This window comes from Podarcis filfolensis, assembly GCF_964270895.1.
Source record: "Podarcis filfolensis genome assembly, chromosome: 11".
NCBI lineage: Eukaryota > Metazoa > Chordata > Lepidosauria > Squamata > Lacertidae > Podarcis > Podarcis filfolensis.
Window position 1 is genome coordinate 19,948,319 of NC_139613.1, and position 72,089 is coordinate 20,020,407.

Here is a 72,089-nt window from a genome sequence, read left to right on the forward strand (position 1 = left end):
AGCTTTCAGCTCATACCCCTAGCATTGGCTGCCCAGTTGTATCTAAGCCAGCCAGTGTATATGATCGAAGTAATCATATTTCAGGGATGTTCAATGAACACAAGGTTCACCTTATATCTGTATCTGTAACATCTGGAACACTCTGATTAGTTTTGGATCTGCTCTGCAGCATTCTAGTTTTCTCTCCCCCCCCCCCCCAAATCTGATCTGTTTAATACAAAACTCTTCTCCACCCACTTAAGCTATAATGGGGAAAGTAAAAACAGCTGAAACTTATTTTCATGTGCATGTAAGTGGATGAAATTTGCAGGTAAAGGAGTCCGTCCAGATTGGGTTGGGCCTGATGAATTTCCAGATCCAGTGGTTTGTATGCAGGGAACTTTTATTTTTTTGAAGAAAAAAACTAAAAGCAAATTTCATTCATGGCTACCTTTTCTGAGGGGATGGCCCTCTGTCAAACTTCAGAAAGACAGGTGCAGTGGTTCTCCTGCAAAAGCAGACTTGGACATTTTGGGTTGGAAAAGTAGAAATAATGTTCCATTTCCTCATTTTTTTTTGTGGGCAGCTTGAGAAACGGGGACATGGGGGAGGTGCCCAAGGTTCAGAAATATAAGTCCAGCTGAATCAACTAGGATTGATGTTGCTACGTGACTTTATCTTCATTATATAAAAAAGGAAGTCACAGGATTTTCTTGTTTCCCCACTACTGTCCAACTTCCTAGAAGTACTCCCATGAAAAAAACCATCTATTTTAAATTGTTTGTTGGGGAAAGAACACTTGGGAAAGAAGCAGGCGCTGCTCTCAAAGGCAAAACTGAGAAGAGACTGATGACCTGCATGAAGAACCCTATGGACTTCACTATCTGTGTGTCCTCATAAAATAATTCATTATGATTAAAAGCTAAACCTCTTTGTCAAAACAAAAGAACCAAAAGTTGTGACTATGTAAGTATGATTGTGTGATAGTTGTGTGCAACAAACCCTTTGGGGCACTACTCTTCAGGTTTGGACCACTGACATGTTGGATGGCTAAAACCAACCTCTTCACTAAGGGGAGGACACTGTGCAGTTGCCACCGTTTCTGGGATCACAGAAGCTCCTTGAGCTATCAAGTACAGCTGCCATGTCCAAGCCTCTCCCCACGCTGACTTCAGATACATGGAGATGTTGCTTTGTACTATCAGCTCTTCCACTCAATCCCAGCCAGTTTATCTACCTGTCAACAAGAGGTCCAACACCAAAGATCATCATCATCAGTTTTTCTTGTATGCCACTTTTCAATGGTGCTCAAAGTGGCTTACAAATGAACAATAAGAAAAATAACAATAAAAAATCCATATTAAGAACAATTAAAAGTAACCATTATGCCAATAAATACAGAAAGTACAGAAAATTAATCCATACATAAATCCAGGCCCCAAATGTGGCACTGTAGACCTCTCTATGAAGCCTTCAGGACTCTCCCTAAGCCACCTCCCACCCCTTTTGAGATCATATCTCCTCACTAGCTCTCTTCAAATGCTTTTACCTGGATGGAATGTGTCCTTGAACTTTGAAAATTCAAAGTAGGGTTGGATGGGACCCCAAATATCATCTAGTCCAACCCCTTGCATGTATGGGATAATTATTCCGAAAGATTATTGTATTTCCGAGGAGATAGTGATCTGACATGGTCAACTCTTCCTGTCTATCTCTTTCTGGCTCTGGTTATCTATGTTTTATTGCTTTCTCTATCTCTTGTATAAAGGTCTTTGATGTATGGCCTGCCTTTTGGTCTTTGATGTAGAGTAGCTCATAGAACCTGCGCTGGCCCTAACAGGGCACAGCATCTATAAAATACCTAGTTTTTGAATATAGCAGTTGGGAGTTCGCGCACAGGCTGTTGGCCACAGAGCTGTGCAAAAGAAGGCTACCTGGGGAGTCACTTCGCCACGTCTTTGGGGTTTCCCTGTGGCAGATTGAAGTGCTTGCTTGGTAATGTATATACTGCTTGCTGTTTGGAAGGAAATCTGTTATCTTCTCACCCACTTGGCATTTTGTATTGCTTCTGAGTTTAATTTTAAAAGAACCATCTTGCATTTGGCAAGACACTGCAATGCAGGAATATGCAGCTGTCCATATGGGCATTGGGAACATGGGTGGTGCTGTGGGTTAAACCACAGAGCCTAGGACTTGCTGATCAGAAGGTCAGCGGTTTGAATCCCCATGATGGGTTGAGCTCCCGTTGCTCAGTCTCTGCTCTTGCCAACCTAGCAGTTTGAAAGCACGTCAAAGTGCAAGTAGATAAATAGGTACCGCTCCAGCGGGAAGGTAAACGGCGTTTCCGTGTGCTGCTCTGGTTCGCCAGAAGCGGCTTAGTCATGCTGGCCACATGACCCAGAAGCTGTATGCCAGCTCCCTCGGCCAATAAAGCAAGATGAGTGCCACAACCCCAGAGTCGGTCACAACAGGACCTATTGGTCAGGGGTCCCTTTACCTTTTATATGGGAATTGAACCTGCAACCTTGGCGTTATCAGCACCATGCTCTAAACAAACTGAGTTATCCATTCCTCTTACTTGCTGCATGGAGGATGGAAGGATGTATAGCGTGTTTATATGTGTGGAAACCTATGACCTCTGGATGTAAACTACTGTACAAAAGTAATAATCACATCTGTTGTGCCTGTTACTTTTTGCTTCTGACCCTTTCCTGCACTGTCAGGTGATCCCTGCAAGGTTGCCCAGCAAGGGATGTGTGTCTTGCACTGGAAAATGTCCTTACCCCTGCCCAATACACTCCAGATGACTATCAAGTGTGGACTGCAGGCTATCTGAACTGGCTTTGTACATCCAAATAGGTTTATTTAATATTTAAGTTAACATTTAAATCTGGGGCGATCAATGCAAAATGGCCACTTTAATTCTCTGCTCTCTGCTATTCCACGTAACTTCATGCCTTTGCAATTTCAAATTCCGACTTCTGTAATTAATGCCTCTCTGGAAAGCAGAAATGTTCTCATGGTTTTTATTACTGGCTCATTAAAAATAATTATGAGCTTAGAAAAAGACGGAGCAGGTTTCTGTTCCCTGGGTCCCTTGGGTTTCCACCTTTAAAAGCATTCTTGGAAGCCATTTCCAATATCGGCCAAAGGAGGGAAGGGTTTTCTCTCCAGGGTTTTGTTTTGTTGCCAGAGCAGACAGTTTATGAAAATAGCTAGTCAGCTTCAACATATTTCATAACCGTCAGCGACTTCCTTTGAGGGAGTAAAACATTTTTTAAAAGCAGCACTTCCCATTTGGACCTTCAGAGATGACGACTTGAAATACACTGACACAGTTTACTTGGTTTGTACACTGATATTGTAAAATACGCAGCAATAGTGTCAGTGAGCAAAAACACCCCCTTTTTCTGAATATTTTATCTATTCTTAAATAAAAAGAATAATTCTAAAAATAGTAGTAATACAGTGGTACCTTGGGTTAAGAACTTAAGTTGTTCTAGAGGTCTGTTCTTAACCCGAAACTGTTCTAAACCTGAAGCACCACTTTAGCTAATGGGGCCTTCCACTGCCACCACGCCGCCAGAGCACGATTTCTGTTGTCATCCTGAAGCAAAGTTTTTAACCCAAGGTACTATTTCTGGGTTAGCGGAAACTGTAACCTGAAGCGTCTGTAACCCGAGGTACCGCTGTAATAATAATTGCAATATTATGGTTAAATATGATTATTATTAAATTGTGGTGGGTTGTTGCTTGTTATTCTGCTCTGCAGAGTGTTTCATTTATTTTGTAATTGTAAGTAAATGATTTTGGTTGTATTTTGTTTAGTTGTAGTTAATCATGTATGTGAATTTCCTTGGGGACAATGGGGGTTGATATGAAAGGCAGCATCAAAATTTATTGATGATAAATTGTTAAGTGGTAACGAAACGGTTGTTGTTGTTCAATGAGCATAGTAACATGATGAAAAAGACAGTCTCTTCCCCCAAAGGACTTTGCATCAGAACCCAAAACCCAAATGCACTCAAGCTGGACATGGGCAGCCCCTGCACATGGTATCTGCATCTTGCATTTTTGCAGGATGCAGACTGGGCAGGCAGAGCATATACATGTACAGCCTGAAAACATGCACACATTCCAGTGCACAGACACACAAACACAGAGAAGCTTTGGGAAGACGCCTCACAGAAGCTTAATTTTTACCTACATTACGGTGCTCTGTTGGCTAGGGGAAAACATTACAATGCCCCGTTTGTTATTCTCCTTTCTTATGCTGTGATCAAGTGCTGAACCCATGCAGGAACCAGGCTTCATCTATGGGTGATTTCGCAGCCTCACCAGTCCATTATTTGAGGACCAAATAAACAAACTGCAGAAATAGGTGCAAATCTGTAGGCTGGAGTCCCGAAACAAGCCTGGAGCTGTCCATGAGGCATTACTGAAATAGCAGGGAGCTGTCCAGGTAATTTCTGAGGGCTAATGCACATAATGGATAGCTCAGCAAGAGTTGTATTGCCGAGTGAAATCAGGATGAAGAAAATTTCTGAAGCTTCATTCCACCCACTAGCATCTGTGAGCTCTTCCTCATGGTCCACGGACTCGGCCCAGTATATTTGAAGGAGCGTCTCCACCCCCATTGTTCAGCCCGGACACTGAGGTCCAGCTCCGAGGGCCTTCTGGTGGTTCCCTCCCTGCGAGAAGTGAGGTTACAGGGAACCAGGCAGAGGGCCTTCTCGATAATGGTGCCCGCCCTGTGGAATGTCCTCCCATCAGATGTCAAGGAAATAAACAACTACCTGAATTTTAGAATACATCTGAAGCCAGCCCTGTTTAGGGAAGCTTTTAATGTTTGGTGTTTTATTGTGTTTTTAATATTCTGTTGGGAGCTATCCAGAGTGGCTGGGGAAACCTAGCCAGATGGGTGGGGTATAAATAAATAAATACACACACCAAACAATAATAACACCAAAGTCTCTGGCGTTCTGAGGCAGACAGCTATTTACTCTTTCATATAATCCAATGAATCCAGAAGGTATCACCAAATGAATACTTAAGAGAGCAAGCTGAAGGGCCCCATAGCCCCAAAGAGCACCTGTGTTGCAGGAGGAGGGTCCTAATTTTGATTTCTGAGATCTCCAGCTAAAATGATCCAATAGCAGGTAATGGAACCAGCACTGGACTGTGACCCCGGAGAGCTGGTGGCAGGGAGAGTAGGCAATTCTGGGCTGGATGAATAAATCATCTGACCTGGTAAAAGCATTCCAAAGGATGTTCTATCTTCCTTGCTGGATGTCTGAAACAAACAGGGGCAAGCGAACACTGCACAGTATTCTTTACCAGCATTAAACTTCCTTTGAAGCACCTTTCTGGCCATTGTCCAAGTTGGTATCCTTGACTAAGAGGGCTTTATTTCTGCCTTGGTACAGCTGATCCTGTGTTCTGGTGTTCTTCTTCCCTCCACTTCTAAATATTTCTAAATGTTAAAGGCCTCCTTGAAACTTCACTCAGTGTCTCTGCAGGTCAGGCCCATTCTTAGCTCTGCGCAGTCACTTTTCCTTCCTCTCATCCTTGAAAGACTCACACATCCAAGATTTCATCTTAGGCACCCTGCTGTTTTTTCAGACTCTGTGCCACAAATGAAAAGCTGCTGGATATATATCCCTTTTTCACTCAACTGCACCCCAACCCCAGTCAAAACTGCTCGGTTCTCTATTCTTAATGATACCGTAGCTACCTTCTCATCCATTCCTTGTGAGAAAGTGCTGATAATTCTTATAAGGAATCTCAGGTAAGGAAAGTTCCCTCTCCTCTTCTCCCCAACCAGCCCTCCCATGGTTCCATTATTCAGGAAGCCAAACCCACCCTTCAAAAAGGATTTATGGAGGTGGTTGTAATACTCCAATAAATAATGGCTTGGATCCCAGATAAAGGAAAGTTTCCTGTTTCCTCTTTCCCCTTACAACCAGAGGAAACAGGAAACTTTCCTTTATCTGGGATCCAAGCCATTATTTATTGGAGTATTCTGCTTTGTACTTCATTCCCCTTCTCTATAGAACAAGGGGAGCTAATGTGCTGCTACTCAGGTGTTGTGTACTACAGATCCCACCTAGACCATTAGTCTTGCTTGTTGAGGTTGATGGGAGTTGTAGCCCACAACATCTGAATAGCACCAAATTGTATACCCCAGAAAGATAGCCATAGGTAGATGGATGGATTCTAGATAGATCTTATCAGAGGAACATTTCAGAAACACAAATGACTGTCCTTTATCTATGATTTTCAGAATCAACTTTTACTGTTGTATGGCTGTCCTTTACTTATGTTTTGCCTGGATCTATCCCCCCTTTTGTACAACTGCCAAGGAGATAGTGCCAGCTTGATGTACATGGCCAAAGGTAATGTGTGCCCTCTGTTCTCCTATCACAGCTCTTGACCTGAGCCATTTAGCAGCTGTCTCATGTTGTTTCTCATTTCCTATTTAGAGATAACCTCCGTGTTCAATGTGTATTCGACTGGTTTGCTTCCCAACAACTATACATCCTATCTGTAGCAATTAACCCTGGAAGTACTTCAAACAGCATGGATCAGAGTAAGCTTCCGTTATATATATATATATATATATATATATATATATATATATATACACACAATTTAACTCTGGCTTTTTCCTAAGGTGTTCAGAACAGTGCCAAAAGTTCTCTTTCACCCTGATTCTCTTCAGAACAAGTCTGTAAGTGGGTCAGGCTGAGATAAAGAACCACTAAGGCCTAAGGTCATCCAGTGGGCTTCATGAATGAGTGGGAATTGGAGCTCTGGTCTCTCTGATCCTAGTCAAGATACTTTAATCACTTCACAATGCTGGCTCTCTTAAGTTTATGTAAGAAGTGGGTGATTTTCTATTCCCGTAAACATCTCCTCCCTCCTCCCCACCCTCTCATAATACAGTGAGCCACATTTGAGATCCCACAAAACTGGAAGCCAAGGCTGCCGGGAATAGTGTTACAGTCTTTGCCATCATTTCAGCTCACAAGCAAAATTTGCTGGTGTTCTGGACTGTTAAAGGCAGCAGATCTACGGTCCTGCAGGTTTGGCACTGCAGCTTCCTATTGGCTAGGTGACCATGTCAGTGAACCAAGCTTGGAAACACGTCAGCTGAACACACAGCTGAATCAAACTCAGATTAATTTTGTCAGATGGATGTTTTCGTCCACTAACAGATCACCTTCTCAGACTAGTATCTGGAATGAATTACAGTGACAGCTGCTGTGGTTATGTAGCAGTCTTTCAGGCTATTAACAAGCCCTTGACAGATGTTATAATCTCCGCTGCTAGTTAAGCAATTATTTGGGTTGAAATAGTTATTTGATAAATATCAGCTTTGCTGTCCCACACAAAAACAAGGCAATTGAGTGCCCGAGAATGTGCAGTGTGCTGGATAGGGCTTCGGACTGGGAAGAGGGAGGTGACTTTGAACAAGTCTAGTCAATCTCTCACAGGGTTCTGCATAAAATGGGATGGCCCCATTGTGTCCCAAGCTTCTAGGAAGAAGCATAGGATGCAAATTTGCTGTTAGGAATCTGTGGCACTCAAGATGACACTGGACTCTAAGGCTGCATATGCATGGTACCTTTAAAGCACATTCACAATACATCTCCTCCCCCCCTCAAAGAATTCTGGGCACTGTGGTCCACCCCTTACAGAATTGCAGTTCCCAGCACCCTCAACAAACTACAGTGCCCAGAATTCTTTGAGGGTGGAAATGCACTTTGAATGTGCTTTAAAGGTACCGTGTTTATGAGCCTCATTCCCATCAGCCCCAGATTGCATGCCCACTGAAGGCCACAAGCTCCCCACCCCTTTAGTAAATAAATACAGTTTCACAGAAGAGATTTGATCATCCCCTGCAGTATGTGTAGAGCCTTTAATTGCTCTGTACATATTAACAAAAGCTCACTGCTTGAAGCTTATATATATTTTAGTAAACAGCTAAAACAGCCTGGGCACCTTACAGAGATTAAACGAACCAAACAATTCTTCCCTCCGTGCTTATTACAATTGAAGGAAAGGCACAGCAAGGACAATTGGCCCAGTGAGAGAAGAGGGTGCAGGGAGCAAGGGGAATAGGGACCAGACTTTGGAAAAGAGAGGAATCTTTCAATGCTTCTTGAAGAAGAAGAAGAAGAAGAAGAAGAAGAAGAAGAAGAAGAAGAAGAAGAAGAAGAAGAGTTTGGATTTGATATCCCGCTTTATCACTACCCGAAGGAGTCTCAAAGCAGCTAACATTCTCTTTTCCCTTCCTTCCCCACAACAAATACTCTGTGAGGTGAGTGGGGCTGAGAGACTTCAAAGAAGTGTAACTAGCCCAAGGTGGTGATGGACATATGAGGTGGGTGTTGGTGTGTTTCAGTATTTCCATAACAAGTGATAGCACAGACCATAGATAAGAAGTGAAACTCCTGGGCATTTAAAGATCTTGGTATCAGACAAAGACTGCATATGCACCATACATGTAAAGTACCTTCAAAGCACCTGACTTCCTCACCCCAAAATCCTGGGAATTGCAGTTTGTTATGGGTCCTGGGGATAAACTACAGTTCCCAGGCATCTTTGGGGGAAGCAATGCGCTTGAAATGTGTGTTGTGTATGCAGCCCCAAACAACAAGGAAGGAACGGAAAGAAAGAATAAAAACATGAGATAACTGAATGGGACTTGATAAGAAAGAGGTAGCTAGTGCAAAGAACTGCAAACAGTGTAGTGATTAACTGCAGAAAATGTGTTGATTTTGATGCAGTTCATGATTCTGATTTGTGAATGGGCTGGTTTTAAACAGACAGCATGTTCAGCACCAATGATCCCATTGAAAACCATCTCATCCTGCAGTTTAATTTGCAAAACAGTCATCTAAGATGCATTATTATAGTCATTATTATTAGCAAGTGAGGTCAGTGGAGTTGTTCCCACTCCCATTTTCCCGTCAAGCTATTAAAAAGGTGAACATTTGCTCTAAGCCTTGCAGTTATTTCAAGGGTCACATAATTCCACAACACAAGCACAATGCCTGCATAGGAAATAACATGAAATCTGCATGCAGAACCTAACATTTGTTGGTTACACACATAGAATGGGTTTGTGTGGAGATCTTGCTGCATGTACACATTTTTGAATGCCACAACCAAGCTGCATAAGTTGGCAGGATATCAATGCTGTCAGAATGTAGATTTGCTATTAGAGATAATCATAGAGATACTTTTAAATGCTTTGTTTTATAAAGCGATGTAAGTAGGTTTCAGGGCTAGGATGCGGGGTGGGGTGGGGATTCAAATGCGCAATGAAACATCAGTGTAGGAAGAAAACGTTTGGTGTTTTCTTTTTCATTGCCGTGGGTTTTTTAAAAAAATAATTTTATTACCATTACTAACAACCCAAAAGTTCAGTAGCAGGGTATTCTCAGTCTACATAGTCAGTACTGACATTTGCAGAGAGGATTGAATAGGCAATTTAATTATTTTAGATAATTCTTGATAGACTTGAGACCAGAATAGTGAAACCCAAGGGCATTCCCACCCAATATGGTGCTGTTAGGAGACCCCCTCCACTTCTCCCAAGGCTACAATTCCCAAAGTTCCCCGTGCAGAAGGATTGATTGCTAAACCACTCTGGGAATTGTAGCTCTGTGAGGGGAACATATGCCTCATAACAACTATCAGCACCCTTAACAGGCTACAGCTCCCAGGATTCTTTGGGGGAAACCAAGAAGTGGTATCATCGTGGTTTTAATGTAGAGTGGTACCTCTGGTTAAGAACTTAATTCGTTCTGGAGGTCTGTTCTTAACCTGAAACTGTTCTTAACCTGAGGTACCACTTTAGCTGATGGGGCCTCCCACTGCTGCCACGCCACCACCGCACGATTTCTGTTCTCATCCTGAAGCAAAGTTCTTAAGCCGGGGGTACTATTTCTGGGTTAACGGAGTCTGTAACCTGAAGCGTCTGTAATCCGAGGTACCACTGTATGGTGTGAAGTTTGTTACTGGCTCTGCTGTCGACAGCTGTGATTAGCCAGCAGAGAAGATGGACAGCAAAGATTCCAGGGGGTCTCTGGGTGATTGGAAATTTGGAAATATGGCTCTGAAGGACACAGAACATTTGGGCTACAGCTTTGGATATTGGGGAGCAGAAAAAGAAATATTAGTAGGGTTGTGCCCAACCTTGCCCTAGTGATCAGCCTCCTGTGTTCCTATCCCTACCTAGAGATGATAGGGATTAAACCTGGAACCTTCTGCATGCAAGGCCGATGCTCTGTCACTGAGCTATTCCCCCTCCTTTTCCTTGGAACAGCCTTACGGCAGTCTTGTGGAATGCAGGGACTTCTCAAGACCTATTCCTTCTGACTCTCATTTTCTCATTTGTACAAGGTGCCTCTGCCTCAGAATCATTGCCCAAGGATTGGGTCACAACATGGAATTTCCCCACATGGTTCCATACAGCCTAGGATGAACTTACATGCACCTACCCACTGGCATTGTGTCCTTGCAAAACCATGGCCGGGCAATCTCTTGCAACGCTTTCCTAAGCACTTTATTTGCCACCTCGGCAAATCTTATGAGCAGGCCATTAGTCACGGCATTGTTTTGTTTTTACCCGAGTAAGCAGCTAATTATCAGATGCAAATGACGGCTGTTGTGTCTCAGTGCCGATTATATTTTGGGGATATTATTTAATGAAGAGCAATCAATCTGAAGTATATCAAAGAGAAAAATCTGTTATTTGTTTGGGAAACTGCTTTATATATGTTTGCTTTTGTGCATAAATACCATTCTGGGAAATGTTGATGATGATGTTATGAGTTTGCTGTGGTTGAGTCAATTGCTAAATAACTCTGGCAGTGCCAGCTCCAGATTTTGGGGGACTCTTGCTCAAGATACCTTCAGCTGGGTTCCCCCTCTGAGTGTCTCCACTTCCTTCTCACTGTTGCTACTGCCCATTTGCTTGCCTTGTTTCTCTGGGCTATCTCATGTCTCAACTTGGCTACAGTCTTTAGGGGAAGCTGACTGCAGCAAGAGCACCTACTGCTAGGGCTTAGTCATGTCAGGCAAGGCAGGTTTTCAAGAACAAGGCAGGGTGTTTCAGGACCCTGGACAGAGCACTGTAGAAGCTGCAGGGAGAAGGAGGCTGCTGTTTGCCCTGGAGCATCTTGCAGCCTTTCTCAACCTGTGGGTCCCCAGATGTTGTTGAACTACAACTCCCATCACCCCTAGCTAGCAAGGCCAGAGCTCAGGGATGATGGGAGTTGTAGTCCAACAGCATCTGGGAACCCACAGGTTGAGAACCGCTGAAAGGAGTGTTCTAAGTTTTTGTCCATTATTGTCCATTATTGCAGCCATTGCTTTCTATGGCATAGGGTTATGTGAGGGCTGCACTGGGACTCTGTTTTCCAGATCCAAAAATTCTGGCAAAGCTACATCTTCCCACCTGGAAGGGGAGATGGGGCTCCATTACTGGTGCACCTCCCCCCAATGTCTTATTCTGAGCTTGACTAGAGATCAAGGCTGGAGAACTGGACATGCAGTTTGGTCCAATCTGCATGGCCACAAAGAGGGAGAGGGTAGGGCAGTGGTTTGCTGCTACTCCTTTTTCCCATCACTAAGAAATTTCCCATCAGGAACTGTCTAGTGCAGCCAAGGGAGCTTATGGTGATCAGCATTTACAGTGAGTCCCTTTGAAGTATGTTTGTAGGTGCAGGTTGGATCTAAACCACATCTGCAAATGGCTATTTATTTACCTTTAGGCTCCAAAGCATTCTTTAAGCAACAGTGAATCTTATGGATGCTGAGAGTGGCAGAAGTCACTCTTACTTGGGCATTTGATTGATGCATTGTTCTTCTTTCATACCCCCCCCCATGATTTTTACTGGTTGGTTTGCTTCCTCTGCCTTCTGTTTCGCTTCTTTTGTGGAAAGCTGGTCTTTTAAACTCAGCACTGCATTTATGGAAAACAGTTCTGAGAAGAGATGAAACTGGGGCATCCAGAAAGACACTTTTCTCTCTACAGAGTGGGACCACAGCAGGTTGTATCACTGAGATGAAATGTGGAATTCGGTGACACACACAGATGGAGGGAGGGTTGCTTCCCTGCTGCTCTGTGTTTTATAGCAGAATCCTAGGCATATGTACCAGAAATAAGTCTCACTGCATTCAGTAGGGCTTCTCCACTCCTAGTTGTTGTTTTTAAATTAAAAGTATACATATTTTTTTAAATGTGGACTGGCCCTAATGAGATTCAAGTTGGCTTAGATGTGTGAGCAAAGGTTCATTTTAGGAGACTGCGGAGAGTGAAATTCCTCCCCCTCCCCACCTTTGCAGAGAGTACAAAGAATTTGTTCAGATATCTTACCTGCTTTCAAGAAGGGCTGTCAGCATAACTGGATTTGTCATGATAGTTCTATTAACAGGACCAGTGGTCAGAGATGATGGGAATTGTAGTCCCAAAACAGCTGGAGAGCCGAGTTTGGGGATGCCTGCTTTAGAGAAGGGAGTGGCCTTCAGATCTTGCTAAACTTCTCCTCCCATTATCCCTGACTATTGGCCAGGCTTGCTAGGGCTGATGACAGCTGCAGCTCAGTATCATCTGGAGGACCACAGGTGAGCCTTGAAAGAAGAGTTATCCCTTCCTTCCTTACACCCATTCATCCTTTCACTGTTATCACCTTTGCATTTGGTCCATCCCCCAGTTTATCTATGGTGAGCAGAAGAGCTATGAATGACAATCATGATATAATTTCTTTTACAATGGCAGATCTAATCTATTCCTGTGACAGAGGGTGCATCAAGGTTCCATCAACTCTTTTGGCATACAAGACACGAATGACAGCAAAGCTATGAGTGATTGTGAAAGATGAGCACAAATCACTCTGCTGCAGCTTCAGCGGGGGAAGAATGGGCATTGAAGGAAATAGTTCTCTTAGAAATCAGGGAATCACAGGGTTGTATCCAACAGAGTCATCTCGTTCATGCATGGAATTCTGTTAGTGCAGTGGAACATCGCGTCCCTCTCCTTTTTCCTTTTTCCTTTTTCCAGGCACCCACCAGATCTGTTCTGGGGGTTCCAGATGGGACAATTTTGTTGCATATAACCCATACAGCTAAGCCATCTAGTCCAGCCCCCTACTTGACTGGAAATTACTGGTAGATAGCAGGATGATTTGCAGAAGATTGGCAAAGTTTGCTGACTCCCAATGGTTTAATAGAAGCAACAACAAAACATACTCCCACTCCCAAATAATCCATAAATGCTAGAAGTTCCATTTTCTCATTTTACATGAGAGGGAGGAAATCTCAGAAACTTAAATCCCAGGGTCCTGGTTTGGACACCATGGGAAACTGTTCACCGTGGAAAATTGTACTCTAAGAAACCAGGAAGTTGCTTCTCCTTTCGCACCAAGAATGCAAGAGGGGGAGGAAAAGAGGGTTGATTCAGCTTTAGGGTGCAATGGAGATATGGACCTGAATATGATCTCTCTCTCCTCTCCTCTCCCATCTGTACAGATCCTAAGAAATAGCATGCCTAACTTGGCTCTATTCTTACTTGAAAGCTCTTTGCTCTCTTAGTATGATGCATTCTGAATCAGGCTGTTCGATGGCAGCTTTAGCACAGATGGGGGAAAAGAAAAACCTCCTTGACATTTAGGCTATAATGAAACATCAAATAGAAAATATAGCTCATTAACCTCAAGGGATGTGTGATCAGGGCATTTGGATCCATTAGACTGGGAAGTGCCATACTTGCCTAATTGGAGAGCATGATATTCAGGAAATGTGTTCCCTTTATAAATAAAACAACTGGAGATGCTGCGTTATCTATATGCCATTTGTGATTTTGAGCAAGGCAGGTACATCAAAAAGTAAATAGCCTAATGAGATTCAAGTTGGCTTAGATGTGTGAGCAAAGGTTCATTTTAGGAGACTGCGGAGAGTGAAATTCCTCCCCCTCCCCACCTTCGCAGAGAGTACAAAGAATTTGTTCAGATATCTTACCTGCTTTCAAGAAGGGCTGTCAGCATAACTGGATTTGTCAGGATAGTTCTATTTTTAAAGGAATGTCCCAAACCAGCCTCTCTGCACCAAGGCAGTTTTAATTTGGCATTCCTTTTCAGCCTTTAGTTTTTCTGTAACACTCTCAAAAGCAGTAGTCGTGATGGGGCTAGCAGCTCAGCAAAGGAAAAGGAGATAAAGGCTTGTGTAGTTTGCAAAGTAGATTAACATATGGTGAATTTGCTGGGATTCCGTGTCTGGCTTTCATTGTTTTATGGGGGTCTGTAGAACTGGTGGACTGCAATTATGCCCAAAACTTCCCCATCATTGCTTGGAGGTCTCTCTCCTAGGTTCTACCCCCACTGTCAAAAGCATCATAAATGTCACATGCTGGGAATTACAAATGGGTAGAGTGCCTTTGTGCCCAAGTCCTGCTTTTGGTCTTTCATGGGCATCTGGTTGGCTACTATGAGATCAGGGTGGTAGATTAAATGGGTCATTGGCCTGATCCAGCAAAACTCTGGATCCTTTTCATGGTGATCATTTTTATTTGTCTTTGGTGGAGGGGAAAGGGATAGCAGACAGAAAAGGGCTGGCACTGCACTCCTTCATTGTTGTTGCCACCCCAATCTCCAAGCAGTGTGAAATTTTAGGAGTCCAGGCACTTACCCGGGGTCTGTGTTTCCTTTGGAAATGAGGCACAGCAAAGACTGTGGTGTCTTTATGATATATGGTTTATTTACACATCTATACAACCTGAGTCTAGATGGAGGAAAATCCCAGCATTACATACCAGACAGAGGGTCCCTTACTTCTCCCACAGGTGCAGCAGGCTTGGCTCTAAAGACAGAAATCCTCCATTCCCCTCCTCTCATTCTTTGTTACAGCCTGCTACCATCAGCCCACATCATATTCTGCCCCTTCTTCCTCTTTGCTGCTGCTAACCTAGTGAAACCATTTCCCTCCCTCCTATGTCATCCAAACCAGAAATCCTAAACTCTTCTTGTCTCTGCCTGTGGCGTTTGTACGGAGCCCCCGGTCGTCTCATGGACTATTGACCCGTACACCACTAATCCGCTGCCACCAACCAGGTCGTCCCCAGTAAAATCACTTCAGCCTCAGTCAGGTTCTCAATTAATAAAGAAGAGTGTGTTTTATTTCAGACACAAACAAACTTTTCCGGCATTCCAAACATTGTTACCCTTTACTTTCTTAGTCTTATTTTCCTCTATCTCTTCTACCTCCCCTCACTCAAGAACCCACTGCCCTAACTGTCTCTCTATTTCCAACTGCCTGCCAACTGCTTCTCCAACTGCCTTTCCCAACCAGCCAACCCACTAAAACCAACCAACTACCCACCAACAACTCCCAACAACAACTCAAACCTCGGGCTAAGCCCTTTTATACACAGGTAGGCTCCGCCTCCGGCTTTCCTATCGGTCTGTATTTTTAACCCTATCTCTACCCCCTGTTCAAACATTTTCTAAATGAATGGGCAAATGCCACACTGCCCACTAACACACAGCTTCAGGAGGGGCCCCACACCAGCACTAGCCTTTGTTCTTCCAATGATCCCCACTCAGCTAGTTCTGCCAAGCTGGCCTGGCTCACTAGCATAAGCTGAATCCAGGGGTTTCTGTGTTCAGCACGGTTTAGTCCAACCTTGATTAATTCTAACTTTTACTAAAGTCAAGAGTTATGAGTGACTTACACCCACATGCTCTGGCACCCTTAACCTATAACAGTATTAAATTGAATGCTCAGAGAACCGTGTCATGAGTTTCCATTCCAAGAATTTGGCATTAATATTGAAGAAGTGCAGTGCATCTTGTGAGTGAGCAGAAGGGATCCTTGATCATCCCATATGGTCACACACGCTAACAACATTTTGAAAATAAATATCGGTCCAGAGAATATGCTTACTTTGAAAGGCAAAATAGGGTTTGGTGTTTTACTAGGGACAGGTGTCCCCTCCGAAAAAGAAAAAGGGGGAAAGAGGCTTTCCCTAGTAAATAGAGGCTTTGTTTTTGTTTTAAAATATGGACCACTTACAAGTATATACAATGTAACCTGAAATAGTTAAACATATCACAAAAAGATAATTGGAAAAATGAAGCAGCAGAAGTCTGTGAGAACATAGAGGTATCAAATTCAACCTTAAAGCAAAAAGGTATGTTTCTAAGAGACACCTAAAGCAAATAATTCATGGTGCCTTGGGAGGTTCAGAGGGAAGGAATGCAGAAGAAATGAATTCAAAGTGCATCTAAACACACACACCCAAAATCTCCTGGGAACTGTAGCCTGTTAGAGGTGCTTGAATTGTAGCTTTTAAAGTAGAAAACTACAGTTCCCAAGTTTCTTGTAGGGGAGTGCTTTAAATGTATGATGTGTCCATAGCCTGAGTTGGAATTACAAATTTCACATCTGTGCAACTGTAGATGCTTGGATGTCCAGATGTTTTGCAGAAGCATCGGCAAGGCTATCGATTCCTTTAAAACAGGAACTGCTCTCCTGTAGTTCTTGTTCGGAAGATGCTTTGTCAAGACGGCTTTGATCCCAATGACATTTATTGGAATTATAATTGACTTCATGATTTGTTTCTCCTACAGCTTGTTGGCCAAGTGAGTTTGATTGGTTGGCTTGGAGAGGGGGGGGGAAGTGTTGCCCTGGAGTTTCCAATATGAAGGATGATTGATTGAGAAGCTATTTGAGCAGACACTGTTCAGATGACAAGAACACTTGATTTACTCGCAGTCGCTAGCTGTAACTGGGAGCTGAGTACATGCTCAAAGGCTTAAAGTGACAACTGCAATAGAATAACCCTCATGTCTTAGCCCAAAATATCCCTTGGCTATGAACTTCACAGCTGTCTTATTGTCCTACTCTGTACAATAATTTAAGAAGAATAAGAGATTGCTCTCTGATTACTAATGGTGCCTGAGGCCCAGATCTCAACAGAGGTACACAACACCTTTTGAAAGCAATGTAAGGATGGAGAAAATTTTGTTTTTCAGTGCCAACCAAGCTAATTCACAGTTCCTGGACCTATGAGCTGATGAGAAAATAGCTAACAATGGGCTAAACACCTATGTAGTTTGTGATGCCTACAGAAATCTATATTTTAGGGGCAAATGCATACAGAATTTGTACAGAATGTGTATATTAGGGAAGAGTGTGCATAAAATTGCATAGAACTTAAATGCAATTTAGGCAGAATGGGGTTAATAAATAAACTGTGGTGAATGGAATGGTAAGGTATTTATTTTTGCATGTGTATGAAACTGACACAGAAGAGAAATAAACTGATATATTCCATCCCTAAGTTTATGCAATCATTCCTTTTTTCCTTCTTTCCAAAGCACTTGTAGACCCAGCTGACCTAAGCAACTTGGTTGCTAACAGAATGAAATATCTGTCTCTACAAATCTGAAGGGTACAAACCTCCTGGCAGTACCCAGTCATTTACATGGAGCTCATTTGGACATCGCTGAACATTCGTTCTGCAGCTGTCCTTGAACCACCTCTGCGAACGCAAACACAAGGAAATGGAGCCACTCGCCTTTCGACTGAAACACCAAGTGGTGGTTGCTTTTGCAGAACCACAGTGGTTTCAAGAATGCCGAAAAGTATATTTGCACCAATTCTTGTCGTCACCACTTTAAGGGCAGAATGAGGGTTTTAATCTGTGTTAGCTAAGCCCTGGTTTAGTTCTTGTTCTCATTTAATTTGGAATAAAATGTGATGGCACAGGTGGGGTTCTGCAACAAAATAGTGCAGCATGGAATGCTTCTGTTGAGGGTTCCATTCCATTTCCTGCCCCACCCCTTAATTCTCTTCTCCAACACACAGTTACTATCCCCTGACAACGTAGTGATGGTAGGCAGGGGGATGGAGGAATCAGATGAGCGACTGTTAGGGAATCTTATGATAAAGGGCAGAGTGATGCTACTTTTGTTACTACTATTGTTATTACTAATGTTATACATAAGCAATGACTCTGACAGCCTGAAGATTGGAAACAGGGGAAGGGATAAGTCGCTTTTCCGCACAAAGGCATCCGACACAATCTACAAAGTTTGAAGCCAGACACAAAATTGGTCACATTTCTCTTATCTGCTCTGCATTTAGCAAAAGTCGGTGGAAGACTGTTTTCCAGCCTAATTGCCAGGGAGTGAGGCATCCTTTGAGGTGACTTGCATTGGGAAGGGAGCAATAACCCTCTCTGTGTGCTGTTAGTTTCATGATGATCACCTCCTCCTGCCAATTAGGCTTGAAAATATTTCAAGTGCTTTTTCCCCAAGCCTAATTGCTGCTGTGGAGTGTGTGAGAGGGTATGAATCTCCCTCCCTCCCTCCCCTTCTCTCTCTTTCTGTATGTGCATTAGAGAGAGCGATTGAAAAAGTTTGTGTGCGTTGCATTGGGCTGACTGTCCCATGCACCCCAGAAGATTAATCCTGAGGGAATGAGGTCCTCGGGCTAAAAGGGCATTTCCTGTTTCTGATTCCTGACAATGCTGGGCCAGATGGACCAATGGTGTGATTCTGCATAAGCTAACTTTCAATATTCCAGGCAAGGTTGCCATTATACATTTACATTTGCACTCTCTTGTGAAAAGCTTTCTGCCAGAAGAAAGTAACATAAAATAAAGGGTTCTAGGTAGTCCTCTGCTAGTTCTCTACTTGTAGGGAGTTGTGTGGCTTCCTTCCTTCCTTCCTTCCTTCCTTCCTTCCTTCCTTCCTTCCTTCCTTCCTTCAGAAATGATAATCCCCATTTGCCATCCAAAGTCATCAATGCATTCTACCATCTCTGGATTGCATGGTGAGGCCCCAGGCCCTGCAATTCCCTTAGATAATAAACACACAAATGTTTAGGAGGTTAATGGGATGAAATAGGCCAGAACTTTATTGATTACAGAGGTGAGTGGTTTGGCTTAGGCATTGGGTGAATCCAGACTATATCCTGACTCCTGCCCATCTGCAGGGAGTCTCATAAGGGTAAATCACCGGTAGGGGGAGCCCTATGATATACATCAAATCAGGGCACCCCCATGGTCCCCTATGGGGTCATGGCATGGCCCTAGCCCATGCCCAGGCTTTGGACAGGATCCACACCTCCAGATCCCTTTAACGGGATACCCTTAATGAGGAGGGGCAGGCGGAGGCAACAACCTCCCCTCCCATAAACAAGACTTACCCAATGCCTAACCTTACAAAGTTGTGACGATTGCTACAAGGTAGGCGAAATCCAAATGGCTGGTGCCAATTTGCCAAGTGGGAAAATTCCTACTGGACTGCCAGTTGATTTGTGTGGGGTCTTCCCAATAAAGAGAACCTTGAAAGCACACTCCCCACCCAAGCAAGAGCTGGCTTCTTGCAGTCATTTATATAGGCAGCCTTCTCCATCAAGGAGGTCTTGTTCCAATGCACATTAGCAGCGGCTGGCTGGAAATGTTTAATGCCCATTTCCTGGCTGTGTGCCAATCAGGACAAAAAACTTAGAAGGGAGGAAGAAAGAGCAGCAAGGAGAGAGGAGGTAACCATTTGGCTTCATTTCAGGATATTAAATGTTGGCTCTGGTGCCAACCTTCCGTTGTTGGGGTGTGTGTGTGTGTGTGTGTGTGTGTGTGGTGTGTGTCTTAATTTCAGATTCATGGCTAGATTTCATCACCAATAGGGGAGTTGCTGTGAAAGCAAATGCAGATCTGATTGTCTCCTTTTGTTTGCTTTTCTTCTGAGGGAAATGAACTATCTTTAGCTGCTCTGAAGTTTGAAATAACAAAAGGCTTCCCCTCCCCTGTAACACAGAGGAAACAGCTGGCAAGGGACCCCTCTCCCAATTTCTTGATACCTTGATATCTGGAGCCATCCTAGCAAACTAATGCTGATGCGAATAGATGGGAAGCCCCAGAAAAATCCCCTGATATTGAAGTGCTTCTGAGTAGAGCAGAATGATGGAGAAATATTTACTGAACAGAAAAACACAAAGACGCTACCTTTGGGCACAATAAGTTACGGTCAAAACTCCCACAGTGGCCCAAACTGTAAGGAATTACCAAGTGCCCAGAGAATGAGTCTTGAAAGGGGAAGTTGGTTTTGCAAAGGAAGAAAACATCTGGGAAAATTGGGAGCAGATTTCAGCACAGAGCTAATGCCCACCCCCCAGACTGCTAATGCCCTCTCATGATGCATTTGACATCATGGCTATAAACAATTAGAGACAAAGCACAGTGATGAGCCAATGTGTATTCTCCTCCACCCACACTTTGAGTAAATGCTCGTTGATCCATTTGATTCTTTCCCCACTTCATTGCCTTCTCCCCAAGAGCATACATTGCCTCTCCCTTAAGCCTCCTTTGGGACATGAACCAATCAGATGGAGAGACAACACAGTTCATTAGCAGAGCAAAAACTTTGCAAACAGAAGGTCTCAGGTTCAGTGCCTGACACTTCCAGTTTAAGAAAAGAAGGTCCAGTTACAGATAAGGAGAGCAGACACAATTCTGCTCAGCTGAATACTTCCCTGGAGAGGGACCAGAGCTCAGTGGCAGAGAAGATATTTTGTGTGTTGAAGGTGCCCGATTCCATTCCTGGCATCCCCTGTTAAAATGATCAGATTGGTTGGAGCATGGGGCTGATAAAAACAAGGTTATCCCAAGTATGGGATAACTTCATATTCCTGCATTGCAGGGGCTTGGACTACTAGAGGATGCTCAGGGTCCCTTCCAGCTCTGTGATTCTATGAATTCTATGTGACAGACTTCTTCTTGATTACCTGGAGAGTGGCTGCCGGTCAGAGTACACAACACTGGGCTTGGCGGACAAATATTCTGAGCTGGTCTTAGGCAGCTTCCCGTGTGTGATTTCTTACAAGCTTTCAAGAGGTTTGTTGTTGTTGTTGTTTAGTCGTTTAGTCATGTCCAACTCTTCGTGACCCCATGGACCAGAGCACGCCAGGCACTCCTGTCTTCCACTGCCTCCCGCAGTTTGGTCAGACTCATGCTGGTAGCTTCGAGAACACTATCCAACCATCTCGTCCTCTGTCGTCCCCTTCTCCTTGTGCCCTCCATCTTTCCCAACATCAGGGTCTTTTCCAGGGAGTCTTCTCTTCTCATGAGGTGGCCAAAGTACTGGAGCCTCAGCTTCAGGATCTGTCCTTCCAGTGAGCACTCAGGGCTGATTTTCTTCAGAATGGATAGGTTTGATCTTCTTGCAGTCCATGGGACCCTCAGGAGTCTCCTCCCGCACCATAATTCAAAAGCATCAATTCTTCGACGATCAGCCTTCTTTATGGTCCAGCTCTCACTTCCATACATCACTACTGGGAAAGCAGTGTCATACATCAAGAGGTAAGCAGTGTCAAAAGACATTGTGCAGCCCAGCTGAGGCACCCCCAAATTTCCCTAGTAATAAACTGATTAATATTTCAGTCGAGCCCTCTAGTATAGTAAATACTACCTGAGCAGTTTCCCTCCAAAGCCAGCTTCTCCTCACAGCAGTGATAGACAGCCTGGGCTGTCAAGATGGCGTCTCATTCTTTTAAGATGGGAGCTTGCAATGTCAAGCAGGCCAAGCCAGGTTCATCACAGTGCTTAAAACATTTCCAATCTGCTTCTGGTGTTTGCATATACATGCTGATACGGCTGGTTTGAGTTATACTCAGGATTCCTATCATGGCAGACAGTAATGAACTGCAGGCTTTGATACTGGGAAAGCATCCTGATCCTCTTTTCAGGTTAATTAAGCAGCTTCTGGCTTCTCTTCTAGCTCAGTCCCTATAGATGCATTTGGAACACAATGTTTATTGATGGATCAATTAGGAGAGAAGCTTCTCCAAGCGTTAGTTAACAAAAAAAATTGAGGGGGAGGGAGGATTTCGCAGTAATGTTAGAAATAATTTCCTACTTTCCAGAACAGAGGGATATGTCCTTATTTTAGCTTCCTTCCTAGTTATCCCTGTGTGATTTAGAGGTTGCCCCATCACCTCTCATCCTGCTTTGCCTTCCATACTCACTTTGGCTTCGGAGCACGTGAGCCTAATTATTCTTTTCCCCGAAAGTGAGACTCATAATATTCTGCTCTTGAACATGAGCACATGCAAGCCAACCATTCTGGAAGCTCTCTTAATTTTGCCAGCCACAAAGCTTCAATCTACCCACTTCAAACAGATCCAGAAATAAAAGGAGGTGAAATTAGAAAGCGGTGATTCCCCACACCCCAATATATGCTCTGAATTTCTCTCTCTAATTGTACAGTTTTTCTTAAAAAAAACAAAAAAAAAACTTGCACAGATCAAATACTTCAGTTATCTAGAGCTCACATTCCATCATACAGGATCTTGGAAACACCACTGGCAAACCTCCCTTCAAAAGGCGAAGATCACAAAGCTAGCCATACTCAGATTCTTTTTCACAAAGGGCGGCAAATGTGTTCCAGCAGCCTTAAGGGTTTTCAACGCAAAACCCGTTTCCCAACTCCTGTACGCTGCAAATGTCTGGCATAATGGGGACCTGCCAAAGCTAGATGGCTTTCAGGCAAAATTTCTACGATCTCTGCTGCAGGTACCCAACTGTGTCCACAACTCCATACTTCTGTTAGAAGCTGGTGAATGCCCAATTTCAACTAAAGTGTGGTGGGCTGCCCTAAAACATAGGCTCAGGATTTCAGTGTTTGATCTAGGGAAGGGTTTGTACCAACACCTGACCAATGAGGAATTTGTCAGCAAATGGCAGAAAACCATGGCTAAAAAAGCCCCCTCTATTGGTCTGTCACCCCCCCCCAACTGTATTACCTGGGTTGTGAAGGCACCCAAAAGATGTTAAAGCAAAGATTATGGGATAATGCAAACAGTGACTTGCGATCTCAATCACACGCAGTCTGTAGTCTGCTGGCAGTCGGGGTACAATATGGGCATGTCTTTAAGTTAATATCTTACATTAAAAACCTGACAGTACCAAACTATCGAAGGCTTTTCACCAAAGCCAGACTAAACGTCTTTCCTTCTGCAGTGTTGGATGGCACGTTGAGAGGAGTTCCCTACCAGGGCAGACTTTGGTCGTGTGCACAAGACATCGATTCCATAAAACATATTTTGTTGCACTGTGCAAAATATGAGCAAGTCAGGGCTGAACTGATGCTACCCTTGCTGGTACCTTCCTCTGGGAAGGCTTGTCTGAATTAAAACTTCTTCAATAGGCATTGAAACTCCAGTGAGCCATTTTTTGACTGTAATCTTCTGCCTGAAGAACTAGTAATTTGAAGTAAGTATAACTTGAGTTTGTGGATCATAAATTTTGGATTAGCACTGTCCAATGTGTCTTCGAAGGCAAGGGATGAGAAGGGGAATGCCAGTTTAGGGATTACTCAGTGAAAATATAAACACAGACATGTGCTTGGAATATTGAAAATGGTACTAGAAATTTGCACCTAACTTTGCTGAAGCTGCAGTGGACCAAGTATTATATTTCTGAATATTTGCTTGTGGCAAAATGCTGCATTTTTGACTATGGCATGTGAATGAATTGGTTCAGGGAAGGTGGAAAGAACAGGAAAGAGGGATTGATTCCATCTGGCATACCGTGATGGAACAATCAACACAGTGTGGCACTGAATACCTCTCTTTGTTTTATATTTAGCAGCCTAGCAAGCCGCCTTATGCTGGATCAAGCCACTGAATCTGAACATAGGTGTATGTTGCTCAGAATTATCTACAATGATTGGCAGCAATGCTCCTACTTGGAGATGCTGGGAATTGAACCCAGAACCCTTTTCATGCAATGCCTATGGCTAAGGCAAGTTATAAATAAGACATACTAACAAGAAAGCACCTGTTCTTTGTACTGATAAACTCCTGTGGAAGTGGTAAACAACAAGGTTAGTTGATTAGACATCGTCTATGTGATTTGACAAAACTCAAATGACTAAGTGAGGTCACGGTCTGCCACCTTTCTTGTTTCTTCTGACCACAAAGCCATTGAGCTGGTCTCTGAAGAGGACTGGAGGTTGTTTTCCAAGCAGCAATATGGCTTGTTGGAAGGTAGCAAATAAAGTTCTTAATGTTATCGCCAGTGTTTACATAGCCATTTTGTGGCACGGCCATTCCAAGGAGAGCAGCCTGCCAGCTTTACAGTTGTACCTTGGGTTACAGATGCTTCAGGTTACAGAATCTGCTAACCAAAATAGTACCTCGGGTTAAGAACTTTGCTTCAGGATGAGAACAGAAATTGTGCAGCAGCGGGAGGCCCCATTAGCTAAAGTGGTACCTCAGGTTAAGAAGTGTTTCAGGTTAAGAATGGACCTCCAGAATGAATTAAGTTCTTAACCCGAGGTACCACTGTAAATGAAAAGAGTCAATAATACTTGCAACACCCCAAATGAAGAGATAAGACTCAAGTCTTTGGGGGATTAAAAATGAGCAACAACATTTCTGGGGTTCTCTTTCCACTCCCTGCCCTCCAGTGTTGGGTGTCCAGTGTGAGGCATATTTGTCCTTCTTTCTCAGCATTTTTGGGGTGTGCTCCAGAGCCTATGCCTGCTATTCCTCCTACCCGTGGTCCCACATTTATGTACTGAGGGAAGTTTAAGGTTGTATTCATTGTAACACAAAGGAGATTGCTTGACAGAACCCTTTCCCCTCTTCCTCCCACCACAAACTATTCAGAGGGTTATCTTGACCCTTTGGAGCAGATTTGGGAATGGTGTGGGGGTAGAAGAGTGTGGGCAGAGACCCATTGTGTTAGTGCAATGATTTAGTTGAGTAGAGCTCTTACTCTCATCAACCCATGGCTAGCCCAAAACATTTTTTTAAAAATAATTTTTATTAGAATTTTATTTACAATATAACATAAACCCCCACCCCCAATACACAATCCACCCTCATTAAATGTGAACATAACATATTGTGAGCATAACATACAACAATACAAACAACGAAATAAAGGAAGTTTTTATTTCGTTTTTCATTTCTTTTATTTCGTTGTTAGCCCAAAACGTTTTGGTACCAGAGGCAGAGCAGTCAGCTGTGCCCTTTTCCCTTCTAAACCAAGGTGCCCAGGGCTAGTAACACCTGGAACAACAACAACAACAAAAAGTCCTACATGCAGAAAAGCCTCCTCCCTAGCAGTAGAAAATACAATAATAACAAATCAAACTAATGATTTGTTGCCTTCTTATGACAACCATAATCCACTGCCTGAGGTAGCTGTTTCACTGTCTAATGGTAGGGCTAGCCTTATTAAAACTCCATGAATCTTGTTGGGTTTGTATGGATGAGTTGATGGACCTCAAGGTAAGGCCCTGCTCCTATTCCTTCTAGCCTCATGGCACTGAAAGTTCAGGTCTGAGGAACCCTCCCTTTCCCTGAAAAGATGTCACACAGTGCTCGCCAAATGTTGATTTCTGTTTTCTTCCCCTGAACCAGCACAGAATCTTTAGCCCTTCCAACGTTGCTGAACTACAACAACCGTCATCCCTGGCCACTTGCCATACTTCCTAAGGGTAATAGGACTTGAACTACCTCAGGAAAACCAATGATTCCCTGCACCTGATGCAGATTCCCCCTGCCACCGCCACCACACACATGAGGTAAAATATTTCCATTCAGTCCCAGTAACAGAAAACTACTTGAATCCACACGGTGTTTCCATATAAACCAAAGGGAGAAAAGGGAGGTGCATCTCTGATTTTAAAGACTCTGCATGTGGCTGTACTGGAAGTCGCTCTTCATTCTGTCCTCCTCCTGAGGTGTTGGGTACAAAACTGCTCCCCTTCAATGCCCAACCGGAGGGTTCCCTGACAAAGGAGAGTCATAAAAATGAACGCCAAGATTCTGTTCCAGCGCCCCTTTGATTCTGCCCAGATTGTGGCATGATGACAACCGTTCCGTATTAAAGGCATTAAGAGTCACAAAGACCTCACGCTGACCTCTTAAATCCAGATAATAACAAAGGAACATCAAGGTCCTTGCCCTTTGAAACTCATGTAATGCCAGCAGATGAAGCGGCAAATCATCTCAAGGGACTGTATTGAAGCCTAAATATCTGAAATTGATTCAGCTGAGCTCTGGCAGATGTGCCAAGGCCTTGGGCTGGGGAGCTGCATGTGCTTTTGTGCACCCGGGTGACACTTGGATCAAAGCTATTGTTTTGTTTTGTTTTTTTAGAAAGAGGCACCATCATTTCCCAACAGCTGTCCATGTTTTTCTTTACAAATTACACTGCACGAGGGCAAGTCACATGGCACTTCTCCTACAGGACAGCCACAGGGAAAAGAGGAGCTTGGCCTGACTTCTACTGCCAGTGACCCATGCCTGGCTGATCTGAGCATGTGCTGTGGCAACATGGAGTTGTTTTGGGGCACTACAGTTTAGGCATGTGGCAGAAGCAGCTGGAAATCAGCACGGAATATATATTTCTCTTGCAATCCTGACCACCATGCTTTTTTATTGTGTGGCTCACCCTACATGCGTGCATGCACTCGCACGCACACACACACACACACACACACAAACACACATCCCATCGTTCAGCCCGGACACTGAGGTCCAGCTCCGAGGGCCTTCTGGCAGTTCCCTCACTGCAAGAAGTGAAGTTACAGGGAACCAGGCAGTGGGCCTTCTCTGTAGTGGCACCCGCCCTGTGGAACACCCTCCCACCAGATGTCAAGGAAATAAACAACTATCTGACTTTTAGAAGACATCTGAAGGCAGCCCTGTTTAGGGAAGTTTTTAATGTTTGATGTTTTATCGCTTTATTATTATTATTATTATTATTATTATTATTATTATTATTATTCGGCTGGGAGTCACCCAGAGTGACTGGGGAAACCCAGACAGATGGGTGGGGTATAAATAATAAACTATGATGATGATGATGATGATGATGATGATGATGATGATGATGATGCCATACTAGGGATGAACCTACCTAATTTTCCTTTTCTGAAATAATACGCAAACAGAAACACAGCTATCCTTTGAAATGTGCATTTCTCATTTTGAAAATCCATTCATTGCAATTTTCAGACTAATCATTATCCCACTACCACTCCCTAGACTCCCAGCCTAGTTCCCTTGGGGAACTTGGCATCCTACCAGTCCATGACATCGTGCCATCGGCAGACTCTTCTTATGAACATTATGATGCCTGTCTGAAACCCAGAAGAGTCACTGCCAGTCAGTGTAGATGATACTAAGCTAGCTGGAGCAACGGTCTGACTCAGTATGAGGCAGTTCCCTACCTTCCTGTGGAGCTAAGCAAGCAGAGAGTTCCAGTGGCCACAAGAGTGGTGAGTTTTGAGAATTTCTATTCCACCTTAAGGAGCAGACGTGTGGAACTATTGCGTGTCACATGTCTGTTTACATTCCAGCACAGCTTGCTGGGAACTTCCGTTGTGTGTATTCCTTTTGTTTTTCCCTGTCTCTCTGAGAAGACGAAGAGAGAGAGACAACTTGTTTCTTTGTCCTGATTTATGATTAATAAATCTGTAGTTGTAGTATGCTTTCACAAGCCTCACGCCTATTCTTTGTGTGCTGTTCGATCTGCTGATAGTATGCCCTGGCTTTGAACCCCAGGTCGCTGATTTATGCGGCCCTCTGCATGCCAGCTTACTTCCCAAATGAATATCTCCATGAGCTTTTGGGTCAGATTGGGACTGTATTGTGGAGGAGTGTGGAGGGCAAGGATGAGGATGCCGTTGGACTGCAACTCCCATCATCTCTAATCACTGAGCGTGCTGGCTACGGCTGAAGGGAATGGGGAACCAACAATATCTGGAGGGGCATAGGCTCCTCATCACTAGTGTAAGGTGCAATCTGTCCCCCTGTGGAGTGGGGGCTGGGTTATGAGAATTCAAAATGAAACTGCTCAATGCTAGCACATAGCTATTGAAAAGCAAATCCAAATTCATAGGTAAATGACGCTGTTCAAAACTACAGAGGGAGTTCTATAACAATCCTCTCTCCTTGTACCAGAAGAAGATGTCTCTGAGGAAGACCTACCTTTCCTTCAAACACAGTGAGCAAACATCACATTTTCCTGCTATCAAGCACCAGCCTGCCTCTGTCTTTGCTCTCCTCGTCTCATTTTATGCTCTCCCCCTTTATCTCTTGACATATTTTGGCAAGACCTCTGTAGCTTGCGATGCCAATGCAATATATTTTGCGCATGAATTTCAATTAGAAGATGCTGCTTTGATGAATGCAAGACCGTGAAGGCTCGACCGCGGAGAGCCGAAACAGGTTATTCCCCTTTTCTATTTTGAGTTGCGAGAAATAAGCTCTACTAAATGGTCCTCAAACAAGAGAAAGCTGAAGATTCAATAACTATATGGAAGGATTCTGCTGAGAACAGATGGCAAGTGTGTTTGTCTTTTCATGCTCTTGTGAAAGGATAAGTTGCAACCCTAAGAGATTTCAGTTCTAGGACACGGCAGAAAATAGCTGACTATGAATGTCAATATGCGCCTTTTCTGCTTTGGCCAGTTGTCCATATAGCCTGACTCCTGCTGATACCATCTGGCAAGTCTTAAGGGCATCAGAAATGTTGGCGCCTCTTTCCTTAGTTGAAACTGTGTCTAACTGTTGGCTTTGTGGGGGCCTCTCATTTTCTGCCTGCTGGTTCAATTCCAGAGGAAGTTTTACCAAAAAAAACCCCAAGGTAATACAAAAGCATAATAAATAAAAATCTTACATAATTCTCATCAATTACACAATGACATTATTAAAAGCACCATAAAAATAACATAGATATCTGAAATGACCCCACCACACACACATGAAACCTTTCAACCCCTCAGAGCTTTCAGTACTGTCAAAAAGTCTCCTTAGAGGATCAGAAGCATTCACCAACCCTGAGCAGTGAGTTGTACAGGGCTGCAGCAGGAAGGAAGAGAATTAGCTTGCAGCTCAGCAGAATAATCGTACACCGGTGAATCAGAAGAGATATCCCCGACCATTGCAGTGCTGTACAACTCACACTGCAATGTTTCATAAAGTTCCCAGACTCTCTGGAGAGACTTTTGTGGGGGGAAGTATTGGGGTATTCAAAAGAGTAGGGAATGGTTCATTGCACAGATTTGTATTCTAGTTGCACCATGCTGGATATTATTATATAAATGTTTGTAGGCCGATTACACCCTCATAGCAGACAGAGTGCTTTAGATTTACATTTAAAATACATTGCACCATTCCACACTTAATAATCCTAAAAGTTAACATAATTTCTAAAATATCAATTTTTAGACAAAAGATTAATGAGAGTCATTTGGTGTGTTCTTTACGGCCTCACTGCTAATTATATTATGCTATATTCGATCTGCCATTACCTTTCCAATTAAACTCTGTAATTTTAAAAAGTGCCCTCATTAGTTATTTGATTACTTAACAAACCTCTTTTGTAAAGCTAATCTCTCATCTACCCTCTGGAATACCAATATATCTTTTCTGGATAGCATCTGGAGAACATCCTCTTCAATATTTTAACACTAACTTCTAGCTACAATGATATTGAAATTGGTATCTTTGCTTCATTGCGTTCTGGCTGGTATTTAAAAGCAGCGACCTCTTCAAACAGAGTTCTATAGTTAATCACTGACAGAATTAGAATGCAGCAAATGCCACACTATCGAAGCGCAAGGAAAGGCTCCAAACCTTTATTTAACACATGGCATTGGATTAACTAGGGCCGCAAATGTATTAACATTTAACAGCAAAGGAGATCTGCAGCAGTTTGAACTGTGCAGACCCATTTGACAAAGGCAAGAGGCAAGTTGCTTGAGCCCTCTTCAGCTTCAATGAAGGTGAGCCTGACCCAGCTATTTGCGTGGCAAGTTCCCGCCTCCCCCCAGTAGGAATAAAGACGCACAACACTGTTATTTTAGGTTATTGGGCTAAAATTGGCCACAACTTTATTGGTTACAGGTGATGAGCGGTATTGGCTTAGGCATTGGTCCTAACCGACTATCCGGCTTCAGCCTGTGTGCTTGAAGACCAGGAAGGGTTAACACCAGCAGGGAGAGCCCTGCTGATGCACATCAACTAGGAACTCCCCCGGGGTCACCAATCGGGGGCGTGCCTTAGGCCCTCACTTCATAGGCTTCGGACAGGGCCACGCCCCCCGGAATCCTTTACCGGACTACCCTTCAATATCCGGGGGAGGTGATGGCGCTTCTTCCCCCCATCCATCTACATAACAATACCCCTACCAATGCCTAACCGCCAGTACCAAGGAAGTTGTGACGATTTGCTACGAGGTAGGTGAAAAACCAAATGGCTGGTGCCAATTTGCCAAGTGGAAAAAAATTCCTACCAAGCCCCTTAACGGCGACCAACCAAGGTCCATAGCAAGGTCAGAAGGGAAACCTTGAAGGGAGGGTGGGTGGGAAACCAAGCAGCTGAGCGGCCAAAGATGGAGATTCCCGGCCGCGCCTGCCTTAAATGGGGCAGGCCACACCCCCTGGGCCAGCCGATTGGCTGGCCAGGGGATGACGCGGTCGAGGATTCCCCTAATCGTGCGGAGGCTTAGACCCAGCCCCTGTGCATGTGTTGGGGGCGTGAAGCCTGCAACACCACCTCCTCCCAAGGTCGGAAGTGGCTTAACCACAAACTGGGGGTGGGGGGGACCTTTTCCTGTTTAGCCCATCATGGGCAACCTTTACGGGGGCCACATGCCAATGGTGGGCATGGCCAGAGGCAAAATGGGCATGGCCAGAGGCACAATGTGCAACCAACTGTCCTTGTACTAAACTCTCAGAACAAAGACTTTCAAATCAGGCCGACAAGAGGCAAGCCGTGGGCTTAGATGCCTTGCTGAAACCCCAACTCTTGACAGTTTGTCCCCTTGCCCCACTACAGGGTTTGAGTTGAAAGAATGGAAAGAGTGATGGAATGCCCTCATGATGCATTTATATAGAGATCGTCGTACCCCACATGTGCCTACATGACCGCTTCAGTCAGCAGAATTGGCACCTTTATAAATGCCACATAATACCTGCACCGTATCTGTGAGAATTCAGTCGTTTGGTGTGGAACCACTGACACTTTGGAACTCCCTGCCTATTGAAATCAGGCAGATGCCTTCACAGCATCTTTTTCCATGCCTGCTGAAAACAGTATTATTCAGTCAAGCCTACCCAGATGTTTCAAAAGTTTGTATGAGTTTTAATTTGTTTTAGTCTATTATGTAAAATGCTTTTGTAGTTTCTGCATGTTTTAAATTATGGCTGTATTTTTTAAATGTGATAATTTTATTGTTTTATCCTTTTTGTAAACTGCTTTAGGTCCCGCCCCCCCCCCAACAATCAGTTTTATGAAATAAATAAATAGTAAATAAATTATTGTTCTCTGGAAGAGATCACCTTAAATATGAGAATTGTGTACATTTCCTTTTAGATTGCAAAATATCCCCCTGTATAGTAGACGTTAGAGAAGAGGTTAAGGAAATTTTTTAAAAAACAGTTTATTGAGACTATACTGAGCTAAGAAAAACAAGCTTCTAACTGAGAATAAGAAAGCAAACAGTAATCATTTTTCTCTGCTCCACAGTAGCCATGGTGTGGCACAATCTTTATGCTAAGATAGCCTAAGTTTTATTTGAAATTTTCACTGCGGCTGCTGGAAGTTCTGAAGAGGCAAGTCGTTTCCCAGTTTGCAGTTTAAAAATGTGAAAGGGGGCTTGCCTCTTCAGCATGTTATGGTAACTTTCAAACAGAAAGTTGTTGTTCATCAGCATTTCTCTCTACTGTTGTTCAGCTCAGTGTCTCTTAGCAGCCCTCTGAAGGTCACAGTTCACAGTTCTGACCATACTTACATCTGGCAAGGGTTCCCAACATGTGGTCTAGAGAATATGACATCATAATCAGTTCACACTTGTTTGGTATGGAGAGCAGGCATCAATGAATTCATATGCTGATGGGTTTCTGAAATGGTGAGAAGTTACAGCAAGAGTATATAGAAATACTCTCACATATAGAGACAAATTAAGATGCCACAAGATAGATAGATAGATAGATAGATAGATAGATAGATAGATAGATAGACAGACAGATAGATGAGATAGATAGATAGATAGATAGATATAGATAGATATAGATAGATATATATAGATAAATAGATAACTGTAGCATAAAAGTTCATTACTTAAAGTGCTTTAATGTTCTTGGCTCATATCCCAAGACATGAAAATAAGCCTGCAATTAATATATGCTATCACTTAAAACTGTTGGCCAAACTTTGCTACATTTGGAATAGATATTCATTGGACTGCCATCTTCAGATAATTTATGCCAGAGCTATCTCACTGGTGTCGATCTTGTGATATGATCCTTAAGTGGACAGAGTTTGGGTGGATGCAAAGAAATATGGAAACTGGGATGGGGGGGAGGTCTCTAAAATCCCCTGGCTCTAATTAAAGTATGGTTCTGAAGATCATTAGCTTCAAAGGCTCTAACAGTTAGAGAAAATGGAGTTTAGGATTTTAAATTACCTATTAGGAGTATCATTATGCAGAGGGTTAACTCTACAGGGCAGATACTTGAAGTTCAAGTCAGTTCTGAGTAAATGACCTAATTTGGTATTAACATGGGGATGGGTGCATAATGTGTTATTTATGAACAAATTATTAGTAAGGTTTTCAGCCCATAGCAAGACACAGGGGGGAATGGTTACGAGACTCAAGGGATGCTTTAGGAATTCATTCTTTGCGACATGACCTGTTCTGCACCTCTCAGGCTAATGTGCAGACTAGAATACAGCTACCCACTGGTTTTCACCAGTGGATAATGTTCCGACATGTTTCTCAGCAGCATTCATTTACATACTACTTCTGAGTTTTAACTTCTGATTAGAGGAAGGAAAAAATGGAAGATCTCAAATTTGATGGACAGCTGCTTGTAAATAAAGAATAACATTGATTAATTAATGAGCATCAGTTGAACTTTGTCATTAAAACATTTAATTAACAAATTCCCCCAAATCACTATATACCAGATGGAGTGTACCCTTTCTACCCAGAAGAAAAATGAAGCTGTGGTGATGGTTTTAGACGCGATTTTTATGCAGTTTCGTTTTTCAGTTGTGTTTCTTGGGTTTTGCTGTCTTTTAAAATGCTCATATGGTGCTTTGGAGCCCTTGAGTCTCCCCACCCAACCTCCATCCTCATAGGACAGCAATATGCATTTCAATATGCATTTTGAGAAGATTTCTTTTTCAAAAAGGTGTAGAAATGGAAATCAAAGGGAATCGTGGATTAAAAACAGTGGAAGTGATAAGGACCAGAAGGAGACAGATTTCTTTATTCGTTCATTTAAAATATTTACTACTTGCTGTTCATAATCCCAGAACGGAACACAAACTCCACCCATCCCTATGTAAACATCCTTGGGTGTTTTTCTAAAAAGTGTGATGAAACATAATAAAGATGTCAAAATGAGGCTATGGGGACCCTCCATGATTATCTCCAAGGAAGATCAACACAGTGTTTATTGATGAACACATATTTCGGGGAAGGGGAACCTCAGAATGTAGCCCAAGCTTCTCTATCTGGCTCTCAGGCTTTTCCCAGAATGCACTGCCTCTGCAGGCCACACCCCTTCTCCCCAAGGCACCCTTTGCTGACCCTGCTCTGCATCCACCTTGAGAGTTTTTGCATGGCTGGGATGCATCCTTGAATTGCTATAATCCTCCGGCTTCCCTGGATGAATAAATGTTTGTGTGCTTGTAAATCGCTGAGGACCATATTCAACTAAATAACTGTAAATGGAACAACTTCTGCTTGTGCAATGGAACTTCTTCTTCTCAGTTTTTTATTTATATTATTCAAATTTTTACATTTCATTAGTTTTACAATCAATTCAACCTTTCAAAATTTGACTTCCTTTCCCCTCTTTCTGCGGTTCCTTAAATTTATTTTTTAATACCTTCTGCATATCCAAGTTCATTTAACTTGCTCATTTATTTATCTACTGTAAATATATATTCTTATAAAACTGCCGGTCATTACATTAATCCTGCTAATGTTTTTATCAATTTACAATTTATCTGTAAATATTCAATAAACCATTTGCGTTCTTTTAGAAAAAGTTTGTTATCCTGATTTCTTGTTCTTCCGGTAAGTTTCACCATTTCTGCATATTCCATGAGTTTTTGTATCCATTCTTCCTTTACTGGGACTTCTACTTCTTTCCACTTTTGGGCAAGTAGCATTCTTTCTGTTGTAGTAGCATACACAAATAAATTCCTATACAATTAGCGTATTTTTCGCTCTATAAGATGCACCTGACCACAAGATGCACCTAGTTTTTGGAGGAGGAAAACAAGAAAAAAAATATTCTGAATCTCAGAAGCCAGAACAGCAAGAGGGATCGCTGCGCAGTGAAAGCAGCAATCCCTCTTGCTGTTCTGGCTTCTGTGATAGCTGTGCAGCCTGCATTTGCTCCATAAGACGCACACACATTTCCCCTTACTTTTTAGGAGGGAAAAAGTTAGTCTTATAGAGCAAAAAATACGGTATGTAGTTCTGTCCCTATAAGTCCCCAAATGGAATGGAACTCTTGCTCCTGCCCTCTCCTTTCCACAGGCTACCTCCAGATTTGCGTCAAAGGTTTGGGGAACCCCTAGAGCAGATTTAGGTGCCACACAGGGGAAGGAGAACATTTCATTGTGCAAGGACAAATCCTTGCACTGACTGAACATTCGCCTTAGGGCACAATGTTGAATTCCCCCCGACTTTTGCAAGGCTGGAATGTAGCCTAGTTTCAAAAGGTTACAGTCACATCTATTGCGTACTTTTGCCACTGGAAGTGGCCCTCAGGCTGTGAAGGTCTCCCCACCTCTGAAGCAGATGTAGCAAAAGAAATGTATTTTCCAGAACAACATCCATTGGTGGTGTGGGGGTGCAACTCATCTGCGGCGATTCTTAAAAGAGGACGACTTCAAAGCGCCCTCAGAATCAATTAGGGAATGCTGTCATGTGAAATCAGCCTGCATTCCCTTGTCCTGGAGTGTGGGGACTCTGGAGAATACCATGTGTCACATTAGTGTCAACCAGGCTGACATCTTGAAGTAATATCAGCGATCTGTCCTCTGGAAAAGCACACTGGGAACACAAGAATATAAAAAAAGTGACCTATAAAAGGAATAGGTGACTAATAAGAAGGTAACACTGTTTGGCACTTTAAAGTATGACAAAGGTCTCACATCGCACCGCGACCTTAGAATAACATTCGCATCTTGCATCTGCGAAGCCAGTATGGTAGATTATCTGCACTATATGTATACAGCAGCATCATATCGCTTTAAAGAATCATGGTTTCCCCCAAAGAATCCTGGGAACTGTGTTTTGTAAAGGGTGTTGAGAGTGGTTAGAAGACCCGGTTCCTCTCACAAAGCTACAATGCAGGAACAAGGATTTACTGTTAAACCACTCTGGAAATCATAGATCTGTGCGGGGAACAGGGGTCTCCTAACCACTCTCAGCACCGTTAACAAACTTCCCAGGATTCTTTGGGGTAAGCCATGAGTGTTTAAAGTGGTATGATACTGATTTAAATATATAGTGCAGATGGAGGCCAAGCATGAAAGCACATCAAAAAACCCTGCTGGATCAGGCCTAAGTAGTTTTGCAGTTTTTTGACCGCATCGACTACAGAACACAGCAGTAGTAACCCACCAACTTTACATTTCAATAAATCCTTGTCAGGCTAATAATAAAAAACAACATCTAATATGCTTAAGTTGTGTTGGGTGCTACCCAAGGCCTATCTGGAACAGCGTCCTGTTTTCCATACAGGGGTGGAGGAAGGGGTTTGTGGTGGCGGCGGTCGGCTCTGGGTGTCACTACTGAGGGGGTGACAAAATGCTGGGCGGCACTCACTGTGGGGACTGCAGCGTGCCCGAGCCATGTGTCTTTCCTGGGAGTGACGCGTTGGCTTGCGTGCCATGCTGCCCCAAACGGTCCGCCTGCTGCCTCCCCCTCAGCTGTAGGGCGGCTGAGCGGGAGGAGGCAGGCAGACCCCTCAGAGGCCCCACGGAGCATCCTGCCCCAGCTGGCCCCACCCCATAGGCAGCTGGCAGGGCATGCGCACCCCCCAGGTGCCCAATTGGCTTGCTCCACCGCTGTTTCCATAACCAGTTATCTATGGGAAGCCAACAAGCAGAACCCAAAGGCATCAGCGTGTGCGCACATGCATAAGCGTGTACATGCACACATGCACACACACCACTGTGCCTGACTGATTAGTCTTTGGATTCATGTGTATTCTCTCAGAAATCCTTTTAACAACCATGTAAGTTGTGTCCATATTCCTCATCCCATATTTCAGATGGAACTGGAGCCAAGGAAAAGAGTGGGTGGTTTGCAAAAGGGGCCACCCAGTGAATCAGTGGTAGAAGCAGGATTTGACCCTGCTACTTTCTGGCTTCCAAGCTCAGCCTCTTAGCTGCTGTACTAACCTCACTTCTGGCTACAGACTCCTGCTACTTTTTCTGGCAGGTATATTGATGGCAGGCTGGGGGTGGGGTGCGTGGGGATGATGTAAAATAATACAGTTTGAAAAGAGTCACATGGGTGTTTATTTTTCTCCTGATACATGGATCTGCAAACCCAGATCTGCAAATCTGGCTCAACAATCCAGCTGGACATTATCCATCACACATATAAGGAGGAAGTTAAGATGCTTATCTTGTCCTCAAGGTGTCACATTGCGCAGCACACAAATGACCTGGGGACAGGAAGTGTCATATAATACACAGCCTCGCAGATCTATTTCCTTGCAAAATGATTTCAAGCACATTGTGCTGAGCTGTCCAACAACAACAATAACAATTATTATTATTATTATTATTATTATTATTATTATTATTATTATTATTATTATTATTTTAAGGTCAGGTCCCTCTAAGCAATATCACCGGAACCAGCAGGTGTTCATTTCAGGTGAGATAGGTGCTGCCTAATTATATGTAAGGAGTGATTGTTGACATTTCTGGTAGATAATAACAGAGAAACTTCTGTTTGGAAGCTGCTATTAGTCTAGAAGATAGTATATGCTGCAATCTCTAGCACTGACACTGAAGAGCTGTGTTGTGTGGCATCAGGTGGAGGAGGAAGCTACAAAGTCAAAGGGATGTCCACGATTATAAATCTGCCTGCACAAGGGAGGCACTTAAGAATATTGACTTCCGAAGCCTGAAAGATGAATGGTAATAACACTTTGCTTGCTTGCCTTAGCATGTTGCAAATCTGGGTCAACAATCCACCTGGAAGTTATCCATCATTCCAGGAGGCCTTGTGCAAGAGAACTTCAAGGTGGAGTGTACCAGCGTTTATGAGTTTCTTTTATTTGGTTATTTTTTTTGCAAGTACATTTTTATAAGAACTTTGCTGGCTCAGACCAAAGGCCTATCAAGTCCAGCATTCCCAGATGCCTCTGGGAAGCCCACAACCAGGACATCAGAACAATAGTATTCTCATAAGAGCGTAGGCACAGGTAGTCATAGGAAGCTGCCTTATGCCCATTCAAACCACTGCAGACCCTCTAAGCATCCTGATTTTCCTGGGACAGTCCCAGAATTATGAAAGCCATCTGGGCTTCTGATTTGATCCCAGAAGGTCCCTACTTCCCTTGCCAGTGCTGCCACTGCCAAGCTCGTGGAAGGAGGATGAGCCAGCGCTTGTCTTAAGCAGCGGCAGCAAAGGAGCATCCCGTTGCCTCTCCATGGCTGCTGCTCCTGGTCTCCTCCCCTGGGCAGCTTGTAGCAGCTGCTGGAGAGCAGGCAAAGGAGGAGAAGGAGGCTGCTGCCACCGAGGCCCCACCCCACCTGACATGCTGGCTCTGAGGTGCAGGCAGAGAGCAGGGCTGCCCTGGGCAGGAAAAAAGGGGGAGTAAAGCAGAGCACATGGCATCATGAATAAATACTTTGTGTGTCTGCATCTAATCTTGCTCCTTTCTAAAATTTATTTAAAGGTGTGTGTTTTTCTTTTTGTAAACCTACCAAATAAAATACAGCCATACCTCGGGTTACAGACACTTCAGGTTGTGTTTATTTTGAGTTACGGACCTGCCGAAACCCGGAAGTACTGGAATGGGTTACTTCTGTTACTTCCGGGTTTTGGCAGAAGCGTTAAATCGTGCTCTGCAAAATTGCAACCAACGTGTGCACAGACACGCTGCTGCGGGTTGCGAACGCTATGGGTTGTGAACATGCATTCCTCACGGCTCATGTTTGCAACCTGAGCATCCACTGTAATATAAAACAGGGATTAAGGGGTCTTCTCAGGATGGTGGAGGACATGTGTGCTGTTTCCACTGGTCAAGTGGTGTTGGCACTCATCCTTCTTTGAATATGAAATGCTCTGCGGAGGTGGGGGGAAGCAGCAGCGGAGCAAGTCGATCGGGCTCCTGGGGCAGCGCGCGTGCCTTGCGCCCAGGGGCGGGGCCAGCCGTCTGCAGAATGGGGCGAGCCGGGGCAGGACACTCTGTGGGGCCTGCCTGCCTCCTCCCACTCAGTAGCCCAAAGCTGAGGGGGAAGCTGCAGACGGACTGTTTGGGGGGGCAGCACAGAGCCTGCGGGCACCCAAGCCACGGTGTCACTTCCAGAAGAGACGTGTGGCTCGGGCACGCTGCAGGCCCCATGGTGAGTGCTGCCTGACATTTTGTCATCCCTCTCAGTGGTGACACCTGGGTGGCTCGCCCCCCTCCCTTCCTCCACCCCTGAGGGGAAGCAGGAGTTGAGGAGGGTAGGTTGGCGGAGAGTGAGAAACCTCCCTGTTTCCATTTGAGGAATGTTGGAGGGTAGACCATTGGTCCTTCTACCTTGAGTTGCAGCAACTCTCCAGAGTTCCAGAATGGGGACATTCCCAGTCCTACCTGGAGATGCTGAGGATTGAACTTGAGATCTTCTGCATGCAAAGCAGATGCTCTACCACTGAGCTACAGTTTGATAGTGCTCAGGTGAACATTATCATGTAGCTAAAGATGCACAGTCTCTTGCAGTGTCTTTGAATGGCTGCTTGCACACACGCGATGCTGTGCAACACATCCGGAAATATGAAATGTGAAATCTGCTGCCCCAGCAGACTATTAAGAAATGCCTTTCTGATGGCTCCCAGTCACCTCTTTAATTCTGAATCTATCCTAAAACAGTTTAGCCGATTTCCGTAAGAACGGTGAAGTTCAGATGTAAAAAAGAATTAATGAGAACAATGGCCCATTATTTTAAAACCTTGAAACGCAACTGACGGCCTGTTCCAAGCATTTTGCCATTTAAATAAGCATCAGAGAAGCAGCGTGCCACATATCGCAGGAAACAAAACAGCTGGTAAAAGTCTGCTATAAAGCAAATGAGGTTTGCAGAGGCCCCAAGGAAATAATCAAATTGCACAGGGTGATAAAGCCTAATGAAAACAGATTGTATGCCCCTGATAACTGAGGCTGCAGTAGCAGTAGCATAGAAGCGACTACAACAAGAATTGGGCTTCAATTGAGGAAAAGGAAAATGCAAGAACTAATTGATCCACAAAATCCTAGCCTTCATGGTTTTGGGGGTTCCCATTAAGATATAGTTAACCGGGCCCAGGAGAAGGAGGAAATAGTTCCTGGGAGAGAAATAGAGAGGCTTAGACAGAAAAGTTATGTGCACTTCAGAGACAGTGGAGGACTAAGGGAGTTTTCAAACAAAGCTTTAAGGAAGGGGTAGGGAACCTGTGGCCAACTCCTAGGGGCCAAGGTCTCCCAATAAAATGTTTGAGGGGCCGGCACCCCTCAAAGTTGATAGGCATTGCCATTAAAATGGTTTGTGTGCACCACATCTTGCAGTGTGGAGCTTACCTGCCCCCCCATATTTTATTCAGGTTGGCCCCCCATCTCCAGATGTTGCTGAGCTACAACTCCCATCATGCTGACTGGGGCTGAGGGGAGCTGGGAGTCCAATGACATCTAGAGAGCCACAGGTCTCTCAGCTTTAAGAAGTTGTTTGCTTCCATTGGGTTGCAATAGTAACGGAAAAGGACAGCAGGCTCGTCTTAGGTTCCAATGATGAGAATTAGGGCTCATCCAGACTTCCTTTTGTGCTATGCTTTCCCGGCTCAGGTCTGTGTTTTCCAGGTCTGTGTCCAAGCATTGTTGGTTTTGGTCCTGCCGTTTCCCCCAGGAAAACTCATTGCTCACCTCTGAATCGGATGAAATGGCCGTCCCTCACATTACTGTTTGTTCTGCTTCAGTGGTAAAGAGCTTGTTTTCCAGGAGAAAGCTGTGGGGCAAATGCAAAACGTCTTGGACCCATGCCAGAAAGCATGAGATAAGCAGAAAACTTATTAGACCTGTGCCCTCAAAGCATGGGACAAGCAGCAGTGTGGATGAGCCCTGTGAGTGGCTGAGGTGCGTCCAAATAGGGGGCTATCTTTCTGTCATCCCTTAAACAGAGGACACAGAGACTCCTTCCTTTTTTATCAATTCATTTTTATTCTGTTTTCAACTTTTTAAAACAGATTAACCATTTAAACAAATCTCAGGTTAACAATTTAAAAATTACAAATTAATTTCCAGTTTAATATATCCTTAGAGGCTGACTTCCACCCTTACCTGCATGGTGTTTTTATCACCTGCGCTTTCCTATTGCATCATGCAAAGAGATCTTACCTATTACAAAACCTGATATAGTTATTATCACAGACACCTTCCATTCAAGCCTATTCTTAAATATATTGCTTCCTTAGGCAAGCATTTAAGAACACGTTTGCATCTGTACCTCTCTGTTCATGAGTGGAAGAAAGGGCCCAAGGAATGAGGCTTTTGTTCAGAACAGGTAACTTAAGGTAACAAGTTTGTGAAGTCCCACGTGACAGTCACAACTTCCTGGTTTAGTTTCAGGGAGAAAAAAAGCAATGAAGTTCTCAAATGCTAAATTAGTTAAAGTGAGCACAGGGAAATACAATGTACACCCCAAGCTAGGTGAATTAAATCAAATAAACTGCTTCCCACTTGATGCAGCTTAGAGGGAATGTTCAGCCGATATGAAAATTGCAAGATGAAAACTGAATTATTAGAGTGCTTATTGTGCTTTCAGGGTAAAAATTTCCCTGCTGATTGTTAAGGAAGTGAATTGCCCTCTTTTGCAGGAGGGAGGCCAGCTGGTGTTCCTTCTCTTTTGGTGGTCTTTGCTAGCAAGCAGGGAACCTTTATAAAAATTATCTGATTTGGATAATGGTTGAGGAGATATTTATGTGCTGTACTGGGGCATAGGGCACCTCTGGACTGCCAGTGTTGTGCTATCTAAGATGTGTAATGGGAAACATAGGTGCAAAATCTTTGCTAACAACCATAGGAAGCATATTCTCTGTTGCATTTGGACGCCCCTCCTCTGGGGCCATGGACTACTGCCCCAAAGTCCCTGCGCTTTTGCCATCTCTGGTAGGAAAGCTGCCTTATTTCCCTGCCTTATTCCTCACCATTGTCTATCTTGACTAGTAACTGGTTGTATCCAACACAGTTCTACTCAGAATAAACCCACTGAAACAAATGGGCATGATAAACTTAGGTCAATTAATTTCAATGGGTTTACTCTGTGTAGAACTTCATTGGCTACAACCCAATGGTTTTCTACCACCTCAAGCAAAGGCCTTTTCCATCACCTGCAACATAAGCCTTTAGATATTTCCATTGTTGAACCTGGGGCCTTCCACTTAAAAAAAACATGCTGCTATTGATCTATGGTCCCTGCTCTCCTTCACCTGACTAGGAACTCTGTAAAGAACAGAGATGTAAATGAAAGTGCCTGCGCTTTTTAATCCTTGACAACTTTATTGGATGTTTCCTGTAGCAAGATTTGGGATCTATGATGCTGGAACTCCAGATGTCTGTCAAACCAGGTGGGATTAAAAGTGGCAATTTCCTTCTGCTCAGGGGAGTGAGTAGTCAACATCATTCACCCAAACATGTGGGCCTGATAATAATCTCTTTTCATTTTCAATGAGGTGTAGCCGATAATAAGATCTCTTGACACCTCCTCCTCTTTCATGTCTTATCACATCTCTCTAGTTGGGTGCATTTTTGGAAGTGTGAGGCAAGCCTCCATAGGAGGCGCAGAGTCCAGGCTAGTTCACATATTATAGAGGGGGAAACCAAGGTTGGACACTGGGTGAATTCAACAGGAAAATTCAGACAAGTGTACCAGTACAAGACATGCATTTGTTGCATTCAGACGTCACATTTTTATTTGTACATAATACTGATCAATCGACCAACTGATCGATCTATATATCTGGAAGAAACTGCCATATGGCACCCAGTGGTGCCTGTTGCCCATTGGAACTGATAGGGTGGAAGGCAAGAAAGTCAACAGTAGATGGAACCAGAACCAGTGACACAGCCAATGGCTGATGCAGCCAACTAATTCTACCTTTATCCCCATCCTTCTCCTGCCAAGTTCTCCAAGGGCTGGTTGTAAGAAGGCCAGTGGGCTTGGAGGAATCAAGACTGGAATCGGTGGGGCAGTTCCCCATTTGCCCTGATGGATGAGCCTCCACCAATAGAAGTAAATCAGTGGCTACTAGTCATGACAGCTGTGTACTACCCCCAGTATAAGAGACGATATCCCTCTGAATACCACTTGCTAGGAAGTGGGGAGATTGCTGCTGAATTCATGTACTGTTTGTGGGCTTTCCTTAGGTATCTGTCTGCTCATTAGAGAAACAGGATATTGAACTAAATGAGCCTTTGGCCTGATCCAGCAAAGCTCTTCTTACCATCTTAATGTTAGATGCAAACCTAAAAAGTGTAATATGTGAATGAGATTGCCCCTATAAGAGCAGCTTCCCTCAGCCTGGTGACTTCCAGATGTTATGGACTACAAATTCCATCAGACCCAGCCAGCATGGCCAATAGTCAGGGATGGTGGGAGTCAGAGTCCAAAACACCTGGAGGGCACCATATTGGGGAAGGCTTCCTTGGAAAGAAACCAACACAAACATGCTGCATTGCTGCATGCCATTTCAAGAGAGCTGCCTGTAGGATTAATTCTCTTCTCCTGGGAATTCTGTAGTCTGTGAAGTTTACTTGCAAGTTCCTTAACAACTGGACAGAGAAGCAACTGAGGTCTGTCCCTTTCCGAATCTGGGCAAGAACTATGAATATCCAAGTGGGTCTGAAACAAAGCTTGTTGGCATGTACCAGCTATATTCTGGAAATATGATCCAGTGAAAGACTGGGACAAGCAGTGTCCCTCACATTGGAATGATTCCTGGAAGTTCTTTTGGTAGAGTAGAAGAATGTGACTGTGATCTCTACCAAAGTCTGAAGAATGACACCAGGTAGTTCCTCCCATCCTTATCTCTGGGGTATGAAGACCAGTGCTGAGGCAGGAGCCTACAGTGGGCTATGCACTGGGTAAGGTGTCATGATTATTAGATTTTTGTTATGCCATTATGCCATTCTGTGAACACCACTGGGCAGTGTCTCAGTACAATCTCAGTACAAACCCAGTTTCTGTACATAGGTACAGTGTTGATCCCTTGGACATCTCTGTGTCCTGGCTGTTACTATATGTGGATCGGTGACTTCTGGACATGTGGTGGCATTGTCAATAGATTTCACTTGTAAAGGCCAGTGGAGTTGCCAAGGATGCTGGCTGGCATTGAGCTTTTCTGCTGGAAGATCATAGGATGATGCTGGATGGCTTTCAAGAGATACAGTATGTTGTGTTGGGGCCCAGCTAACATTATGCAAACATTATCCCTGGCATAGTGTAGGTTGGTGCAGCTGGACCATAGGAACTGCCTGCCTGTTAGTGAAACTTACATGTAGAAATTTAATAGAAGTGGCATGTGAACTCAAAGCCTTAGCATCTTCAGTGGTGCATGAGCTCCTATGTGACATTGCCTTCCAGTAACCTAAGCCACTCTGGGCAGTTTTTCTTTTTAAATGGAATACTGGCCTATTAATTCTCCAAATTAATGAATAGATATGATACTTACATAATATGGTTGTGCACTGCACAGAAAACATAGCAAAGCAAAGAAAAAGTTCTCAGCAAACAGGATTTAAAAGGAAGTAAAAAGAGCACAACCAATATGGTGGTCTTTTTTCATGCTTTCCCTCCTCCTTCTGTATGTGGGACATCAATTCTGTAGCTTATGCAGGATTCTTATTTGAAGGGAACTAGCTTTATCCAAAACAATCTTTACTTGAGTCAGTTGCAAGAAGCACTCCGCATCCATCATGGCCTCCTTAGAAAAGTACTCCTAGTGGTGCAGCAATATAACTGCTAGCACATTTGCAACGCTAAGCAGGATCCCATATGGTTTCAAATTGGATGGGGGGTTGAGATTCCGGCATGGCAGGAAGTTGGACTAGCTGACCCTTGGGGTCCCTTCCAACAGTACGATTCTATGACACTATGGTTTGGTCAGATCTAGTGATCTATATTCTACTCATTCAGCCAGGATCTGTTGCCTCAGGCAAGTATTTATTGGTCTCCCAGTTATTCCACTGGATTACACAACATAGACCAGTTCAGGTTTCTTGGTCATTCAGGGTAAGGAAGTAGGATGCCTCTGAAGACCAGTTGCTGGGAATCATTAATAGGCATCCAATTGGCTACTGTGAAAACAGTTTGCTGCACTAGATGGATGTCTGGCCTGATCCAGCAGGGCTTTTCTTATGTTTTATGCTCTTTGCTGCATCCATGCAATGTGAGGGCCTTCCCAGTTTGTCTCACAAGTGATGGGAGGGACGGGCACAAGAAGCCACTAGCCAGGTCATCAGCCTGGGATTCACCTCAGGTAGCTCATCCTGATGTAGTGAGCTTTTCCCCACTCCACATGGGCTCCTTTGTAGATTTTGCCCACTCTATACCAGAGACACCAGAAACAGAATTATCTGGAGTGAGTAATAGAAGCCTGGGTTTGGGCAGGGTCTCTTGATGCTTCTTTGCCTCTCTACCCTGAGCCACCTGTCTCTGCACTTGCCCTTAGCTGCAAGCTTCTGCCTCCATCCCCCACTTTGCACCTGTGTCAACCTCTTCTCCACCTTCTGCGTTGGGTAGGGTCAGAGTTCAGGGTCAGAGTTCAGAGGCAGAGCATGGGTTGGTTATCAGACAGTGGCCTCTTCTGCACTATACATTTAAAGCAGTGTCCTACCACTTTAAAGGCTTCCTCCAAGAAATTCTGGGAGGTGTAGTTTGTCAAGGGAGCTGAGAATTATGAGACTCCTATTCCCCTCCCAGTGATATAATTCTGAGTGATTTAACAGCCAATCCCTCTTCCCAGGAAAGATAAATATTATAATAAATACAGCTCCCAGGAATCATTGGGGGAAGTCATGATGTGATACTGCTTTAAATGTACAGTGCATCTGGGGCCAGTGTTAGGTCTGCCCAAAACCCAGTTCAGGCTGCTCCTGGGAATTAAATCCAAAGCCTTCGTATCAATCATAATTTGTCACGAAGCTTTCTTTCAGAACCTGCTGTGATATGCATTGCGGGACTAGCTTCTCTGCTCTGAAACAGCACCAGAAAGGGGAAACTGACTGTTCTTCCCAAGGACAGCTTTAGGCAGCTTTTGGCTGACAGATGGTTGCAAGAATATAGAGCCATCTTTAGTCTTTTCTCTCTTTTTGCTTGTATCACTCAAACTTATTTGAAATTTAAAATAAACCAGCTCATTAACTGACGCCACTGTTTCTCTGCATAGGACACCCAAAGTGGTAGCGTTGGAATCAAAAGACGCTTTTTGAAAGTGAATTCTTTCTCTCCCTCCGTATCTCCTGTAGGTGCCAGCGCCTTTTAATGTACCCTCCTTGACAGTGGGCGGAATTCCACATATGTCACTGACAGAACTGTGTGCCACAAGCAAATCTCCTTCAACAATTCTCAGAATCTTTGTCCTCAGGGCACTGCTGGGAATGAAGATCCCCTCCCACAACACACTTTTTCTAATGACACATTTGGCATTTTCAACTTCTTGTGTGTCTTACTTGTTACTGTGTTATAGTTAGAAAACAGAATATTAGAGCTACATCTCACTGAGAAGTTGGTTCAGTTGGCTGGGGGCCAAAAGTTTAATTGATTTCTTTCTTTGCCCCTTTTCACTATATTCTGTTCATTAATAGGATCTCAGGCGTGTTGCTTTTGCATACATCCTAGGTTAAGATTTAGCTCCATGGCATTTGCAAAAGTGTACAGCATTTACTGGTTCTGAATTTAAACCTGAAGGATGCAAAAGCACCACTAGAGATGAGGAAGGAATTTGGTTCGTCTTGCATTTTAGTGTGAACCTACCTTATTCACACTTTCTGAAACATGTGAACACACATGTCCTTGGGAATTCGCATTGACCTAAATTTTGCCATGCTGTTCTCTGAACCAAAGGAATTTGTACAAAAATTTCTCAGTTAGGGGAAAGTGTGCATTAAAATGCATATGTATAAATTAGTGAAAATGGCATATAAAAACAAATTATATTACACCTTCAATTAACCGCATCCTAGCTGCTCCTTCCAAATAAACCTTTGTCTTTGCAATGTGGTGTCTAACTCCAGTTAAGTTCAAAAAGCAACAATGCCTTCATCAGGAACTGAGTCACAATGTAGCGAGCAAGCTTTTAACTTCTTCTGGCTGCATGTTAAAACAAACAGACAAAAGGGAAGGGGAAACAGATTGCTAGCATCATAAAAAGTTTTCAATCCGCAGTTTGCAATGACAGTGCAGAGGAGGTGTTATACAGACTTAACTAGGTTAGATGATATGTTCTGCAAAAAAGATTGCAGGTTTCAGCACGGCATGGCGATGAAGAAGCAATGATCTGTCTCCCTTGGGATCTGTCTCAACTACAGATGGGGAGGTGTTTAATTCCATACTCATTTAAAGGGAAACCTACCTAATTCCCCTGATCAAAAACTATACGCTAATCGAAATACAGCCGTCCTTCAAAGTTCACCTTGTTCCATCCAGGTAATGCACACAAAATTGCAAATGCTATGGTGAAGTGTGCAGAAAGTGCATATATTAGTGAACATTATGTACAAAAAGGTATTATATTAGAGGAAATGTTTGGCAAAAAATGTCTGTTAGGCAAAACTCTATACAAAAATATGCATATTAAGAAATCTTGGCACTAAACTACTAATGAATACCCACAATGACTGTTTTTGAAAGAAAGAAAGAAAGAAAGAAAGAAAGAAAGAAAGAAAGAAAGAAATTAGAAACTGATATGCAAATAACTGAATTTGAGCCTGGAAAAAATGAGAAACAAAGAAACTAAAACTGACAGATTTGCCTATCTTCAGTCTTAACTCATCAAAACTCATGGGTCCTTTGCAAAGCAGAGAACAGAAGTAAACAAAAATGTTCATCATCATGGGACTGCTTCTTGTCCCTTGGCTTTTACGGTGCATTTTGTTTTTTATATAATCGATGTGCTTTAATCCCACTGTTCTCCCAATTTGGGACTCAAGGCAGTTCACAGCATATTAATTTTTTAAGCATATTTACAAAATACAAAGTAACAAAAGCCAACTGGTTGAAAACAAGAGTAAAAAGAAAAATTAAACACATTTAAAACCAGTATTAAAATAATGATAGCCCTGATAGCAGATCAGTGGTCAATATTGTGTGCACCTAGTTTTCAAAGGCCTCTCTAAATAGGAAGGTCTTAGCCAATCGGTGAAAAGGTCTAACCTATTTTGGGAGGGAATTCCACAATATGGGAGCATATAGAGTGCTATAGGTTATAACCAGCACTTTGAATTGTGCCCAGAAACAGACCGATAGCCTGTGAAATTGTTTTAGCTGGCAAGTAGCATGCTTGCTGGAACTGTCCCAGTCAGCAGTCTGGCCACAGCATTCTGTACCAGCTAAAGCTTTCGAACATTTTTCAAAGGCAGCCCTGTGCAGAGTGCATTACAGTACAGTGGTACCTTGGGTTAAGAACTTAATTCGTTCCGGAGGTGTGTTCTTAACCTGAAACTGTTCTTAACCTGAAGCACCACTTTAGCTAATGGGGCCTCCTGCTGCCGCCGCGCCGCTGCTGCGCGATTTCTGTTCTTATCCCAAAGCAAAGTTCTTAACCCGAGGTAGTATTTCTGGGTTAGCGGAGTCTGTAACCCAAAGCGTCTGTAACCTGAAGTGTATGTAACCTGAGGTACCACTGTAGTCCAGTTGGGAGATAACTAAGGCATGCAGGACCATGGACAGCTCTGACATCTCAATGAAGAGGCTGGAATTTGTACAACATTTGAAGATGTACAGGGACACCAGGAATTGCCTTATAGTGAGCCAGACAACTGGCCTATTTAGCTCACTATTGTCTACACTGACTGGAAGCAGCTTTCCAGGGTTTCTAGCAAGGGTCTTTCCCAGCCCAACCTGGAGAAGCCAGGGATTGAACCTTGTACCTTCTGCATGCAAAGTTGAGCCATTACCCTTTTGAGCCATTACCCTTTGGCACGTATTATATGTTGGAGAAGGTGGACATGGTGGGAGGGCTTAATTTCCTTCACGGGCACAAATCACTCCATGTATGTGATAAGCTAACAGGTGCAAGGTGAGTCAAACCAATTACTATGGCAATGGCTCAGTGCCATATGTGTGTGTGATTAAGGCATGTCGGCTCATTATTCAGTCAGTGAGTCTGTCTGTGAGTCAGAGTGTATTATGTCTTGGAATTGCTAGAGTGACAGAATTACTTTCCACTTGTGTTTGCAAAGCCTACACGCTGTTATGCATATATCAATGTCCAGAATTGTATTACTGAATCCTAATCTTCTGCAGCAGTAAACTATTTTGGACCTTAAGCCACCTCTGTGTGGTGACTGGAACTATGGGCAACTTCTGCTATGTGGGTATCTCACCTCAGATACCTAGCATTATACTTATGGTTGGGGGAGATATTTGCTTCAGTTTGCATTTTGCAAGGAAATTACATAATTCGCACCCTCCAGAATCAGTGTTTTGAAAGAATTGATTCAGATTACCTCATGCACTGAACTATTTCAAAGATCTCTGAATTATGCCTGAAAGTATTTCCTATAAGTTCTGTGTGAATGGAACATGAATTAAGTTGTTTTTGCAGCAGAAATTTGAACAAATTTTAATTTGATTCAATTTTAATTCTAATTCACACACAACACACAACACACAAACCCATCATCTGACACTGCCTCTGAGAGTGGAAAGCCAGCATAGCCATTGGGGCTAGTGAAGGAGGAAAATGTCTCTGGAATGCAGCCTTCATTCTCTCCCTGCATATGCTTGTGGGGGAACATGTTTGTTCGTTTTTAATTTTTCAGCCATGGGAATAGAACTATAATTTCAGATTTATTTATTTTGCAGTGCAATGGCAGTGCCATTTGAAATGTGACAATGCTTACCATAAAGAAGTGAGGTTTATCATTTGGGAACACCATATACATTCTGAAGTGAGACTAGGGGGATGAGCTGAATTTATCACAAGCGAGCAAAGATGATGGAAAGGCAAACTCTCTTTGGTATGCATAGAGCAGCATGGTCTTTCTCACCTAAAGCTCCATCCATTCGATATCCTCTCAAATAATCTCTCAGTGTCATAGAGTTTCAATCCTCTCTAGTTGAGATTGCGGTTGCATATAGTGTGGTCACGCTACATCCTGTTTATAGCTTTAAAAGTTCCAATGAAGCAAAAGAGTTTGCAGGTCTTCCATCTCCTATTACAACAGCATTTCTGGTCCACTTTTTGGTGTTTACAATGCTGTAAAACAGGTGTGGGAGGTGATAGTAGTGGCATAGCATGGGTTGCCAGCACCCAGGGCCATGTAGAGGGGTGGGTGGGAGGGAAACCGATAGAGTATGCATAAGCATTCAACTGCCTACAGCATCCACGTCACCCAGGAGATCGCAGCCATGGAGATAAGAAGAGTCATTCCGTTGTCTGGAGAGGTCATTTCTTGGTTCGCATGGAGAAGTCATTTTCAACAGAGCCCAGTGATGGAAGCACATAGCTGTATTGAGGCAGCACTGGGTGTTGAAATTTTGCCCCCCAACAAACTTTGCACCTGGGTCATCTGCTTCTGTGCCCCCCCATGCTACATCACTGGCTGATGGGAATTGGGAAGAACTTTATGACAGTAACAGCTGTTCGACCGTGGAATAGACTACCTTGGAAGATGATGGACTATGTTTTTATATATGGTCGAAGTCTGCCCAGAGTGGCTGGGGCAACCAAGTCAGATTGGTGGGGTACAAATGAAGGAGGAGGAGGAGCAGGACTCCCCTTCATTTCAAAACAGGTAGAGTGGCTATCTGTCTGGGATTTTTAGCTGTGATTCCAGCATTGCAAGGGGTTGGACTACATGAGCCTTGGGGTCACTTCCGAGTCTATAATTCTGTGACTCTAGGGAAGAGGAATCTGTCATCCTCTAGATCAAGTTGTGCTCCAGCTCCCATCAGCCCTAGCCAGCATGGCTAATGGTCATGTGAGCACACTTAGAAGCTTCCCTGCAACCAGGGAAGCTGAATTGGGACAGCAGAGGTGGGGGAGCATGCTTGCTTGCCCTCCCCAGTTTAAGTCCATAGAACCTGTGCATCTGTCTTCGCTCTCTGTCAATCAAAGTGTGCAGGAGAAGAGTGGCAATGTAAGATCTGATTGCATCTGGAATTCTACCTGCTTCTCATGCCAGCGGTTGATGAATGCAGGGGCAGAAACAAAACCTTCTCCCTTGCAATGAATAGTTTATTTTGCAATGGGAGTCACTGAAAGGCACTAGTAAAGTCAGCAGCCCTCCTAGACCGGTTTGGTATTTTATGACCTGTTGGATAATACCGTGTCTGAGATGCTGTCTAATTAAATGCTCCTGTGTGACAGTCTTCTTTCTTCCCTGTATTGATTGAAAAGATGAACGAAAGAAAAGTTGATTGAATTCAAGAGAAATTCAATCTTTTCCCATCACAACTGTACTTCCATGCTGCAAATAGGTTTTATCTGAGTAAGAGGCCTCTAGGAAATGGATGCTGCTAATCTGTCTGTCACCAAAGGACTATCTGTCTCTCACCTGCTAAAGGAGAAAAGCATAACATCTCTAGAATCTAACCAGTGGGGCCTGGAACACAATTCTGCAGTGTAGTTTGCTCTTGTTCAAGATTCCAGCCAGCTAACCACACCCTTTCTTGGGATACTGTGCTCTACAACATTCCAGACCCATCGAGGATCCCTGGTCCTTATTGGGCTGCTCTGAATTCTTTTCCCTGGGTTTTTTCTGCAAAGAATTTTTTTGTATACCAACAAGTCTTGAGGTTCTCTCTCAGGGTGCTGAAATCTCCCTCCTGCATGTAGATAGTGCTGTTTGGGCTACATAAGTAATCACGCTCCTGTATGAGCTTTGGAAATAGAGGGGATTATATTGTTGCATGACACTTCAGTCTCTGAGATTCCAGGGCTTGCAAAGCTCATGCTTCCTTTTGGAAAGGAGGCGCAGCAGAGATTATGGTGTCTTTATGATATATGGTTTATTTACACGCATCTACAACCTGAGCCTTCAGTGGATTTGCAGCATTAATACCCCAAAGGGGTCTTGCTTCCTCCATAGGCACAGCCTGGTATCCAAGCGGAGATCCAACATCGTGCTGTGCCTGCTGCTGTGCATCTCCATCATATAACTACTTCTCTCTAGTTCACATCACAGCAACTCTAATCTCTCTAAACCATGGGTTGGCAAACTAAGGACCGCAGGCCAGATCAGGCCCAATTGCCTTCTAGATCCAGCCCACAGATGGTCCAGGAATCGCCGTGTGGATCACCAGCATGTGGATTGCCAGTGCGTGCTTTCTTTCCCTCTCCCTCCCATGGAGCCAGTGTGGTGTAGTGGTTAAGAGCAGTAGTCTTGTAATCTGGTGAACCGGGTTCGTTTCCCCGCTCCTCCACATGCAGCTGCTGGGTGACCTTGGGCTAGTCACACTTCTCTGAAGTCTCTCAGCCCCACTCACCTCACAGAGTGTTTGTTGTGGGGGAGGAAGGGAAAGGAGAATGTTAGCTGCTTTGAGACTCCTTCGGGTAGTGATAAAGTGGGATATCAAATCCAAACTCTTCTCTTCTTCTCCCTCTCTCTCCCTCTCCTTCTCACGGCGGCACTTTTCTCCTCAGGGACAGAGCAATCTTGTCCCATGCTGGGCGCGTCAATGGTGGGAGTCGGCTTGCCCGCCTGCTCGCCTCAGCGAGCGCCATGACGCCGGCTGCAAGCTGCTGCTGCGTTTTCCTCCTGCTCCTCCTCCCTTTCCCTCAGTCCGCCCTTCCTTCCTTCTCTGTGCCCCTTTTCCGCACTGCTTCCTCACATGCTTTCTTTGCTGCTGCCTCCCTCCCTTCCACCCTCTCTCCCTCATTCCTCCCATGGCATTCAGGCAGGTTGTTGCAGTGGCCACGGCCACCGCTTGTGGGTTGATGGGTGGCTCTGTCTTCTTCTCCACTGTGCCTCTCAGGAAGCAGCAGCAGCAGCAGGTGATGGGTAAAAGCTCCAGCAACACCGCGGTTCCCCTACCTTCATCCGCAGCTCCTCTGCCAGGGCTGCTGTTTCTGTCTTCGCCGGCCAATGTAGCCTCCTACCCCGCCACAGTGCCTGGCTGGCTGGAGAAGCCCAACTGCGGCTATTGGGACGACAACTGGGACAGGTAAAGCAAAGCATCTTCAGGCCTCTTTGAGGGCAGGCAAAAATCATTCATTCACCCCCCCCCCCCAAAAAAAAAAATAGTTCAGCCTCCCACAAGGTCTGGGGGACAGTGGACCAGCCCCCTACTGAAAAAGGTTTGCTGACCTCTGATCTAAACTCTGGCCATTTGCCATCTCAAACAGAGTCCCCTTTTCCTTTGTTCGCAATGGCCCACCCTTAGGCTATCACCTAAACACAGGAAGCTTGGCCTAGCTGAATTAGCTTTTAACACTTGGCTTAATTAAAGGATTAGAAATGTCTAGCACACAGCCTAATACACATGGCTTAATAGACACGGGTCTGGCACCCAGAGTTTTAACACCCAGAGCTTTGATTCCAGGAACTTATAAGTGTCCAGCACCCACAAACTCATAACAAGATAGACTGAAGGGCAGCCGTCCAAATAAGTGAATTATGTGTGCAGAAGTGATGTTTTCACATATTTTTCACCTCGCTTTGCAAAAAGCACCATTCATTTTGGGTGACGGATGGCAGTATCCTTCAGAGGGCAGGGAGGTTCTGCAGGGAGAAAGCTTCCTTTGGGGCTGCTCATGCAACTGATGTTCAGGCACCCCATGCCCCTCTCTATGCCGAGCACTCAGGCTGCAGCATCTCCCTCACTCTGAACTAGCTTTGCTTGTCCCCAGTGACATTATTAAATGTGAACAGCTGTGTGTTGACATTCCTTTCAATAGGGAGAAAGGTGATTTTAAAGCAAAGGAGAAGCATCTAGTTGAGGTTGCAACCACTAAAAAGGCACGGGGGGGGGGGAAGCTTTGCAATGTCTTTCAGAAATATTTCAGCCCTCCCTGAAGGCTTCTCTTTGCCAAGAAAATGCTCAATGGAGAACAATTGGCTCAGAATAATCTTTCTAATTATAATAACACTCATTGTTTATATAGTGCTTGGGTGTTTTAATACATATACATTAGCATTCACCACCACACCAGCTGCCATGACACAGAAAGCAACGTTTGTTGTTGTTTAGTCGTTTAGCCGTGACCCCATGGACCAGAGCACGCCAGGCACTCCTGTCTTCCACTGCCTCCCGCAGTTTGGTCAGACTAATGTTTGTAGCTTCGAGAACACTATCCAACCATCTCGTCCTCTGTCGTCCCCTTCTCCTTGTGCCCTCCATCTTTCCCAACATGAGGGTCTTTCTTTTCCAGGGAGTCTTCTCTTCTCATGAGGTGGCCAAAGTATTGGAGCCTCAGCTTCAGGATCTGTCCTTCCAGTGAGCACTCAGGGCTAATTTCTTAAGAATGGATGCGTTTTATCTTCTTGCAGTCCATGGGACTCTCAAGAGTCTCCTCCAGCACCATAATTCAAAAGCATCAATTCTTCGGCGATCAGCCTTCTTTATGGTAAGCAAGGTTAGGAAAGAGTTACTGCCACTCAGAGAAAGCAGCAGTGAACCAAATGGGCTGTGGGCTCATTCAGAATGATTATGATGATGATGATAATTATTATTCTTTATTTGTACCCCACCTGTCTGGCTGGGTTTCCCCAGCCACTCTGGGTGGCTTCCAACAAAGATTAAAAATACATTAAAATGTCACATATTAAAAACTTCCCTGAACAGGGCTGCCTTCAGAAGTCTTCTATAAGCCTGGTAGTTGGTCTTCTCTTTGACATCTGATGAGAGGGCGTTCCACAGGGCGCGTGCCACTACCGAGAAGGCCCTCTGCCTGGTTCCCTGTAGCTTTGCTTATCACAGTGAGGGAACCACCAGAAGGCTCTTGGAGCTGGACCTCAGCGTCCGGGCAGAACGATGGGGGTGGAGTTGCTCCTTCAGGTATACTGGGCCGAGGCCATTTAGGGCTTTAAAGGTCAACACCAACACGTTGAATTGTGCTTGGAAACATACTGGAAGCCAATGTAGCTTCATAATGATTTAATATTTGGATTACAAATAAGGGAATTGCTGAAATTATTCGAGCATCGCCTGTGAAAACGGCTTGACAAGAGGATGTGGTCCATGAATCATATTGTTAGGTCAGGTTTCAATGACAGAGGAACAAAATCACTAAGGTCCTCATTTGGAACATTTCCTGCCTCGTTCCCTTATATAACTAATAAGAGGATTATATACTTCAAAGCTGGATTTTATCATCTCACCACACTGACCAGGGCCCATCAGATCGTTGCTAGAATTGATAAACAGGATTTGGATGTCAGAAACTAACCCCGCCCCATAATATAACTTAATTCATAAGGAAGGAAATGTATCATTTAGGAATGAAAGCCTCTGAGTGTCATTGACCTTCAGATTTCAAGAAAGGACAGGGAGAATAGGGGACAGGGAAAAGGGTAGGGAGATATTTGGGCATCTATATGGTTACCAGGTTTTTTTCAATGAATCCAGGGACACTTTTTTTTTTTTTTTAAGCTGAGTAGCAACAGGGAGTCAGTAGTGGGGATGGTGAGGCAAAAGCTTACATGCATATTGTATAAAGGTGCAAAGCCCTTCTTTTGCACCCTGTGAAACATAAATGCAGAGTTTTTAAAAAACTGGGCAACAGCCGCCCACCCGTGACTCCCAAGCCTCCCCCCATCAGTCAGAACAAAGGGGGAAGGGGGCAGGAGATTGCACAAAACACATCATATGTGCACAAGACACATCATATGGGGACTTCTGGTGAGGAAAAATGGCAGGCGCCACGGCAGTGAGCAGCTCCTAAAGCCAGCCAGAGCCAACTATGCTACCAGGCTGGCTCCGGGCTGCTGAGGCTGCTGCCGCCTTGTTTCCTGGGGACAGATTTGCAAATCTGGGGACATTCCAGGGATGGAATTTGTCCGGGGACATATCTGCAAATCCGGGGACTGTCCCCAGGAACTGGGGACGTTTGGTAACCCTATCATAATAAGCAACCCAAAAGTCAAACTTAAGTAATATAACTGATAATGCTCCTTTTCACACAGTAAGAGGAAACTTTAAGATAATTATTTGCGCCTGTTACACCACAGATTTGCCAGCTATTTTGTTAAGATGAAAAGGGATGGCTCTGGATAACAGGAATGTGCATGGGCACCAAAATTCATCTTGTATTTGTACATTTAAAAAATAATAATCTGGTGTTTTCCTGACTTGCTCTGTGATCTCTCAGCTTCAAAATGTGTTTTATGTTTCAAGCCATTCTGTATATAAAAAAACTCTGCAATCCCCATTCACTACAATGGCCTTTTTTATATATAGTTAAACAACTTTACCTTCCCCCCCTTTTGGCCAAACTGGATAAAATTTACAGGCAGAGGAGTCCCTCCAGAGTGAACATAGCCTGCCAAATTGCAGACGGGGTGGTCAAGGAGATGTCAGAAAGGTCATTCATGTCTCTAGCAAGTCCTCACCCCCTTCCTCCTTTCCAGTTTCTCCTTAGCAATGGTATTTTGGCTTGGGAAGAGGGTACTGTATGTGTGTGGAAGGAACTGGCAGGGGACGAAGACATGCTTCAACCATTTGGGGTTTTCAAGCTTTCATTAAGAATACTATTGCGAAAGGAGGAACCATTTGCCCCCCATACTCCCAATGACAGCTTGGGTAAAAGCACTAAAAGAAAAAGCAAAGAAAAAAAAGACGACAAGCTGAGACTGCTCACCACTAATTGAAACTCTTTTGTTATCCCTTGAAATTCCTACTCTCAGCATTATATGTTTATTCATGTCAAACTAGATGTGGGAAATGCTTTCTCTGATCCTCCCTTTCTTCTTCCTTGGAGTCTTCAGTGTCCAATGAGGATTTCAGTCAGCATACACAGATGTTCCTCGGAATCTGTAACATTTAGGCTTTTCCTCCCACTGGCACACACAGATGACAAAATGCTTGATAAGCAAGCCGTAATGCAAGCTGGCATTGTGATGGCCCAAAGCCATTAAGGTTGCTCTTCACTTCTAGCTGTGTCCCCCTCTCTCTGCCCATTTCCATGCTTTGCTAATGCCAACATCTGGAGACGGTGAATAGTTCTGGTCTAATGATGCCACCTGCTTTGACACTGCTCTGCTCCAGCAGTCTTCAGACATAACCTTCTGCATTCTCATTTACTTGCCCAGCGATCCAAAAGATTAGCCTACATTATTGTGCATCTGTTACTTCTAGTTACATGACGACTGAACTCGTGTGGCCTGTAGATACATAGGAGGGAATAAATACATCTACAATTAACAGTAATTAATTTTAAGTAAAATAAAAATTATTATAGACTACCCCTCATATAAAATAGCAGGGCAGTATCCAACAGAAATATAAAATCAATGCAATAGGATCATAAAAATGACAGGCTTGTTCTTAAAAGGTTTAAACAATGGAATAGGCCTGCCAACATTAAAAAGTATTCAAAAGACACCTGAAGGTTGGCAGTGCGGATGCCAGATGAATTTCTTTTGGAAGAGTATTCCATAGCACGTGTTCCATAGCATGGGACCACTAAAACTAAATGCCCAACCTAACTGAAGCTACTTGGGCTTCTGAAATGCAAGAGACAACTAGCAGTGCTGCTCTGGATGATCTCAGCAATTGGTCCAGGATACAAGGGCTTTATCGGGCTATCCTTAAGTTCTGGTTCCAAGTTATGCAGGACTTTGTATATTAATACAAGAACCTTGAAACTGACACTGTATCATATAGACATCCAGTGCAAAGATATCAGATGCTGTTAGTCCCATTGGTCGTCTAGCTGCTGCAATATGTTCTATCTGAAGCTTCTGGATCAGGTCCAAGGGTAGCTCCACATATAGCACATTGCAGTAGCCCAGTCTCGAAGTCACCAATGCATGGATTATTGTGACTTGGTCAACATACCAGATGAAGCTGGTAAAAGGGACTCCTATCCACAAAGGTGCATCCATCCCCAAGCAACATACCTGCTCCTTCAGGGGGAGTGCAACCCCACCCAGAACAGGCAACTGGCAATTAGACAATGAAGAAATGCTTTCCAATTTGCCTTGATACTTGCACCATTCATCATCCTCACATACATCTCATATCAAGTCATTTATTTCATGCTGAACATGGGTGGTGACAAACCCCTTGCGTGAGATCTTTTAATTAATGAAAAGGATGAGGTACCAAAAAATAAATAAATCCTAAATTCCTTTAAGCCACATCCGCTTCTAAGTTCCCCCTGTTTAATTACATGAATTAATCTTGAGTCTTGGCCTTTCAGCTCTTGGGTATGTGTGTGCGTGTGTTGCAATTCTCTTTTGGCAAACAAAAATGCGTATATGTTGCAACCACACCTGTGACCTGAAGTCTTTCAATTGGGCAAGAACGTACGGTAGTTTTCAGTGACATCAGATTATCAAAATGCAAAGCATTACAATGCCCTACCCTGCAAAGCTCTGAGAGTCGTTTGGTTGATTTCAGGGCCGATCCACCTATGAGGCAAGGTGAGGCAACTGCCTTGGGCAGCAGGATCCACATGGGCAGCAGATCTGGCCTCCAAGGAATGCATCACATCTGTGGGACACTCCTTGAATGCTGGATCTGCCTCCTCCTTGGCAGCTACCCCCCCCCAACAATGCTACCTCTACAGTGGCCTCTCGGCGAGCGGGATGCACTGCTGGTCTCCTCCCACCCAACGGAAGAAATTGCAGGAGCTGCTCTTTCGGCTCTTTGGGGCTTTCCTGTGATTCAGAGTGGGCCCCTCCCTGCCCCCCCCGACAGCCTTTGATTCCCACTTCAATCATCAGGTAAGAATGATTTGATCTCCCTCCTTGTTCCCCATGTAGATCTTCACTCACCCCTTCTTCCCTGGCAGGGATGTCGGGTTTGGGGTTCACCTCAGGTGCCAAAAGGTCTTGGGCCGGTCCTGCTTCCCCAGCCCTTTATAGCAGTGTCGGATCCACATTTGATGCCCACCTCTGAGTATCTCCGTTCTTGTCACTATCACAGCTCTCTGTTGACTTGCTTCCTCCCACTGGGCTAGATCTTTGCCGCTATCTAGATGAAGACAAGGCAAGTGGAGCCTGCTGCGCTCTCTCTTATCATTGCTTGCTTGAAGAGAGGAGCAATAGTGTGGGGGGGGGGTCAGGGGCCTCCTGTTGGGGTGTGGACCCTGGCAGGTGTCCAGTGATGTACACCAGTAAGATGGAATATTGGCTAAAATGGGAAAAGTGGCATATTTTATGGGTAGACTTCTGATACTGGAACTTATAGCTCATAAGGAGAAAGGTTTCAGACAGGATATTCTTAAGTTGCCACACCCTGGCATTGAAAATGTGTTCTTTGCGTGGTTCGGTTTGCCTCCACTTGGATAGACTTCTGTCAGTACATGAAAATTTTTATCTTTCAACAGCTATTTGCTGTTGGCAATTTTTAAAAATTCTCCCTGGCTTATTCATTTCCAAAAACCTAACCAGCTCTCTTTTTTGTATTATCTTTGTATTGTTACATTAAAAAAAGGATTTGTCTTAATGTTTTAATGTCACTCATTGAAACACTGCCATCTTGGGTGTTTCTTTTTAACAGAAAAACAGCATACAAACAAATTAATAATGAAAAAGCATTTCTCTTTCTTCCCCCCATCTCCATTTTCAAGCACATGCTGTTTATTGTATGGAAGAGACATTTATCTCCCTAAACTTTTCATTGCCATTTCCTAACATTGCCAGGTCATTTAGTGGGCCCAGAGGACTCTCTTTCCACTGGTAACAAACTCTATGGCATAAACGCAAAGATCTGGAAAGCATTGCATTTCGTAACATATGTGTATCATGATAAGGCAGAGTAAAAGCAGCATTTATTTATTTGGCTTTTGTTCAGACTGCACAGAGAAACCATCCACGTTTAAACCCAGCAATTAATACCTGACTTTGTTTAAAATAGTGCATTGAGCAGAGATCTTGATTTGCTATTACCATCATCATCTGTGTATAGCAAAGGGGTGGGGAATATGTGCCCTTCCAGATGTTTATGGACTTCAGCTACCATCAGCCCACAGCAGCATGGGCAGTGGCAAGGGATCAGGAGAGTTTTAGTTCAAAAACATCTGGAGGACCACAGGCTCTCCAACAGATAGTATACACTAGCTGTGTAATTGGTACTTTGCAAAGGAGAGGTTCAACAGGTTCCTACCTCAAGGGGTTTGCAATCTAAAAATAGATGCTAGGAAAACAACAGAAGAGACAGAAGGACATCTTCAGATTGTAATCTTCTACCGGCCAATATTGTATGTCTAAACTAAAAAATAAAAAAAATTATGTTAGACAATAAGGTCAACCAAGGTTAAGCTAAGATTATGTTTCAACCTTATTTGAGATTTTAAGCTTCCTATTAGTTTCCAATTGTGCCCTTTCATTGTGTTTATTCTCCCTATTGAATTCGGTCCTGACTGAATCAGAAAATCTAGTCAACCCTTTTGTTTTTTAACAATGTTCAGCAACAGGGATCCTTTGGGGAATGCAAAAGCAGAGCAAGAAAGCAACAAATGGTCCTTGTTTCTTGTCCCCAGAATCTGATCATCAGAGGTACTGTGTACTGTCATTTTAGTCAGATGGTTTGGTCACTACATTTACAGTACAGCAGTCAGTAAGACTTCCTTTAAGGGTAAGGGACTACCATTGAATAACTTGCTTAGCACACATGCTACAAAACACCTTGGTCGGCTTGAGTGCTGACCGCACATGTGAATAATCTCATTTTACATTCTTGGCCACAGAGGAATCTCATGGAGAAATGTCATTGCATTCACAATGCATTTGAACAATGTGAGCTGAATTTGCATTTCAAACCAAGTACTGGCAAACTTTGGTGATAACCAGCGGCATTTCTGAATATATATATTTTTAAAGCAGGGCACACAGGTCCATTGCCTAAATTGGCACATGTGTAATCTCACTGTATACAAATTGTACAAGTGACAATAAGGTATTTCAATTATTTCAATTCAATTATGCTAATTTATATGTGCAGGTGTGAATTTAGGCTGACTTCCAGAGGGGAAGATACAAACACTGTCTTCCATTCCTACTCTGAGCTTTGGGGTGCCAACAGAGTTTTCTGTGCCTAATACACTATATGTAGGTGAATAGGGGCCTCTACAATCCCATCTAAAATCACTTGACAAGGGCTGCTGCTTATGTGCATATTAATTCTGCAATGAGTGCCTCTGTGTTGTGTTCCAGGGGTTGCCCTAAGGAAAAAGACTCTCACTCCAAGAAGGCAAAAGCTGTTAACTAAAACACTTAACCCAAGAGAGTGGGGTTCAAAGTGTAGCATGGTCTCAACAAGCCAGGGTCAAGCACAGCTAATCATTCTAGGTCCAAAGTGTGACTCAGAAGCAAGGTCGGGTCCCAGGTCACTATCATTGGGAGTTCAGCATGTAGTGGAAACCAGAACAAAGAGCCAGAGACCTGTGATGTTTCCAGAAACTGGAAGGCTCAAGATGAAGACCTCATAGAACCTTCAAGCCTGGAATTAGCCCTGCATGCAGCCCCGGTGGTTGAATTGAACTAGAAAAAAAACGCATATGCAATCGCCCAGACAGCTGCAGATATAGATGAGGGTGTCTTCTTCAAGTACAGTGGTACCTCGGGTTACATATGCTTCAGGTTACATACGCTTCAGGTTACAGACTCCACTAACCCAGAAATAGTGCTTCAGGTTAAGAACTTTGCTTCAGGATGAGAACAGAAATCGTGCTCCTGCAGTGCGGCAGCAGCAGGAGGCCCCATTAGCTAAATTGGTGCTTCAGGTTAAGAACAGTTTCAGGTTAAGTACGGACTTCTTGAACGAATTAAGTACTTAGCCCGAGGTACCACTGTATATGAATATGAGTTCTTGGAACAACATTCCAAAATGCTTCCCATTTCCCCCCGATTCAAAACACTGATAGGCTACCTTCAGATAAAAGTATTACTGAAATCCTCAAACTATGCTCCCAGTTATGTGATTTCTGGCATAAAACATTCCCCTCCCTCTTCTCCTTTTGAAATGAATGAAAACCTTCCCTAACATGATTATATTTGCAGGGACATTTGTCAGACAGAAGGCAAACAAGTTATGGATTTATTTATGATGATTTGTTGCAGTTCAATTTAAACCAACTATAAATATTACTGAACTGTTTCGTTTCATTTTTTTGTAATGCTAGTCTTATTTCCAGCATTCCATTGATTGTTTTCTGTATACCAGAACCGTTTCCAAGTATCTAGCCTGTAATTCTAAGTGTCCTCTTATAACCTTAGCCTTCACTGGATAAAAGACTGTTGCCTAATTCATTTGTCACTAAAATCCACTTTGCACATCTGAAGGTCACAAATGGGAGGTGATATCCTTCTAAACAAAACAAACCCAAACTGACAAGCCAGCTTTGCAAAATTTGGCAAGAGCAATCTTCTGTTTTTGGCGCTGTAGTCTGATTGTTAAAACAGAGGTGCTCATAGCACCTGTGCATCATTTGGCTTAGCATGATGCCCCAAGTTTTTACTATTAAACAAGGGAACGGTTTAGAGTTATATAACCTGTAGAATACAAATGCAAACACTGCTCCTGAATTCCTGCTTTCCATCTCCTGTGTTTTTAAGCTGCTAATTTGTTATGGGCCTGGAGCCAGAATTGCCATGAGCAGAACTCTGTGCATGAAACATTCCAGCTGGGTTGGGGAAGGCATTTTTCACTGATGCTTCTCCTACCCTGAAGCCCCCAGTGTCCCTTGAAAACCTGCTCTGAAGGCTTCATGGGACCTCTTGAGCAGTGCAGAGCAGGAGCGGAGAACCTGTACCAGCCCAAGGGTTACACTACCTTTGTGGGGGCACATCCCAGTTGTGGGTGGGGGCCAGAGGCAAAGGTAAAAGTAGCAAGAAATGTAAAATTTTACCTTTCCACATCAGGCTTGTTTCCACAATGTCAGGCTTCAAGGAATCGGCTCCCCCCACCCTGCCGGCAGTAAATAAGCAGAATATAGGGAAAGGAGTCTTCTTACCAGTTAGAACTTCAATGATCATGGTGAGAGAACAAAGAATCCATTTCCTAGGAATGGTGGTGCTCCCAATTAAGGGCTGCACCCACTTCCTTCCTAGTCACCCATGTCACTAATGCGTCTTGTAACCTGATCTCGTAACCACTGTGCTTTCTGTGCTGCAACCTTATCTGCTCTTCTTGACCTTGGGCTGAGTGGATGAATGCTTTCCAGAGAAAGTGAGTCTGTTAACTCTCTCTCTCCCAGTTCTTCTCCTCCTAGCTGTTCCCCATCCAGTTCTTCCCAGCTTCTGCCTTCTGAACTATGTCCCTCTGCAAACCACTGTTCCAAATCTATACTGTCCTCCTGCTCCTGGGAAGATTCAGGATCCTGATCAGGAGCAGGGAGAGGGGGAGGCTCCCTCCATTCCTCCTCAGTGCAGCCCTCCTCAGCACGGTCCCTGACACAGAAACACTTGTATACCCCTCTTTATCCTTCACTCAGGGAAGCAAGGGACACGATCAGAGTTCAAGGACACTTTCCAGCTAGGCAAAAACACTGGAGGAGGATGTGAAACAGGGGCAGTAAGGGCCACGGCTGGGGAAAGTCCCAGAAAGGTTTGGAGGGACAGTTCGTTAAAATGGAAAGGTGGGACAATTTTATTTCTACAAACAAAGATGTATAGCGGTATTTTGCTACACTGTGAGATTTTTGCCTCATGCAGCCAGAAAAACAGCATTTCAGCAAAGCCATTGGGCTAGATTTATTATGCCTAAGGGGTTTTATTTTGGGCTGCTGTGGCTGTTTTCATTTGTTTGTTTAAATCTTAGCACCCCCTCCTTCCTCTTCTCTGTGACTGGTCCCAATTTATCCTTAGAGGGAAGCAAGAAAGAAAGCTACAAAGTATGACCAGACAGTAAGAGAGAAATAGATTCTCAAAGGTACCCGTTAGAAACAAATGAGGTTTAGAAATACAACTTTCATTCCACAGGGGCAATCCAGATCAGGAAACTTCATAGCTATAGGACATTCCTTAATTAAACCTAGATTGCCCCAGAGGAAAATTGTATTTCCAAAATTGTGTTGGGCTCTAATAAACCCGTCTTGTCCAAGTCTTGTCCTTGCCTTTAATAACTCTTTTTTGTGAGCTTGGAGTTTTTGGGTAAAACTCCTCACAACACACAAATGCATGTAATGGTAGCCAGATAGCAAGGAAAACTACTTGGGGAGGTAAGTGAGAAGATAGAATAAGTTACTTAATCCTTTCACTGCCTGCTGTTATTCCCCTTCAAAAGCATTCCTTAAGGAGCATCCCCCCATTCTGCCCCAAAAAGGTGTTCAAATGCATTTGCAAGGACCATTTGGAGGAGGAAACATTGAGGGGAGAAGTTCAGCAACCTCTCCCATCCAAATTTTTCAGATCCCAGTAATTTGGGGGGGAAGGGTCATAGATCAAAGAGAAAGCATCTGCTTTGCATGCAGAAAGTCCATGCCTTAACCCTGGAGGCCACTGTCAGACCACATCTGCACCATGCATTTAAAGCAGTTTCATACCACTTTAAGGTAGAAGAAGTTGACATACTTGGTAATGGGAAGGGTGGGGCAGTTGGATCTATTTACAGGGGATGTGCATGGGTTAAGGACCAGCTAGGGGAAAGAAAATAAGAGCAAAGGTCTTTATCTCTTTGGGATAGCTTCCAATGTGCATCACTGTTCAGAAAGCTGGATCACATGCATGGTTCATATCTCATTCTAGCTGATGGAGCAGGTGGGATTTGATGACCACTGAGGTCTTCTAAAACCCTTTGATTTTTGACCATGGTGTTTTGCTCATCGTGCAATGCAGCAAGGTCTCCTTAGTAACTGTTAATTAGTCACATCATTAAAAGTTTATGCTATACTCTGCCTAAAGAGTAAGAGCACATCCTTTCTGTCTGACTTGTACTGCTATAAACAAAGTGAAAGAAAAGGCTGTCATTCGACAGGAGGAATAGTTCTGAAGCCTGATATAATTAGGTTCTTCCTCTTAGCTTTCATTGAAAAAATATGTAAACGAAATGCGCAGTAGTCAGTAGAAATAGCACAAAAGTGTAAATTTCCATATCAAAGCTCTACCAGTTGCAGTGGTTTTTTCCTCCCATTTATTCTAACTGGCATCTAGCATCGGATGAATGGCAGGTCCCAAAGCAGAATGTGCTAGATTTTTGTAGCCTTCATTTGCGCCTCGAGGCCCCCAAGCCCTTCCCCAGTAAATAAATTCAAACGGACACATAATTTTAGTTTAAGCTTTTGGGCAAAATTTTGGCCACAACTTTATTGATTACAAAACAAATTGAGCGGTATTGGGCCTAGGCATTGGTCAGAGACTATAACTGACTCCTGCCTCTCTGGCTGGCAGTCTGAGAGGGTAAACACCAAATGAGGGAGGAACATCGGTGAAGATCGATTGAAGCTCACCCTGGGGTTCCTGTGGTCCTGGCATGGCCCTAGCCCCTCAAGCGGACTTCGGACGAGATCCAGCACCCCCAGATTCCTTTACTGGAATACCCTATTTCTGGAGGGGCAGGTGATGGCCACACCTCCCCTCCCACACATTTCTATAAACCAATGCCTAATCTCCAAACCTTACAAAGTTGTAATGATTGCTAAGGAGGTAGGCGAAAACCAAGTGGCCAAAACCAATCTGCCAAGTGGAAAAATTCCTACCCAGCCCCTGCTCTAAAGCAGGTGACCCAATCCAAAGCAAGGCCAAAGCAGCAGCACCAAATTGGGGGGGGGGGTTTCGGCAGCGTGAACCGTGTGCCCCACCCACATCGTGCTGCCGCATTTATAGGACCCTGGGATCACGCCACCTGCCCCAATTGGCCCAAACAACCAAGCACGATCCCAGGGCCCAACTGACAAGGCTTGGGCCACGCCTAGTAACAACTCACCCCATGGGGGTGGCTTAAGGGGCCCGAGCGCAACCAGGACCCTCAATTTAGGAGGATCCCATTTACACCATACATCTTACAGAGCTCAAGGGAGCCCAAGTGCAGAACCATCTTCTTACCACACTCCACAAGTTCTTGGAAATATTAGGTATGTTGATACATTGATAATTGGCTAGACTGCCGAGTGGTCCAACATGTGGCCTCAGCAACATTTGATGCCCCATACCCACCCTTTGTGCTGCCTTTCCAAAGCCAAGTAAACTCAAATCCCTGCTGCAAAAGTTAACCCTGACCAATGGTCATTCATCTACAAGGACTAAAATAAATGATGATAAATTCTACTTGCATATGGCAGGGATGGGGAACCTGTGGCTCTCTATTGTTGTTGTACTCCAACTCTCTCTTGCTGGTGTGCAACAACTTCTGGAGGGCCACAGAGCCAAAAATGAGTGTACACAATATGCCTTGAAAGCACATTTGGAGAGCATTCATTCCATCAAAGAATTCTGGGCACTGTAGTTTACCCCTCATAGAGTTAGAATGCCCAGCCACCTTTAATGAACTACAGTGCCCATAATTCTTTTTTTGTGGGGGGGGGGATGAATGTGTTCTGAATGTGCTTTAAAGGCATAATGTTTTCACAGCCCAAGACCCAAACTAGACTCGTGTCAGTGGAGCTGCTCTTGAGCTTCCATCGCTCATGATGAAAAACAACGCTGGTGGAGTCTATCCTTCACCGTACTTCAGGTCTGGAACTTTCACTGGAAATAAGCCAGGGCTAGCTAAAAATTTTTTAGGGCGATGGCACTAAAGGAAAACTGGGATTCAGTGTGTGTCAGGGGGTGGGTTAGGAATGAATGAATAGCATACCTCATTTCCATCTTGTTTGGGCCTTGACCTAATTAAAAGACACGTCCTCTTTTCAGGGAAGCCTAGGAGCTGTAGTTCTGTTTGAGTGGCTTGGGACCTCTAGCAGAAAATTCTCCGTGCACTTATCTGTCAGCCAGCAGTGGATCTAACCCCCATGGCAGGTCTCCAGGAATGGATAAGAGAGGCAGAGAGGCGGAGGGAACTATGTTCCCGCAGGAGGAGTGCTTGCTTCCAGGCCAGAAGAGGCGAGTCACCAGAGGATCAGGGCCACCCTATGCCTCAGGGCAGATAAAAGCCCGTCAGCCCCCAGTCCCAAGTTGCGGGAGCAACATTGTTGGTTGCTAGTTCCTGCCTGAACCCTGTCCTGTTTTTCTGCCAGAGCTCCTGACCCGCCTTGGCTCCCTGCTTGCATGCCTGTTCCTAACTACACCCAACTCCCTGCCCTGCACCCAGCTTCAGCTACTACGGACTGCCTCCATGTTGCATCTTGACCACGGACCAGACTTGGACCTTTCCTCTCGGGTAACCTATGGGACCGGCACAATAGTGAAGAGAGATACCCTAGATCAAGGATAGTTCCCTACTGACATTTTGGACTACAGCACTCATCAGCCCTAGGCAGCATGACTAATACCCGGGGATGAGAGGGGTTTGCAATCCCAAAAATATCTGGAGGACCCCAGGTTGGCTACCCTTGCCATAGATGAAAAGAGATTGGCATTTCATTCTTCAAGTGTTTACTCCCAGGGGCTAAATAACAATATTCAACATTGACATAGCACACAAAGAAATACAATAGGAGGGAAAATGCTTTTTTAAAAAAAAAATCTCCATAAGATTCTATTTAAAGAACCAAAAGGAAGATTTATTACTGCAAAGCCATTTTGCGCCAATGAAATTATATGCAGTGACCATGCTGTTTATCTCAGTTAATGAAATAAAGTTCCATTAGTACTGATTAAGCTGACATTATTGACAAGCATCATTGTGATTGCAGCACATTTTTCATTTTTCATTTGTGAGCTATTAGCATCGCAAGGTGGAGGGTAGCCTGGGGTTAAGCAGAAGATAGGAACCGTTCCTGGACATCTCTACTGAAAGAAGCAAGTGAGCTATAGATGGCTGGATAGAAGCCAAATGGTTTCCCTCAGCTAAGCATCTGTCTTCATTACCGGCTACTGCTCTCTCTCCCTCTAAAGTTTTACTGGAGTTGCTTAAGTATATTAACTTGAAACACTCCAGTAAAACCAAAGAGACACTCGGCATGAGATCATGAACTTCTTAATCATTCAAAAGCCTGGAAGATGCCAACGAGGGAAAAGGAGGTCAAGGACAGGCTTCTAAAACTCTTACTATGTCTTCTGGCTCCCCCCCCCCCCACTTTACAAATACCGCTCATCTTCCCTTAGCGCCGAGCTTAAACTGGAGACAAGTTTCGGACACATTTTTGAACCCCCCCAGAAATGTGCTGCTAAGGGGTGGACAGCAGATAGCAGTCTAAGGTTCAGGACCGCATTACCTCAAGGACCACCTCTTTCCATATGAACCTAACTGGACCCTGAGATCATCTTCTGAGGCCCTCCTTCGTGTGCCTCCTCTTTGAGAGGTTCAGAGGGTGGCAACACGAGGACAGGCCTTTTCTGCAGTGCATCCCCGTCTGTGGAATGCTCTCCCCAGGGAAGTTTGCCTGTCGCCTTCCTTAAACACCTTTAGGCGCCAGGCAAAAATGTTCCTTTTTAACCAAGCCTTTGGTTGATCTGTTTGACATCCTGTATCCTAATGCGGCTCTTTTTTGGGGGAGGGGGTGTTAGTGGGTTGTTGTTTTTATTCTGATTATATAGGTTGTGATCTTTTCTGTTAACAGCCCTGAGACCTCTGGGTATAGGGCAGTATAATAAATAAATAAATAAATAAATAAATAAATAAATAAATAAATAGTTTCAGGAGCCATGGGACCAGCCACAAGTCAGGACCAAAGTAATGTAGGACTTGATGACCAAGCAAGTGTGGGGGTTAGGGAGCAAGATAACCGAGTCTATGGGAATACAGCATAGCTCAGGAAGACCAAGTTGCTTAAGGGTGTCTCAGCTGGAACCCTTTGAGACCATTTGCTTTTATACCATTTCCTGTCCAGAAGGGCCCAATGGCCAGTTTGGGTGGGTGGAATCAGTCCCTCCCTACACTGAGAAGTTCAAAGTTTCACCACATGCAGTTTCACCACAGTTTCTGATGTACACCTCTTTCCCCAGCGATCTTTCCAGCTCCCCTGTAAGAAAAGGTGCAAAATTACTGTCAAAAGGGTGGGTGCTGGGCCAATGCTGAGGCTATGGGGCTCCTTTGTCTGCTCCAGTCTTATGGCTCTGAGTGTGCTGGGCCTGGGGGTAACCTGTGAAACACGGTCCAGGACCGGCCCAGAATCCAAAGGTTCCGCTAGGAGTCAGTCCAACAAGGCCAAGGCAGGACACGAGGCAGGAGACCAGGCAAGGACAGGTACAGGATCTCAGGCAGGTTCTAGCATACAGCAACGTTGCTCCCGCAACCTGGGGCAGGGTCCGACAGCCTTTTATCTCTGTCAGGGTAGCGGCTGGCCCTGATCCCCGGCGACTCACCTCCCTGTTTCGCCTGAAGGCAAGCACTCCTCCTGCGAGTACTCAGGTCTCTCCTTCTCTCAGACCTTATTCTCTGCAGCTCGGGAGATGGTGGGTTACTAGACCCAGGGGCCGCCTCAGCCTCCCCTGACCAAACTGGTAGGGGAGTAGCTGTAAGTGATGGCCCAGCTGGAGGCAACGAGGTAATCCCCGCATCTGAAGCCAGGGCAGGCCCCAGCCCCTGACTCGGCCCAGCAGGTGTTTGTTGAGGGGAACCTGTGCAGACTGGGACTCTTCAGGATCAGGCCCCAGACTTGGTTCAGATGATGCCTGAGGCAAAGGATCCAGTGCAGACTGAGTCCCCTCTGGTTCCAAGTCCAAGCCCGAGTCCCAGGCCATCACACTGAGTACCTGGGACAGAATGGAGGGGGGAGTGCTGTGTTCTAAAGCTCATCCCACCACAAGTATCATAGCACATAAATAGAGATGCCATTTTGTTTGTTTTTTGTTTGTTTGTTTTTAAAATCTAAACCCTAATCCCCCTCACAGAGCTACAGTTCCCAGAGTTCCCTGGCAAAGGGGATTGATTATTAAAGCAATCTTGAAATTTTAGGTCTGTGAGGGGAATGGGGGTTTCTAAACAAGCCTCTTTAACAAACCCTGATTTCCAGTTCCCAGGATTCTTTGGGGAATGGCTGTTCAAAATGGTATGATACTGCTTTAAATGTGTAGCGTAGGTGGGGCAGGTGGGGCATACAAAAAGCACAAATACCTTTGCTGCCTTGCATTGATAACATTGCATACTCTCCAACATTTCTCTGATTAAAATAGGGACGTTCCATCCCATAATGATCATTTTACTATTTATACCCCACACATCTTATTGGGTTGCCCCAGCCACTCTGGGCAGCTTCCAACATATATTAAAGCATAATAAAACATTAAACATTAAAAAAAACAACTTCCCTATACAGGATTGCCTTCAGACGGCTCAGGGGTTGGATAACTCCATACCCTCCAACATTTCTCCAATGAAAATAGGGACATCCTAAGGAAAAATGGGACATTCCAGGATCAAATCAGAAACTGGGACAGCTTCTCTAAATCAGGGACGTCCCTGGAAAATAGGGACATTTGGAGGGTCTGACATTGCTCTATGAGGAATGAATGGGAAAATAATCACAAGAAATGTTCTTACCACACACACACACACACACACACACACACACACACACACAAACACACACACCCTTTGAATGCGTCAAAGAGTGGACTGCTGGACCTTGTTTAATGATGCTTAAGATGTGTTTTAGTCCTCAGGAAACAGCTCATCAGAAACCCTCAGCAGGGATGTAGCTGTGAAGAAATGGGTTGGAGGATTACATAGCCCCCAATCCCCTAGACGCCCCTGTCTTTCTTCCCAGAAACTTTTTCCTATCCAAGGTTTCTTGATACTGTAGAGGTGACTGCCATCAGCAGGATTCTGAACCTTAACTGGGTTTGTTCATGACAGGATTGATGACTGGTTTGATTGAAGACTTGTGAATTGTTGTTACCTGGCCTTGCTTAACATTGTCTCCTCAGAACATTATTAATCTTGATCCTGACCAGAACTACAGGTGCACATCTACCATAGAATTCATTGCTTGTCACTTTGTGCTGAGGAGAATCAACGTGGGAGACATTTCGCCCCCTCTGGAATCATGGTCATGCTGACAAGAACTATTAGAAGTATTGATTTATCCCCTCAGCTATTGCTCCAGTGCAGCATAGCACAGTTACTGTGGACTGTATTCAATTTGGAGTTGTTTGCTTCACTCAGAGGTGCCCCCTCACCAAGTGCTTAGCTGAGCTAAATGTGTCATAAAATCAACACCACTGTTTTGTCCTAGGTAGTAGTCTCAGACAGCTGAGGTTCTAGCCAAAGCTTAAAGGTGAGAGAACTACAACTCCCAGAGTGCACTGAAAGAGGGATTGATTGTTAAACTTCCCTGGAAATTGTTACTTTCTGAGGGGAAGAGGGATCGAGCCAATGTCCTTCTAGTCCAGATGCCTGTGGGATGCTCCAACCAGGACCCAAGCACAAAGTACCATTCTCTCCAGCAACTAGTGACATAATAATACCCTCCCTAGATAATCATAATATCTGCATTCACATGGATTTATTCTGTTTTCATGACTTTCCCCTAACTGTTAGGTTCTGCATTGTATTTGAGCTTTCACACAACATAAAAGCCACTTCTGCAACTGTAGTTTAGTTTAGTGCTAATTTCTGTGTTACTTGCTTCCAGGAAAAAAAATCACAAATAATATGGAAATGAGTGCTATATTCCATGACAGTTCCACTATATTCTGCTAGTTTTGGAAGTGGCTTCTACATTTTGTGAAACTTCATGTGGAAGCATCAAGAAAATGGAATTAACTGCCATATGAATGCAGCCCTTGAAAGACTCCCTCAGAATCATCCTAATAATCACTTTTGCTTACTCCTACTGTTGCATCATTAGTAATTTTTTTTAGCTTTGTTATCGTAGATTCTCTTGTGTCAAACAGGGACACATGTATGAATTGCCTCTCCCTACTGTGCCCTAAACTCCTCTTGTTAGCAGAAGTTTAGACATATGGAAGTGGAAACGAACCAAATGGTCATATCTTCAGGCCAGATGAGCATCTCACCCATGGGACGGATCTTCAGCCTGTGTAAGCTGTAGAAGGCGGGTGTACTTTGAAGATTTTTCAATAACAAAAGAGCAATGCATTTAATCACTTAAATGTCGCTGATCTTTGTTTTTACGAAGCAAAGCAGTTGGCGTAGTGAAAGATGCACATGGAGAAATTCAGAAGGATGGGTCATTCATCTTTTGATAATTCATGCGTCTGTGATCACCAACCCAACCCAAAGTGTTTTGAAATAGCGCTCACAACACTGGGTGTTTATTATTTGGATCACATACTATAAGAACACAAGCCTGGGGTAATGGGCCATTAGGACAACAGAGAATCAAAGGAACTCAGGGTGAGATGGCAAATGGGTGGGGTCTCTTCCTACAGATAAAGCCAAGAACTCAGAGCCAAAATCTAAAGCAAAGCTACAGGCAGGCAGAGAGCCATGGCTAATGTCTGTTTGAATCCAGGGCTGTGCAT

General features: G+C 44.1%; 1 long non-coding RNA gene across 2 annotated transcripts; it reads left to right on the forward strand.

Annotated features, from left to right (window-relative positions):
• Positions 1-14,140: 14,140 nt before the first annotated feature.
• Positions 14,141-24,110, forward strand: LOC310744697. Of its 2 annotated transcripts, XR_014539665.1 has the most exons (3): positions 14,211-15,418; positions 17,367-17,633; positions 23,642-24,110. It is a non-coding gene; the product is annotated as an uncharacterized lncRNA (long non-coding RNA). The 2 variants fall into 2 exon arrangements; XR_014539664.1 differs by lacking the exon at positions 23,642-24,110 and having other exon boundaries at positions 14,141-15,418; positions 17,367-17,776.
• Positions 24,111-72,089: the final 47,979 nt, after the last annotated feature.